This window comes from Mustela nivalis (assembly GCF_964662115.1).
Source record: "Mustela nivalis genome assembly, contig: HAP1_SCAFFOLD_2662, whole genome shotgun sequence".
Taxonomy (NCBI): Eukaryota; Metazoa; Chordata; class Mammalia; order Carnivora; family Mustelidae; genus Mustela; species Mustela nivalis.
Window position 1 is genome coordinate 1 of NW_028134003.1, and position 52632 is coordinate 52632.

Here is a 52632-nt window from a genome sequence, read left to right on the forward strand (position 1 = left end):
ACTCAAAGCTGTACTTGTCAGCCACCATGCTAGGCTGATTCTTTAAGTTTGTGTGGTCTGGAAGGCTGGCCACTAGCTAGCTACATGTGACAACTGTGACCTTGCAATACAATTAATCCAAATGGAGCTATGCTAGAAGTGTCAATTATATACCACATGTAGGAGGCTTTGTACCAAATAAGAAGTTAAATATCTCATTAATAATTTTTATATTGATTATATATTGATGTTTTAGAATTCTTGGGTTAAATGAAACACATGTGTTAAAATTAATTTCACCTGTTCCTTTTTATTTTATTAATGACTACTAATATTTTATTAATTTTAAAATTACACACATGGCTTGTGCTGTTTTCTGTAAGATAGCGCTGCTTTGCTTCTTTATTAATTCTTTTTGCCTTATAGTGATGAAGCCACCTAAAATCCCTGATAAATGATAATTTTTATGTTTTTATTTAAAAAAAATTTTTTTTAACTAGACTCCATGGGCCAGCCTGGAGCCTGACTCATGACCCTGAGATTAAGTCACAGATAGATGATAATTGTTAAGTTTCCTCTTGTGTTTTAGTGATCATTATAATTATATAACATCACTCTATTAATTTGCAGTGTAAACTGGATTTTTTTTTTTTCCTATTAGTTGCTCTTACCAGAAGATTTAGTGAATGCTTGCAAGATGCTGGAAGCGCTAAAATTACCTCTCAGGTAAAAGAACCTCTGCGGGAAGCTTGCCAACTAGAGCCACTGTTCCATACAGAGTAGACAGGAAGGGCCTGCCGGGCCTGCCGGGCCTGCCGTCTGTGTGGTGAGCCAACATATTGCCCCTCTTGGAATGAAATGAACAGAATTCACTTATCCTGGCTTGCCACCTTATCAGGGCTAGTGGTCCAAGTCTTGTTGACTTGGGGGCAGTGACAGAGGAATGTGGGCTCTTCCTAGGAGGTCAGAATTACCAGCCCCTCTGCTAGACATCTTGTGTTAGTTTCTGGAGATTTAAAAGTATAGATGTTCAGCTGTGCATTATATTTTCCTCTCCCCAGGTTCATTAAAGAGAGCCAGACATATTTTCTTCAGCATGTGGATTATAGTTCATACTTTCATTAAGTGCTTATTCGCGAGCTTTTTAGTTATGCTGTAGCTACACCTCCTTAGTGGGTGAAGATCCTAGATATTCACAGCTTTGTTCTCCCATCTGTGGTTTTTAGGCTCCGAGTTTTTGACAGTGGCGTCATGGTAATTGAGCTTCAGAGCCATAAGGAAGAGGAAATGGTGGCCTGAGCCTTGGAGACAGTATGTGAACCCCGTTTCCTCCTCATCAGTCAGCCCACCAAGACCTGAATGCCTAGCAACTTGAGAAACAGGATTTCCTTTTGAATTTAACTTTACTAAAAAGTAATGTTTGTAGACCCAATTAAAAACACCTACTTTTTTTTTTTTTTACTTTTTTTTACTAGTCAAGTACAGTAGTGAGAAGGGGGAAAGAGTAGAACAAGGAGTTCGATCTGTAACTGTAACTGTTCGATCTGTAACTGCTATCTCAACTGAATAATCAGTTGAGATAACTCACCACCTTCGGACTAGCCAAAAACACCTATTATTAACAGTGAATAAATATTAATCAAAATTACATTGTTCAAGTTTTTGAAACTTAACCAAGGAGAACTGGAATTCGTGAGGTGCTGTCTTTTTGTTTGAAGCTCAGTCTCACGGACAGGTTTTTAACTTTCTTGATCAGAATGTGACCCCTGACAGAATTTTTTCTTTGAGTAACACCTACGTAAGTGGTATTATAAAACATCACAGGTTGTTTTACAGAATAATTGCTTCAAAAAATATGAAAAGCAGGGGTGCCTGGGTGGCTCAGTAGGTTAAGCGATTGCCTTCGGCTCAGGTCATGATCCTGGAGTCCTGGGATCGAGTCCCGCATCGGGCTCCTAGCTCCACAGGGAGTCTGCTTCTCCCTCTGATCTCTCCTTGCTCATGCTCTCTCTCACTGTCTGTATCTTAAATAAATAAATAAAATATTAAGAAAATACATGAAAAGCAGCTGTAGTTTAGATGGATTTTACTGGCCAAACTACTCCTATTACTCATTAGGAGACTTGAAATATTACTGCCTTCATAGCCTCTGTGGTGAGCCTGTTTAATTTGAATAATTCGTATTTATTACACTTACTTTAAACTAGGTGAGGATGAGGAAGTTGAGGCTTAAGACTTGATATTTCTACCATATATTTTAAAGCTTAACCTATATATATGTTTCCTTTACTGGAGCATGAAATATGCACTCATTTAGAATTTGTTACATGTTCCTTTTTAGAATCTCAAAGAGTTCTTCTTCATTTCAGTATAGAGCCTTCATTACATTGTAGATGGCTTCACCATATTTTGGTATTTTCAGCTCTACTGTGTTTCTCTCCGTCCTTCGGCATTTGTAGAATTAAACACTAGTGAAGAGGATTTAGTTTATAGTGAATATTCTTTGGATTTGAGTAAGAAATTTGGTAAATTACTTCCCGAGTATCCTGGTAGACAGTCTCCCTAGGTGAGTACTTAGTTGGACTAAATTAACACATTTTTGTCTCTGCTGTGTTTCTGGTAGGTTTCAGAAAAGGGATCCCAGACATCAGAAGAGTTTGCTAAGCTGGTGGGAATGTCTGTCCTCCTGGCCAAGGAAAGGTAAGTGCAGTCCTAGCTCTTCCTTACCACTGTATTTGTGTTTCTGAATGGACAAATGATTGTGGTGTCCCCCCTTGATTCCTAGGTTGCTTCTTGCAGAGAAGATGGGCCATCTTTGCCGAGATGATTCAGTGGAAGGCTTGCGTTTTTACCCAAATTTATTTATGACACAGAGCTAAGGGTTTTTTGTATTTCAAATCCTTCTTGTTCACGTACTTGTATCGTGTAGACGTTGTAGGACATTGAGCTCAGAGTAAACCCTGATAAACTGAGAATTTCTGGAACTTAATACTATACTATACTATACTATAAAACCCTTTTAATTTCTCCCTAAATATTATGGTCCAGGAAGTTTACTTGGGATAAATATAGGAAAATACAGAAAACTGAAGGCTGCTATGAATTTGAAATCATGCTACCCTGAGAGTTTAACCTGAAATCTGGTGGATTTTAACTTGACCCTCCAATCTTTTTTTTTTTTTTTTTTTTTTAAAGAAGGGGGTTTAGTTAATGGGGGAAGAAAGAAGTTGCATGTTTGGACAGGTTAGATCATTTTTCTGGTGTGACTAAAATTCACTGAGTTATAAAGGAAGTTTGTCTCTGCATCTAATGTGCCCATTTGGGGAGGTGGCGTTCATGACGCAAGTCATAGCTAGAGTGTAGCTTAAGAACTGACAGCACAGGGACAGAGCATCAGACTGTGGGACACAGTATGGGGCTCCTTCCCTAAGGCCTTTTCTTTAGAAACACTCTTAAACATGTCTTCAACATACACCTTAAAAAAGGAGAAAATTTTATTCAATTTATGTATATATAATCTAACTTGTTCTTTTTTTCACGTGATGATTTCATGGCTGGCATTTAAAGAATGTAACTATCTCATTTTGTTTAAAAAAAAATGCTGTGGATTTTGAAACTGAATTAACAAGCTGTATAGACACACCCAGGGATATGATTACAAATTTGGAAAGTAGAGGGCCGAGGAATTCCCTAGGATTGTGTGGGTGGAGGGGCCAGGAGAACCTTTAAGTAACTTAACAGGAACCTTGGTGCTCTTTGACCAAGGACAGGAACCAAGAAGGCGAACAAGTAATCGGTTTCCTTTTACTTCCTTTAATGAGTTTCAACAAGACACTTTAAAAAATCTTTCATCTTCCAGCAATACTTTTTTTTTCTTTACCCCATACGTTAGAAGTTCTGTAGAGAAACTATCTCACTGAGAACTATTACTGCGATAACAAAAACTGGCTCATATTGAATGTCGATTGCTTGAGTTCTAAAGTGGACTGCCTGACTTCCTACGTCATTGCTCTCCAGCGTATGGGGTGTTGGCATTACATCAAACTCAGGGACCCCACAGGGACAGAAGGAGCCTCCCCTTCTCAAACTGTGTTGAAAATGGAAAGTAGGGATGGTTTTCGGCCAAGCCTCCAGAAGGGATAGTGTCTGTATTGAGCTAACAGTTGTGACCAGCAGGAGGGGATACCCCAGCTCACAAGCTGGGATCCCATAGAGGTCACTGGGTGAGGTGGAGGCCACTGCCAGAGGCCACGACAGATGCCCTTTGGGGAAGGAAGTTGCAGGGATCCTCGGCTGCAGATCCAGGGAATCCCTACCACTGCAGCCAGATCCGGTCCCCTGATCCCTGCCTGCAAAAGTGACTGTCGCTGCTTCTCATCCTCCAGTGTCACGGGAACGTCTTGGCCCAGGCCTCCTGCCTGTCTTCATTTTCCAGACCTGTTGTTAATTATGCAATATGATGACAGATCCCCTCATTTCCTCATTGCTTAGCCTCAGGTTTGTTTGGAGGGGTATTCAGTGTCTGGCTGCCCGTGTCGTGCAGGCCGTTGTGTAGACTCGTGTGTATATCACTGCTGTTTCTGGGTTGTACTCACAGTGCTCTGGCACATGCATACACGCACATTCATATATGCACACACACACACACACACACACTTACACGTACGATATCTCATCTGGCTAAGGCTTTTAAAAAATTACAAAGGTAAATAATAATCTATCTCAGTAGTTGGAGTGAGTTGCAACTAAGATTGTTTGAGCTATTGGATCTAGTTCTTAATGATTTGGATTCATTACAGCAGACTCCCATGGTTCAGTGTATTTATTTATATTAGTGTGACAACACATTAAAAAAATGGAGCAATCTAAATTGTATAAAGACGAAGAGAAGTGACATGAATATATTTTGTAAATGTCATATTAATTTAAAAAGTATGATTTTACTGTTTTATTTTTAAAGTGGGCATTCTTCACTATTTCCAGACCTCTGTATGTATACTTTTTATCCCCCCCCACCTTTTTTTTTTTTTTTTTTGCCAAATAAAGTGTTGCAGAGGTTATGTTTAAATACAACCAATCAGGCCCTAAATGAAAAAAAAAAATTCATCTTGGTGATTATCACTAGTATAATTATTATTTTTGCTTTATTATCTTTGCTCTTAGGAGCATATTTTTGTTTGTAGCTTTACAGTAATGGTTTTTTTCCTAGTCACTGTCAAAAATATTTTTACATTGTACAAGTAAAGATTGTTTTCAGGGTTAAATGATTAGAATTAATGTATATAGAGTAAAATTACTGGAAAACTTTTAAGTGATTTTTTTCTTAATGTGTTCTTTTTAAAATACTCTTTGAAAAATATATGAAAGTGACAAACCTTTAATGAGAATAAGCCAGTATGTTAAGATTTTTTTCTTTATTTATGACCTCAAGATCTTACTGTTTTAGATTTTTAAAAAGAAAACAATGGGAAATGGCTCATGAACTGTTTTGGGGTTTTTTGTTTTGTTTTGTTTTAATTCTTGATGTGATGTCCATTGTTGACTGACCTTGTGTATTCACATGAATGTACTGTCTCTTGTTCCCTTTAACTAGACTAGCCTGAGCAGACATGGATTTGTCATGTCTTTATTCTCATGCTCTGCCCAGTAATCTCAGTGTTTTCCTTTTGGTATGGTAGAGTCATGACTCACAAGCTGTTTAGATTTTTAGACTGTGTGTCAGAAGTAAATCAAGCATGCTGAAAATGATCCCTGAAAATTTCTTAAATTGCCAATGAAGTTCTCTGTATAGTCTTAAAATTAGAATCCCTGTGATACATAGATATGAATATATTATGAACATAGTAAATATATTATATGCAATATACAATAAAAACGACATAGCATCAGTATACTTTTATAACACCAGTAACTGAACTATTTAAATGTGTGCCCTTTTTTGTTTTTGTTTTTGTTTTTTGGCCACTAGGTATGCTTGAATTTATATAAATTTATGGTAACCCCACCCCTCATGATAGATCTCTTGTGAACTCCACAAGGGGAGAGAGTTTTATCTGGTTTGTTCATGGATATATTCTCAGAGCCCTAGAATAGGGCCTGGCACACAGTAAGCATTCAATAAATATTAACTGAATGAGTGAACTCTGATGTATATACCTCTTTATAACCTGGCTCCATTTATCCTACCTTACTTCCCATTCAATTAAATGAAAAGAAAAAAATTTTTAAAGTACATATTGGCTATGTGAGGAACTGTTTGGCCACTGGTGTGGGGGGTGGGGTTTAAATAGGATACAACCCTGCCTTTAGGAGGGTGGCCTAGTTGGGTACATAGACACGTGAGCAGTGTTCTCTGAAGATGGAAGGATGTGCTTGTCACAGAAGCAGCATGGGCACTGTGCTGGGGAAGGCAGGAGGAGGGTCCTGCAGTTCCGATGGAGAGATCTGGAAAGGCCATGTGGGAGAGGAAGGGCCTCATAAACTAGGCTCAGGAGGACCAACAGATTGTCAGTAGGTGGAAGGCGCTGGGTAGGGGAACAACATGAGGCGTGCCCCTTCCTATCCCTGGGGCCTATTTCCTTACACTGCGCAGACTTGGCCTTTCTTTACTTTTCCCCATTGACTTATCACCTTCAGCCCAATAACCAGAATCAGACTTTGCTCATTTCCACCTGCTTTAGAAAAATCTGTTTCCAGTATGTAACTCTACTATTTCTAAACTCTGTAATAGTTATGTTATCTGTCTCATTTATGGAACTATATTTTATCTTAATGCCATAAGAAAAGAGAGGAATTGGGCTTCTTTAAAGTACAAGGATTGTCACATAACTGAATCTTTTAAATTTCTTCTGGCCTAGGTCAGTGATTGTACATGGTAGATTCCTAGTTGACTATTAATACTTTAGTGATTTTTGGATTATAATGTGTCGTGAACTGACTCACAAACCTAAATCTGTCCTTTACCATCCACCCAAAGAGACTTTTCATCCAGACCTGTCAGGGCTCAGCCTGTCTGAGATACTCTGTCTTATTCAAATTCCATGACATGGGGCATATCCACGATGTGGGAAGCACTCCAGAAAAGTCAGGTTGAAACACATGTAAGATCTTGTTATTACAGCGTGAAAAGTGGGTCATCTGTGTTGTTCCTAGAGTCCCAATAATCATGAGTGAGTTGAAGCTTTTCTCTCAGAGCAATATCTAAGGAAGTAAAGGATCTCTCCATGGATATAAAGGATACCAGCAAGATAATAAATATGTTTACAGTTTGCGCAAGATTACTAGACCAGTCGCTGACCCAGAAAGAATTAAAGCTACCTTGACAGAAGCTTGTTTGGTTAATCCCAAGACCATGGAAGCTTTTCCCCCCTTCATGTCTACACCGCCTTCTTTTGGAAAAGATTATGCCTTAAGTGTGCAATAAAGACAGAAACACAGTTTGGCAAGAATTCTAATTAAGGGAAAAAATGACCAAGTATTGAAATTACAGCTGTTATTTAAAAAATGTCCCAGCACATTGATCCAACCCCTTCTACCTACCTAGGTCCTCCCAAGTCCCAAAGGTGGATTTCCAGGGAGAGCATGTCTGAAAGGTTAATGCAGAGCAAGTTGTTTTCTATGTTTCATTTAATCATCATAAAACTTCCATACGACTGTTCTATGCCTTTTATAGTGGAGGAAAGAAGCGATTGAGTATTTGCCAAGGTTACTGAAGTAGGGCAAGAATTAATCTTAGCTTCCTCTAACTCCAAAGCCCCATTCTTTTTTTTTTCTTCACTTTTTAATTAATATGTGATGTATTGTTTCAGGGGTACAGTCCTATGAATCATCAGTCTTAACACAATTCACAACACTCACCATGGCACATACCCTCCCTAATGTCCATCACCCAGCCACCCTATCCTTTCCCTCCACCGCCCAGCAACCCTGTTTGTTTCCTGAGATTAAGAGTTTCTTTTTTTTTTTAAGATTTTATTTATTATTTATTTGACAGAGAGAGATCACAAGTAGGCAGAGAGGCAGGCAGAGAGAGAGGAGGAAGCAGGCTCCCTGCTGAGCAGAGAGCCCAACGCAGGACTCCATCCCTGGACCCTGAGATCATGACCTGAGCTGAAGGCAGCAGCTTAACCCACTGAGCCACCCAGGCCCCCGAGATTAAGAGTTTCTTATGGTTTGTCTCCCTCCCTGGTGCCCTTTCCTCCCTACTCCCCCCCACTCACCCCCCACACTGCCTCTCAGATTCCTCATATCAGAGAGATCATATAATTGTCTTTCTCTGATTGACCTATTTCACCAAAGCCCCATTCTTTACATTGAGCTCTTGCTTTCAAAAATGCCAAGGACTGTAGCATATATTTGAAAAGATATCTCAACTTGGACTGATGAATGGACGTTGGAGTAGATACTTCCTGTCAGTAAAGCCTTGGATGGATTTAATTAGTACTGCTAGCATTAATTATTGGACAGAATAAGTGTTTAGCAAATTCATTATCTCAGCCAACCTCTGATAACTGATAGTTGTGTAATTGCATTACCTTTTAAAAGATTAAGTGATAGATTCAAAAACCTGCAAATGCTTTACTTTTAAGTTTTAAAAATGGAGGTAATATTTACAGTGAAGTGTACATATCTTAAGTTGGAGGCATTTTAACAAATGTATACTAAATCCATGTAACTCAACACCCCAGCCAATAGAACATATCTGCTGCCATCCCCCTGGGGCCTCTTTCCAGTCACCTGCTCCCTGGAGGCCACTCCTGCTCTGATTTCTGTTACTGCACACTAGTGGTGTCCGTTAAATGGGCTGTTTTGTATAGAAGAAAAGCAAATGGTAAACTGTATTCACGGGACAGTGGACCGAAAAGCACGGCTGTGAAGCTGGAACTCTTATCCTCCAGTATTCCTGTAAAAAGACAACTGCAATACTTGAGAATTAAGGTGTCATTTTTTAAATTTAGCCAGCTCTGGCTGCGGGGAAAGAAAAACCTAAACGAAGATGCGCTTTGCCTGAACTGTTCTCTTTTGAGACTCTTCAAGGCCATTTGGGCAACCCAGTTTACAGCCCACCAGCGAGGCCACTCGGATGGCTCACTTTTGTGGTTCCCCAGAAGAAAGGACCCCAGGGGGAGAAGTGATTGGATCAGAACGCGGGGAGACTGCGGCTCGCCCTGGGCCCAGGCCCGGGCCGTGGGTGCACGTCGGGGCTGTACCTGGCCCCCCGAGGGCCCCCTCTCCCCACCCCATCCCCCCAACCCGCAACTCCCCACTCCGCGGCCCCGGCCGCGCGCAGGAGGTAAGATGCACTGCCCAGGGCGGGCGGGGCTGATTTCGCCAGCCGGCCGGGCCCCCGCCCTCCGGGGCCGTCCTCCCCGCGCCGTCGGGGGCGGGCCCGGTTGGGGCCGCCGCCGAGCGGAGCGCCGCCGGCCTGGGCGAGTAGTCCCGGGACGCGGGATGCTCCGCACGCTACCTCCCGGCCCCTGAGGCCTCCCGCCTGCCCGCCTTGTCACCTCGCCGCCTCGCTCACCCCGGCTCAGGCCCCGGCGCCTGCCAGACCCGAGAGGTAGGAAAGAGCCTGCCGCCCCACCCCCGACCCCTAGGGCACTGCTGTGCGGCGCGGATCCCCCGCGGCTCCGCTGGGTCGGACCATGCCCCCCGGCCCCTGCCGGCCCCACTCTCCCGGCAGGCTGAGAGTGCAGGGTGGCGCTGCACCCTGTTCCTCGCCGTTGGGGGCTCAGCCTTCGCCCCAGGGAAGCGCTTTAGAAAGCGTCCGTCTGCGCGTCTCGGTGTCCCGGCTCCGCAGGTGTTGCCCAGAGACAAGCTGCCCGCAGACGGGCGGGGAGCCCGAACGGTGGGGATCCTTGAAGGACAGCGTCCTAGGGTACTCCGCGTGTCAGAACAAATTTGTCCCTTTCCAAAGAGAAATCCTTTCTGGGGTACAAACTATGAGGTTTAAGCAGTTCAAAACGGTCCTCATTTTATGAGAGCTTTGGGCTGAGGACTTGGGCAGGGCCAGATTTCCAGGCATGAACTTGACTCGTGGGCCTTTGGGAAGCTGTAGAAGCGGGCAGCCTACAGCCTCTCTAGGGAAGCTGCATCCAATCCCTGGGACCAGGGCAGAGTCCACTGTACTGAATATATAAATAAAGCCTGTTTACAGGAGCTGCTTTGGAACTAGGGGTTTCCTGCTAATAAATATTAGTAGTAGATAGATATGCACGAGCTTGTCTTTGTCAGAAGGGACAAAATCACTTTGCTTCCTTTTGTTTTCCCTTTTATTTGATAAATCAATTGTCCCAAGAGACTTTAGCTTAATTCCTTTTCTTATTCTGCAGCAATGAAGACACTGTAGGGATTTATCTTAGCCGGTTTCAGCAAAAACATAGGAACTGAGCCTGGCGTGATGCCATTAGCCACTGAGAATATTGACTGCCTCTTACCCTCTAGCTGATGATGCATTTGAAATCTTTCTGCAAATGTTTATGTGTGACTCCTATATAGGAGTATTTCTAAATGTGCATAAAAGAGACCTAAGTTTTTATCTTCTCAAAATGATTCTCAAGCCAAACATTGTAAGTAGCCAGTCCTGGTATTGGGAACAACGTGTTGGAAGAAATAAGCAAACAAGGCAAAAAGAAAGAGAGAGGGGAAGGGAGGAAGAAAATGAGATTTTTTTTTTTTTTTTTTTACTTTCCTCAAATATAGTGCTTTTTATCCAGCATTCCATTCCATTGTGGGTTACTCTGTTCAGGTCTTTAAATTAGTAATTGAGCTAGTAAAAATTAAGCATTTATTTTCAAAAGCTTAAGAATATTTTTAAAAAGCCATATTGTGGTTTTTAGGTAGTCTGGTTTATTTTATATTTCTACTTAGTTCTAAATACAGATTATCACACTATTCTGTGTTTTATTGGTAGAAGAAAAATGTGTTACCATCACAAAATCAGTAGTGATTTGGTCTTCTTTGAAAAATGATTGTCAGGGAGAAGCAAACAATCTGGGAGAAGCCAGTTCAACTTTTGGGAGCTGGCAAATGCTTACTTCTCCTTACTGTGATTACTGAGATCAGAAAATTCTGTATTTATTGATTAAAATTTCCCTTTAAATATATTTTAAGTCTTAAAAAGAATAAAAAACAAGTCGCTTTCATTTAAACAAACTGGAGACAACATGTTGTGTTCTCTTTGACTGATTTCCTAGTATTTCAGTATTATACATTTAAACTCCACTCACACACATGAAATTACGTTTTTTAAATTGGGATTCTCTGTAAGATTCCACGCTCCTGGAGAGTTTTGCTGTCAGAATATCTTTGGAGCCAGTCCAAATTTCAGTCCTTGCCAGTTGTATACCTTAGACGAGGTGCTTGTTGGCATCATGGGGTTGCTGTGAAGATAAAATAAGAAAGGTGAGACACCTTGAGTGCCTGAGCAAATAGCAGGTGCTCACCATTACTCTTCTTCATTCAGTTTGTTTCAACTAAAAATCCAGTTCATTATTCAGAGAGTTTTACACAACTGCTGAATGAGCAGATTTGATATTATAAAACTTGCTACTTTTCTTTTGATGATTGCCAAGTATTTCAAAGACTTCTAGGCAGTCCATTGTTTAAGAGTGGAAATTGTTTTCAAATTGATCAAGAAATGTGATCCAAGGGATAGAGAATCCTGGGTGCCTCAGCCAGTTAAGCGTCTGTCTTTGGCTCAGGTCATGATCTTGGGGTCCTGGAATCGAGCCCCACATCAGGTTCCCTGCTAATCAGGGAGCCTGCTTCTCCCCCTGCTTGTGTTCTCTCTCTGCCAAATAAATAAATAAAAACCATAATTTTTTTTTTAAAAAAGGACCAGAGTATACACTGTTTATTATGTCCAGTGAATCTTCTCCCTCAACCTTTTCTTTTTAAAAAGATTATTTAAGCAAGAAGATGCTTGATTTGCTGAAAATCAATCTGAGATTCAATGATCTTAATATCATTTATCCCTCCTTAAAAACAGATCACTCTGGGGCGCCTGGGTGGCTCAGTAGGTTAAAGCCTCTGCCTTCGGCTCAGGTCATGATCCCAGGGCTCTGGGATCGAGCCCCGCATCGGGCTCTCTGCTTGGCAGGGAGCCTGCTTCCTCCTCTCTCTCTGCCTGCTTCTCTGCCTACTTGTGATCTCTGTCTGCCAAATAAATAAATAAATAAAATCTTTAAAAAAAAATAGATCACTCTGCGTATAAGAGCCTCATACAAAAAATTATAAATAGGTCCTGGATTTCGTAATGATAAAGACTTCAGGATTTGCCATTTTCACAAAGTCCGCAAGGATGTTTGTCATTGTGGAAAGCAAGTATCTTACTGGAGTATAAGAATAAAAGTTCAACGAGCATAAAACAGAGCATAGAAGTTGAGTGTACATGCTATGCTGCTAATAGAAAAGGAAATATTTTCCTAGACCTGGGTTTTTCCCACTTCTCCATTTGATATTGATCAAAATATACCATTAGCAGTTGATTTTAAGCAACATGCTTATATCGAGATATCAGTTACTTAAATATAATAAAGGAAAGGGGAGAACGGGATTGAAAGAGTAGAGAAAACTATACTGTAGGAGCCAGAATGTGGTACACCCACATTGCTGTTTTCTAAATGAGGATGTATTCTCGTCTATAAAATCAGGAGTTCTGTAGTGAAGTAGCAAATTCTCTCTTCAGTACACACCTGCTCTCTGAGCTGCTGAAACCCATCAATTGTATCTTTTTTCTCCCCAGTATCTGACTGGGCATGTGTGTCTTTTTCATTGATCGGCTGCCCATCAAATCGGAGTCTGATCTGCCTCCCCCTCTACTATCCCTATCATCGACCATAGGCTTTGTCTGTTAACTAAGTGATGTGTGGTCTCCATCTTAAAGTACATCAAAAACCATCCTGCCCCATGAGATTCAAATTAACCTGACTTTGGTTCTCAGTCTTAACTCCTTCCTTGGGCTGCGGTGAGTGTTAGAGTCTCTTTGGTTGCTGTTTACAAACAGGTGCTGAGTGGGCTCTGAACCAGGCACAGGCTCCCCCAGAATCAGCTACCTTCCTCAACCTTAACTCGTCTCCTCCGAAACGGACTATCTTGCAGCTTCTGTTTTGACTAAAGGAAAAAAAAAAAGAAAAAGAAAAAGAACTTTATTCTATTATGGTTTTCAGGCAGATGATCAAACATTTCAGGTCCTTCCAAGTTTCATATATTTTATTTCATGTCTTCTTAAACAAGAAATGAGTGATGTGATGAACTATTTAAACACAAAACAATACCTCTATGTGCCAGTATATCCACATGCTGATTCTAATGATCATTAACTGAATACATGCAAGGGAATATTTAAAGATGACCAGCCCAAGTAATACCCTGAGGCTCTTTGGACATATATATGATATAGTATGATATGTGTATATTATGTAAGATAATAATAAATTAATACTTACACATGTTATTTTCCAAGCCAAAAGAGCCCTGCAGTGTCTTAAATCTAGAAATGTTTCTTACCCTAGCCATGGGCCAGCTGATTGTTGCACTGGCAAATTCTGTCTCCGTTGATATGTATTTGGATCAAGTTCAAAATAGAAACAAGGATTCCTGTGTGTCTGTGGTTTTTCCGCTCTTTACTTCAGCTGCTCTCATGGGTCTCTTTTTTAAAAAGATAGGATTGATGTTAACTGAGTGATGCTCGTGGGCTAGAAGTCATCTATCGCATCTAGGCTGGTCTGGGATTCAGTGTAATTAAAACTGGCAAGGACAAGCCTGGGTATGTCATAAACATTCACTCTGTCCCTTGGGCGACCTGTGCAGAATAAAGTGTCAGCATTTCTCACCCATCTACAAATTTCTGCTTTGTACAAACCAACGGCACTGGTTCCATTACTGGTAAAAATGCTTAAGTACTTGTCTTGAATATCAGAAAATGATAACTTTGAAGATACTTAGGGTCTTCCATTTTAAGGAATCAAGAGCAATTTGTACAGCATCATTTAAATCAAGTTTTCTCATGTTACTATGTATCCATTTCCTCCAAATTATCTAAACACCATAATGTGATTTTTTTAAAATTTGAGATAGAGAGTAAGAGAGAGAGCATAAACAGGGTGGGGGGTGGGCAGAGGGAGAGGGAGAACCAGGATCCCCCTGAGCAGGGAGCCTGATATAGGACTCTATCCCAGGACCTGACCCGAAGGCAGATGCTTAACCAACTGAGCCACACATGTCCCCAGGATATGATTTTTTTTTTAAAGATTTCATTCATTTATTTGATAGACAGAGATCACAAGTAGGAAGAAAGGCAGGTAGAGAGAGAGAAAGAGGGAGGCAGACTCCCTGCTGAGCAGAAAACCCCAATGCAGGGCTCGATCCCAGGACCCTGAGATCATGGCCTGAGCCGAAGGCAGAGGCTTTAACCCACTGAGCCACCCAAGCACTCCCAAAATATGATTTAAAAAAAAAGATTTTATTTATTTATTTGACACAGAGAGCACAAGCAGGGGGAGGGGGGCAGCAGGCAGAGGGAGAGGGAGAAACAGGCTCCCCACTGAGCAGAGAGCGCCACATGATGCAGGGCCCAGAGCCAAAGGCAGACTCAGCCACCCAGGGGCCCCTAGAATATGCTTTATTTAAAAAGGGGGAAAAAAAGCTCACTTGAGTGAATTTGAAGATCTAACTTAATTGGCTGAATTAAGCAATTCATGAATCGGGCAGCATCCCATCTAGCAAGCATAGATGGCCCGAGGAGCTGTACAAAATGGAAAGTTTTATAGGAAGGAGGGTGGGGCAAGAAGTTAGTAGCAAAAGAACAGAAAGGAATGCTTCATGCCAGGATGTCTTCTTTCTGTGTGTTGGGGTTGGGGGGGTGTTGGGAGGTGGCCCTCAGGTTTTTTTTTTTTATCAAGGAGGTAACCTCACCAGTGCAGATCAGGAAATTTGAGATGGACTGTGGCAAGGCCACAGTCTGGGGTTAGGTTGAAGCTGTAATTAAGTCCTGGTTCTCTGTCCTGGGGGGCTTGTTTTCTTTTTAACAGATTAAAATGAGAGAAGTGGGGTATGGATTTCCATCTTGAGACCCACGATAGCTGAAGACCAAGGCTCAGAGCCGCTTTAGAACGGGAACTGCGCGGGGCCCAGCTCCCGGGATTGGCTCACAGCATCATTGCACCTCCTCTCTGGCCGAGGTCAAACTCCTCCTCCTTCTGAGCAGAATGCTGTTTTCTTCAATGTCACCGGTGGTGCTGCTCAGAGATCTCTTTGTAAAATCGACTCTGACCATTTCGTTTCAGTTCTTGGAGAAGCCGAGCATCTCCTCTTGGAAAAGCCAGGCCATGTAGCGCTAAGCAACAACACGGCATTTCGGTGGTGCCAACGGGACACTGCGCAATGTGGTGCCAACGGGACACTGCGCAATGTGTCTGTCCTGTTGCTGGAGGCCAGCACCAATCAGACGGTGACCGCCAAATACCTCCTGACCAACCAGTCCCAGGGAACACTGGAGTTTGAATGCTTCTACTTCCAGGAGGCTGGAGACTCCTGGTTCATGATGGCTCTGGAGGTAGCCCACAATGGCACTCAAGTCAGCCACTGGGAGCAAAGAGCCTTTCTCAAGGTCGAATGGCCCGTCTTTCACATTGGCTTGAATAGGATGTCCAAGGCGGTGGAAGGCACCTTCCAGGTGGGTCTTTTCACCCATCAGCCACTGTGCTCCTTCCCTACGGACCAGCCTGACATCTTGGTGGACGTCATCTTTACCAACAGTCTGCCCGAGGCAAGAACAAGTCCAGGTCAGCCGCTGGAAATCAGAACCAGCAAGAGGACAGAACTCTCTCAAGGTCAGTGGCTTCAGGTTGGCTGTGTGCCCGTGGGGCCAAAAGCCTACGTCACGGTGGTGCTGAAGCTGTTTGGCTGAGACTCGGTCATTACCTCCACAGGGCCCATTGACCTGGCCCAGAAATTTGGATACAAACTGGTGATGGCACCAGAACTCACATGTGAGTCCGGGGTGGAGGTGACAGTCTTCCCCCCACTGTGCATCTTCATCCAAGGAGTGATCATGGTCTTCAAGGAGGCCCCCAGACGCCCTGGGGAAAGGACCATTCAGCTAGCTGAAAACAGCCTGACCTTGGGAGAGAGGAGAACCGTATTCAACTGCACTTTGTTTGACATGGGGAGGAAGAAATACTGCTTTGACTTTGGCATTCCAAGCAGAAGCCATTTTTCCACAAAGGAGAGGGAGTGCATGCTAATTCAGAGAAACATAGGTTGGTATTGAAATTTTGAAACTTTTTAAAGCAAACTGGTGCCTCCATGCAATCAAAATTATTCTTTTGAATTTCACTGGACTTAAGTTTCTGTGAACTGTACCATCATCTTTCTGGTTCACTCCTCATAATATCCTACATGGCCTTACTCTTACCTGAAAAATTAGGACTCATGGGAAGCTGACTCAGCTCACCGCTTACTTCCCTAGGTCTCAGTTTCCCTGCTAGTAAAACAGGGATCATAGGAGCATCTACCTCTGAGAGTTGTGAGAATTGAATGAAATATGTGCGCACAGTTCTCAGCATAACGCCTGGCATAGAGGAGGCACCAATAACTTTAGCCTCTATTGCATTTTATCTTAAAAAGTTATATTATTACATCATATGGCAAATCTATGGTAGGTATGAGCAGAATTCAAAGCTAAATCTCAAATTGTATTTGGTTGGCTTCTGGCTTCCTCTCGCTGAGCGTGTCTCTTTCCCGTTATATCCTTCTTTGCCGGAATGAGTCTCTGTAGAAGTGAGATTTCAAAGCAAGATTTCTACAAACTTTACACTCTACGTTCTTTGTGTAATGCCCTATCTAATCACAAAGAAGTGGGGTTATTACAATTCCATCCATGCCCTGGGCGCCTCGTTGCAGTTCTTTTCCTTTTCCTGCAAGCCTGGTCTTGGCAAGAGATTCATCGGGCAGAAATTGTCTGGTTTGCTTATAGCTTCATCCCCGCTAAGCTCCAGGCCCCCTGAGGGCCCAAGCCTCTGACTGTGTTTGGATCTCCAAGTTTTTCTTGCTTCAAATTCACCCATCTCCTCACCTTAGAAGTCCATTTTCTTTGACTTTCTCCACACCCCCTAGTCATCTCCTGGCTTGCATTTACCTCTCCATCCAGTCTATTTTTATTTATTTATTAATTTATTTTTTAAAGATTTTATTTACCTATTTGACACACACAGAGAGAGATCCCAAGTAGGCAGAGAGGCAGGCAGAGAGAGAGGGGGAAGCAGGCTCCCTGCTGAGCAGAGAGCCCGATGCGGGGCTCAATCCCAGGACCCTGGAATCATGACCCGAGCCGAAGGCAGAGGCTTTAACCCACTGAGCCACCCAGGTGCCCCTCCATCCAGTCCAAATTCCATGGCTCATCCCTACCTATCACATGTCTCCTATCAAGAGCCTAAACTCCTCTGCCCTCTTTTCCTTCTGATGCATGAATCCGGCCATCTCCTGGCCGCCTTTGGCACACAAGCTGCATGGACGGTCACATCCAGGTGGGTTATGCCTCCCCCCTCAGCTGGACCCTCCATGCTGCCCGACCAGCTCTGCCCCCGTTCTCTAGAGCAGCTCCCCTCAGACCTCAGCCCCTCCCCCATCTTGACTCTCAGAGCTGAATTTGTCTCCTGCCACCCAGGGCACCTGACCATCAAGAACGAGCTCCTGCAACCTCCCACCAAAATGTCTGTAAGCCTACATCCATTGGTCTCCTTTATTGTCACCATGGAAGGAGTGTCACCCCTCCAATGCAAGGTCAGCCTTCTCCTCCACTGTGGATCCCAGTCCCTCGGCTCCTATCCGGAATCCTCTGTTAATCATCATCCCCTCTCTCTCCTCCGTCTAACAGTCCTTTAACAGGCTCATGGCCAACAGCCTTGAAATACCTAAAAATATCTCAGTCCTGTGACATCACCCTGCTTCCCTCCTGGGATTGGCTTCCTCGCTTCCCTCCCACTTACTTGACTGTTCTTCATGGTCTCCCTTGCCGGCCAATTCCACCTCCTGGGCTCATCTGTTAACTGCTCACTTCTTATCTTAAACTAGATCCTGTTTTTTCACTTTTTTAAAAAGATTTTATTTATTTATTAGAGAGAGAGAGTGTGCATATGAGAGGGGGCAGGGTCAGAGGTGGAAGCAGGCTCCCACTGAGCAAGGAGCCTGATGCAGGACTTGGTCCGGGGACTCCAGGATCATGACCTGAGCTGAAGGCAGTCGCTTAACCAACTGAGCCACCCAGACGCCCCACTTTCTTCACTCTTCATGCACCTGTTAGGTGAGCACCATTCTGAGACTGACCACTCCACATGGGTATCTCTTCCCAGCATCTAAGTGCTACTGCATAGCTGCCCCCCTCACATGTCTCTTGGGCATCTCGGAGTAATTAGACTCATCATCTTACCCCCACAACCTGCCCCTCAGTACAGGCTTTAGCCACCATTTCATTTCAAAGCAGAAGCCCAGCGGTCTTCCTCTTCTTCCTTACCTCCTATAAATAATAAATCACCAAGTCCCATGGGTTTTGGCTCCTTGGTGTCTGAATCTTGGTTTCAACCTCTGTCATCCCTTAGCTAACCTACGGCAACAGATTCCTCATTGATTCCGATCCTGCCACTGTCCGCCTCACTGTGTCACTGCAGGCAGAGGGGTTATTTAAAATTCAGGTCAGCTGAGGCTGCACCCTGCTTAATACTTGTCAGTCACTGGGGCACCTGGGTGGCTTAATGGGTTAAGCCTCTGCCTTCAGCTCAGGTCGTGGTCTCAGGGTCCTGGGATCGAGCCTGATGTCGGGCTCTCTGCTCAGTGGGGAGCCTGCTTCACCCTCTCCTTCTGTCTACTTGTGTGTCTCTCTGTCAAATAAATACAATCTTTTTTTTTAAGATTTTTTTAATTTATTTGACAGACAGAGATTACAAGTAGGCAGAGAGGCAGGCAGAGAGAGGAGGAAACAGGCTCCATGCTGAGCAGAGAACCCGATGTGAGGCTCAATCCCAGGACCCTGGGATTATAACCTGAGCTGAAGGCAGAGGCTTTAACCCACTGAGCCACCCAGGCGCCCCTAAATAAATAAAATCTTAAAAAGAAAATACCTGCCAGTCAACTCACTTGACAGGAGGATGAGAATCCACAGGACCCCTATGGTCAGGCTACCCAACCAATAGTCGCCATTTCTGGGCTGTGGTCTCCACCCACCTTTGCCTGGTTGACATTAACCTGTCCCCCAAGTCTCAACTTGGGTTACTCTTCCTTGACCCCACACTAGTTAAATTCCCTTGCTGTAAAGCCAGCCCAGCATCCTTCATGCCTCTGCATGGCATCAGTTGTTTCTGTCATGGCTTGTTCCAGGTCTTTCTCCCCATGCCCCCCACCCTCAAGCCCACCATCCTCCTGACAGCGGGGGTTGGGGGACAGCTCTTTTGGTGTGAAAAGGCTGCTTGTGCTACCATGAAGCTATTTATGATATTTGACCCACTTAGCCTACCTGCACATGAATAGGTGCTCAATACAGGTTTTATTAAAGTGAAAATCGAATGCAAATTTGGCTGCTGCTGGTAGTATTAAGAGAACTTGTATTAAAGTAATGTAATCATTCAAGATAGATTTGCCTTTTCAAAAGACGTTACTTGTTAGGAGAAGAAAATCTAACTGAATTTAGTGGAAGCAAACCTAGGGAAATAAAGATATTGGGGTCATTGGTTTAAAGACATTGGGAGCAGGAGGTCTGCTTTGTGGTTCTCCCAGCTATTGGGGTTTCCACAGATTCTTCTACTTGTCTAAGGACTTGAGTTCCCCGCCCCGCCCCCCAGCAGCAGGGACAAGACATGAGAGAGAGGCAGAGCAGAGTGATTCTTTGTGTTTCCGGGCTGAGGGTGGTGAGGGGTTCCCTATGACCTGCAGCAACTCGACACAACTGAACATCAGGGCTGGAAGCAGTGCCTGGAGGGGCTAATGCTCTTGGAGACCCCAGGAGTGTGACCACCCACCCATGGCTCTGACTCCAGCTATCCAGCAACATTTATGCTAGCAACAGGGACCTCAAGGCCTTCTTGTGTTCTAGTCTAAGCATTTCTAACTAAATCTTGTTCTCTTCTTTTCATTTTCCACTTAAATTGACAGTTGACTTTTTTTGGCAGATGGTATCATTCAGGGACCCCAGTGAACCCACCATGACTTGTGTGAACCACTGCCCCACTGATATATTAGTTCCTTTCAAAAATGGAGTAAGTGTTTGATATGTGTGTCTCTTTTTCCAAATATGTCTTCAGGGCTTGAGAGAGTATGTAAATAACAACTTAATATATAAATATATAATAGGTTTTATAGAATATATATTATATAATATATATAAAATAGAAAAAATATATATTATATATAATAGATGATATATAATAGATGTTGCCACAAATGATTTTTTATGATCTTCATTTACCCTACTTAGTGTGAATGTTTCTACTTTTCTCTGCAGAAATATTAATGTGTTTGGTAATGGGATGCTGCCTGAGATCCTGCCAGGGAAGTGTTAGTAGTACAGAATGGTAATATAGGACACAGCATTTAGTATCTTATAAAAATAAATTCAGAAATCCTAAATTATGAACACATCTGCCCAAGGGTTTCAGATAGGAGAGTAATTAAATTTAGGATAAAACTTTTTTTTTATAAAGATTTTATTTATTTATTTGACAGTTGGAGATTATGAGTAGGCAGACAGGCAGGCAGAAAGGCAGGCAGAGAGAGAGGGGGGAAGCAGACTCCCTACTGAGCAGAGAGCCCGATGCGGGGCTCTATCCCAGGACCCTGAGATCATGACCTGAGCTGAAGGCAGAGGCTTTAGCCTACTGAGCCACCCAGGCGCCCTAAGATAAAACTTGATAATTAATGATAGAGGGTATAAAGTCATAGTCACATAGTTTTTTTATTTTTAGCTTAGTTTTTTTTTGATAAATGAAAAGTATATATATTTAATATATAGTTTCCTTGATAATTTAAATTTTTAGACTATCTTGTTTCTGTACTTAGATGGTCTTATTTTTCCTTCAAAATGACTGACAAGAGCTTTTTACTAAGAACAAGAGAACTATGAACCCTGTCGTTTCCTTTCTATTCACAGATTGTGTGTTATCTTTAATTGTCTGCCAGAATCCTTTTAAGCTACTCGTCCACTTTGTGAGTTACTTTACCTAAAACTGGAAAACTTAACGGTTTTCTGAAAGTGAAACAGTAAATCCTTCTGAAAGTTAACTTTTCTTTTGGCATTCCTTAGGAATGTCCTTTCAGGATATGTGACATAATGGGTGTGATCCTCTGACATAATAAAGCTAATGTTTATTTAGTGGATTACATTGCACCAGGTGCTGCTCTAAGTGATCTATAAATATTAATCTGTTTAATCTTCATAACAACCTTTTGGTTTAGATTTATTATTTTGTCACTTTCATGGGTGAAGAAATGGAGGCACAAAATTACGTAATTTGCCCAAAGTCGATGGTAGTTAAGTGGCTAAACCACTCCTGGTGCTTGATTGGCTTTTTCCATTATTCTGTACTGCCTCCCGTACAGTCAACCGTCAACTCATGAATTACACAATATAGAGCTTTTAGAGTGAAAGAAGTTATAGTATTTCCTCCTCATCTCACTGGTTTATCTCGTGCTGTCCACCCCTCTTGATAGACACATAACACACTTTGGAATACACTGGCTCAGGCATAAGCCTGATTCAGCCATTATAAGGGAGCCTTTTTTTGTGCACAGAAAATCCGAACTGCTTATCCAGGTGACTGCTCCTTTTGCTGCTTTTAGTTACTCACTATTACCTATAGAAACTTTCTTATAAGCATGTTTTGCTTAGTTGCTTTAGTTTTTGAGCAAAATGTCTTCCAGGTGTGAGTATTTCAGGGGCAGTATTCTTTCAGATAGTCTTTTTTTTTTTTTTAAGATTTTATTATTATTATTACTATTATTTTTAGCAGAAATAGAGAGATCACAAATAGGCGGAGAGGCAGGCAGGGAGGGGGAAGCAGGTTCCCCGCTGAGCAGAGAGCCCGATGTGGGGCTCAATCCCAAGACCCTGATATCACGACCAGAGCCAAAGGCAGAGACTTAACCCACTGAGCCACACAGGAGCCCCCCCCAACTTTTTTTTTTTTAAGATTTTATTTATGTATTTGATAGACAGAGATCACAAGTAGGCAGAGAGGTAGGCAGAGAGAGAGAGGAGGAATCAGGCTCCCTGTTGAGCAGAGAGCCTGATGTGGGACTTGATTCCAGGACCCTGAGACCATGACCTGAGCCGAAGGTAGAGGCTTAACCCACTGAGCCACCCAGGCGCCCCCTTTCAGATAGTCTTGAGGCATGTAAACAAATCTGCCTTTTCCTATTCCAGACAAATTTTGCTCATTCAGAATTATTATCCTCTATAGTAGCTGAAAGGTATTTATCCTGGCCAAACAGGTTTGTTATGCAGTGTGAGTGCTTGTATGGACATTTAACCAGGGCAAAACAAAACAGCTTTCATTCATGAAGTAAGAGTATTTGGAATATTGGTCATTTGCTCTTCATTTCTAAAAAAGGATGACTACCTACCATTAGCATCGACATGGTTGGAACTGGAGGAGATTATGCTAAATGATTATTTCAAGCAGAGAAAGAAAATTATCATACAGTTTCACTTATATGTGGAACCTAAGGAATAGCATGGAAGACATTAGGAGAAGGAAAGGAAAAAAGAAGGGGGTGGAATCAGAGAGGGACACGAGCTATGAGAGCCTATGGGCTCTGGGAAACAAATGGTTTGGGGGGTTTGGGGGATGGTTCAGCCTGATGATGGGTATTAAGGTGGGCTTGTATTTCAAGGAGCACTGGGTGTTATACTCAAACAATGAATTATGGAACACTACATTAAAAACTAATGAAATACTGTTTGGTAACTAATACAATTAAATAATTAAATAATAATAATAGTAAAATAAAAAATGAACTACAGTTATCTAAGGACCTTCCATTTGCTTAGTATTTACCTCAGAGTTATTGGTAGAAAGCTTCAGGGAACAGATAGAATTACTCAAGGTATTTTTAAAAAATTGCCTTATTAAATTAGTTAATTGCTTTGAGTGATTTCCTTTGTTTCCTGTTCAGTTAATTTCATTTAGAAATAAAAGGGCATAAGGTGTAGCTTAAATGTTTCTTTATTTTTTATTACTGATTTTCCTACAAGTCATGATTTTACTTCCAAGGGAAAAGGGCACAGCATTTCAAAATGTAAATTTTGACATTAAGATTCATGCTTTTACTAAAACTTGTTTTTTTTTCTGGCCACTAGTAATTGGAATTTTTGTTTTTTGGTTGACAACTAACTCTATATATTTATGTAGATTATATTTATGTGAAGTAAACAAGATTTAAGAAAGAATAACAAAAATTCTTAGTATTTACAGTTCTGCCTTTTGTGGTCTTAATATGAACATAAGGATAAACTATGCATTGGCTTAACTTTAAATTGAGATTTCTCAGTGGTAGAATTTCCAGTAGATTTTCCAAAAATCAATCACTAAACTTTAATTCTGAGAGGCTTTAATATGAGTGTCCCAGAGCTTTGCAAGCATGGGGGGCTTAGTGTCTGAATAGCTCTGAAGCGTAAGGACAAAGCGGGCCCATTGTTCTTCCATCTGAGGAGCTGTAGTGTGATCTGAAGACACAGAACCAATATTGTGTTCAGTTGGACCTCTGGATGGAACATAATTACCACACCTCAGTTGATGTTGGTCCAGCATGGTGGTTTGTAATGCTCACACTCCTGTGAAAATCCCAGAGACTTTTAATTGCTATGAAGAACTCATATTCCATGACTCACTCCAAAGATTGCACCACTTGGATTACCTGAGAATGTATTTGCCCTATGTGCTCTCCTTGTCTTTGTCGTGCTTTCTATACCTTTGAATGTATCGAGTTTTTGTCCATAAAGCATGAAGAAAGACTTTTATACAGAGGGTGTTTTTGTGCCTAGGAGTGCAATGACTTGAGTCTTGAGGTTGGATGGGTACTGATAGAGAAGGGTCTTAAGATGATTTTTTATAGGGAACTGTTTAATTATTCAATCTGGCAGTGATTCAGTATATTCTTGGAAGAGCTGTTTGCATGTGTCAGTCAGTAATAACTGTCCTGGGAGTATTTTGTATGTATTTTGAAGCTCTGATGTTAGGTGCATCCCCATTTAGCGTTGTCAAGCTCCTTGCTTAATTGATCCTTTTATTGTTATGTAATGTCTCTCTTTATCCCTGGTAGTATTTCTTCTTCTGCAGTTTACCCTGTCTGATATTAATATAGCTACTCCAGGTTTCTTTTAATTCATGTTCACAGGTATAACTTCTCTCATCGGCTTACTTTTAACTTATTTGTATATTATATTTAAAGTAAGTTTTTTTATTAAAAATTTTTTAAATTGGATATAGTCAACACACAATGTTACATTCGTTTCAGGTGTACAACATAGTGATTTAACTTCTCCATGTATTACGCTAGGCTCACCACAAGTGCACTTACCATCTGTCACCATACAATCCTATTACAATATATTATTGACTATCTGGGTAGTTTTATGTCTATTTCATCTGTTCTTTGTTTCTTTTTCCTCTTGTTTCTGCCTTCTTTAGTAATAATTGAATATTCAATTTTAAGGTTTATACCTTATATATTTTTTAGTGGCTTATACCTTAAAATATTTTTCGGTGGTTGTCCTAGAGTTTGCAGTATATATCTTTGACTTTTCTTGATCAGCCTTTGAATAATCTACCTTTTCTTGATCTATCTAAGCAATAATATTTTGCTTCACATGTCATATAAAGACCTTATTAACAGTATATTTCTAACTCATTAATCCCATTCTTTGTGTGATTGTTCTCATAAATTTTACTTTATATATGCTGTGAACACATAATACTAGTTTTCTTTAGCAATTCTATTTTAGAGCATTTAAAAATAAGAAAAAAATGAATTTTACCTTTACCTTCATAAATGCCATTTCCAGCACTTTTCAGTTCTTTGTACAGATGCAGGGTTTTTGTTCTGGTATCATCTTCCTTCTGCCTGAAGGATTTTCTTTTAACATTTCTTCTGGTGAACATCTCCAGTAATTAATTTTATTCATTTTTGTTTCTCTAAAAAGTCAATTTCTCCTTAATTTTTGGAAGATACTTTCACTAGATATAGAATTCTGGTTTGGTCATTATTTTCTTTCATTACTTTAGAGTTATTACTCCATCATCCTTGGCTTGCATGACAAGAAGCCTACTGTATTTCTAATCTTTATTCTTTTGCATGCAATGTATTTCCACCTTCCACCTTCCTTCCCTGCCACAGCCTTCAACGTTTTCTGGGTTTGGTTTTTAACTATTTAAATATAGTATGATTAATTTTTTGTTTATTTGTTTATTTTTTTTTATCCTACCCGATGTTTTCTGAGCATCTTGATTTAACTTACTATCTTTCATTAATTTAGGAGAATTCTTGGTCATTATTTGATTCTCTTTTTTTCTTCTGGGATTCTAATGACATGGATGATAGCCTCTTTGATATTGCCCCTCAGCTCTTGGGTAATCTTTTCTATTCACTCTTTCTTTTTGAGCTCTGTGTCTCTGTCTGAGTGATTTCTACGGATCTATATTCAAATTTACTCTTTATTTCCTCAGCTGCATTGAGTCTACTGATGAGCATTCTCTGAGAAAGCATTCTTCAGCCTTGTTACCATGTTTTTCACTTCTAGCATTCCATTTCCTCTTCTGAATTTACAAATCTCTAGTGAAATTTTTTTTAAAGATTTTATTTATTTATTTGACAGACAGAGATCACAAGTAGGTAGAGAAGCAGGCAGAGAGAGAGAGAGATAGGAGGAAGCAGGCTCTCTGCTGAGCAGAGAGCCCGATGTGGGGCTCGATCCCAGGACCCTGGGATCATGACCTGAGCCGAAGGCAGAGGCTTTAACCCACTGAGCCACCCAGGCGCCCCTCTAGTGAAATTTTTCATCTGTTCATCTTGCCAACCTTTTCCACTAAAGTCTTTAATATTAATCATAGCTATCAGAACTTCTCTCTCTGATAGTTCCAATGTCTGGGTCACATTAGAGCCAGGTTTCTTGATTACTTTATCTCTTGATAGCTTTTTTTTTCTTGCTTCTTTGTCTCATAATTTTTGGTTGAAATTGGACGTTTTAATTTAGAACTGTAGACACCAATAAATAGTATTTGTGTGAGGAAATGGGCATACACCTGTTTTTGCTAGGCATTTAGTGTGGGGATTGGGTCAATGTACTAAGGAATTAAGCTGTGTTGGGGTTTTGCTGTTGCTATGGCCATCCTTGGGGAATGACAGAGTTTAGAATTTTCTAATGTTGCTTTGCAGTCAGAGTAGGAGTTGGCTTACCAGAGAATTTTCCTCCATGCTTCTGTTGCACCCTCAGTTTAGGCTTGAGCCTGCACATAAGAGAGGTTTTCACCTGTCACTCTTGCCCTTGCCCTAGCAGTAGGTTGTTGTTATTGATACTTGGAAATTACTAGCATGCTGCAGGCTAGGGGTTGTGTGATGGGAGCTGGAGAGCTTTTTCTTGTTCCAGTTCATCCTTAGTTCATCTTAGACAAATGCTGTGCCCCTGAGTCTCAGAGATGGGGCCTTCTTGATGATCTTGCCCCTCTCCAGTGATAGAAGCTCTCTAAAAGTCTGGCCCCAGTATATTTTTTTGCTCCTTCCAGGGGTGAAGGATTTCCTTCTTTTTCCATTCCTTAGAAGTACTATATCTCAACTGGTGCTCTCAGAATGACGGGGCTTCTGCTTTGTTCCCAGTGGTTGAGGCTCTTGCTGGGAGAGCAGATGGGGAGAAGGATCCAGGTAAGGTTTGTGTGTTTTCCACACTGCCCCTCCTTCCAGCCTCAGACCTCCACCACAAGAGAGGCTTTCTCTGGTCTTGCACCTACCCTCAGTCCTTCTTGTGAGCATTTGGTGAGATCCATGAAGAAGAGCCTGCAAGTGGGTACAAATTCCCATTGGGTTTGTGGCTCCCAGGGCTTTTGTTTCTCATGCTAGCCCACACCAGGATTCTAGCAGTTCATTATATTTTTAGATGACTTCTCACCAGCTTGTATGAGGCCTGGTGTCCACCCAAAGAAGCTGGGTTTGCATCCTGTCTTTCCTTAGAGGAGCCTGACTTTCCTAACATTTCAGGCCATTTGGTTGCCCTGTGAGCTTTACTCTAGGATAGGTTCCAAAAAGGTTAACATTTTGTAAATTATATAGCTTTCTTTTGTTTTAAGGCTTATTAAACACTCTTTCCAGCTTTCCACATCTTTGGGCATGTTTTTATTTACTGACTTCAAGGCCTGAGATTTAAGTTTGCTGCTTCATTTGAGTGCAGTTAAATCCTGATTCTCAAATGAACTAGCATTAAAAGCATGGCTAATGTCCTTGCAGAAACTTGGGGACTGTGGCAGCCGTGGAGCCAATGTAGTACCACGTGTGGGGATGGTGTCAGAGAGTGACGCCGCGTGTGCCTGACTTCCTTCCCCTCCAGACCTGACTGCCCTGGAATGTCCTCGGAGACCTCCCTGTGTTCCCTGGAGGAGTGTGCTGGTAGGTACCTTCTTTCTTTGGGAATCTTTCCCCAGAGGGACTGTTGAATCTATGCCCGCCTGAAAATCAGCAACCTGAATTCACTGACACTCTCTTAGTACTGCTGGCTTTACTAAGACTGTGTTCATTAGTGTGTCTCTGACTGGGAGTATCTCGTCAGTGAGATGACAGAGGATTGACCAATGTGGAAGATAAGGCAATGAGAGGTAAATTCTCTAAATTAAAGATTCAGACATCTGAAAACATTTTTAAAAATACAAGCAGGGGGATGATCATTTCTTCCTAAGATATTTTGGTTTTCTTTTTGTTTTCTTATTTATCCTTCCTTTACTTCTCCCCACCAAAGTCGCAGAAGAACATATCATCTCAGAGAAGCCTGAGGGGACTACGTAGACCGTTATTTGTCAAAATGGGGCAAGTCACGCCATCTTATCTTCTGAAGGCCCTATGTTTACTACCCCTACCTAGGGAGGAGAAGGTGCGGAGATTTCTTCTTGTCATCACCTAGAAAGTGGCCTTTCCTTCATCCTTTCAACATCTTGAAGGCACTCAGTAGGTGCTCCATGAGTATTTGATGTAAATGGTTTATAGATGTGATGCTGACATGGCTTCGTTTGGTTTGCTTCAGCTTATGGAGTTGAATTCCATTCATCTGCTACAGGTCACAGTAATAATCCTTGCTCTTCCCACATACCATCTCACCAACTGATCTATAGCCAGTCCCCACAGTTAATTTGCTGGCCTTTGCTCTGTTCCTGACCCTTAGATAAAGTCCTCTGTCACTTCTTCTGCTCTCCAATTCGAGGTTAGAAAACTGTCCCTAGTTCCTTGTCCGTTGGGGTCTGGAGGAGTCAGATGTTTTTTTATGTTTGGATCTCAGAGCATCTTTTAGCCCAAACTACCTGGCAGCTACATCTTTGCCAGTGTCCATGCCTGTGGCCTAGGAAGTGCATTCTTTCTAGCTCATTTTTCCAGCCAGTGCTGTAGGCCTTGTTCCCTTCATTCCAGCATCCTGAGGGTGTTCCTTCTTCTGTGTTTCATCAGACTCGTGCTCTTCTGCTAGCCCTCAGTCTGTCCTGCTTCTTTCATAATCCCTTGACCACACCCTGAATCTCTTGTTCCTCTGGTTATATGTCATATTATTTTCTAAGGCTCTTTTCTCCATCTACTCTACATTCAGAAGTCTCTCTCACTTTCACAGCTCCTTTCTTGGGTATAGCTACCTTCAAATACACCCATTCCTCTCAATTCTGGGATGTCATGTTGTGTTAAGGTATTCCATCTAGGGCACCTGGGTGGCTCAGTTGGTTAACTGTCTGCCTTCAGCTCCAGTTCTGATCTCAGGGTCCTGGGATCGAGTCCCACATTGGGCTCCCTGGTCAGCAGGGAGTTTGCTTCTCCCTCTGTATCCCCTGACCCAATTTGAGCTCTCTCTCTCTCAAAAATGAATAAAATATTTTTAAAAAGGTATTCCATCTAGAGTTCCATAATGAATGAATGAACGAATGCAATTGAATTTGGTCAATCGTCACTGACTTCTACTGTATCTTTAGAAATGACAACGATATCAACCTTTTATTGACCATCTGCTATGTGCTAACACTTTAAATACATTATCTCACTTATTTGGGACACTTTAGCATAGAGAGGGTAACTGACCTGCCCAATATCAACAAGCTAGAAAGCAGAGGACTAGATCTGACCCATACTAAGCTACCTATCTTAAATATCTTGCCTTTCTACACAGGCCAGTTTAATTTTCTGGAAGCATCCACACCCTAGAATTAATAATAATTTTTGAGGATATGTGAAATTATTTCATGTTCTGATGTCCTAATTCTTTAATACTCAATGGGAACTAGAAAGTTATATATTATAAATTAGCAAAAGGTTAAGTGCTATAGGCATGCCTACTTCTAATGTAAGTGGTCCTTAGAGTTATGTTTACGTGGATAAAAATGATAATTTCTTCCAAGTGTTCTTCTCCCTATTTAATATATTTCACACTCTTTGGAAATGTTAAAATCTGTTCTCAGGCTGCTTAGCATCAAGAAATCTCCTTTACTTCAGGTGAAGGAGGGAGTCGATGAAGCAGAGAGGGCTAAGGTCAGCAGCTCTCAGTCTTTTCTCCAGCCATGTTTTTGAGGAGCCAGCCACAGTGAAGGCTAACAGCTGAGTAAAGAGGTCCACCATGCACAGGTACATTGCTGCTTCCCATGGACATAAGACACCACTGCACATGGAAGAAGTGACAAGTCAGGAAACAAATCTTTCACCATCCAATGGTGTTCACTTAGTTGCAAGTTGGGAGTTTTGTTTGTCTTTGAAAGAATGTCTGCATCGAGTTTTATGTTAGTTTGACCACCTTATTCAAACAGGAGTGGGAGAATCCATCGCCATTACACCCACATTCCATCCGGTGGGATATTGACCATTTTGCCATTCCCTTTTTCATACATTTTTTTAATTTAATTTTTTATTTTTTATAAACATATATTTTTATCCCCAGTGCGGCCATTCCCTTTTTCAATGAGTTAACCTAACATTTATCGGATACCAACTGTGTATAAGTTATTGCGACTGGGGCTAGGAATATCTAGATAAGACATGTTCCTGTCTGGAAGGTGCTTATGACATAGTTGCTCAGCAGGCATGTAAAAAGGCATAATATACAGCACAATGTAGAGGCTGCAGTGAGAAAGGTATCCGCAGCTTGCTCGGGAAACTTGCAGGGGTGAAAATTCATGCTGGGAACACCTCCTTTCTTGGAGGTGGTGATATTTGAGCTTAAGTGTGAAAGCAGAATAGGTGCCACCTAGGTGAGCTAAGTGAGAAAGGGAACTTCAGCAAAGGGAACCATGGATAAAAGCACAGAAGAAGATGGCACATTAAGAGACCCAGAGAACTGAAATTAATGTGTCTAGAGCATAGTGTGCCAGGAGGTGGTGGTAATAAATGAACTCCTGCAGGTGGCAGGAGTCAGATCCTGAGGGGCCTTGAAGGTTTGGCCTGTATTTAAGAGGGATGTCTCTCATGGGTAGTGTGGAGAATACATCGGAAGGGCTAGGAGGGGCAGCAGCAAGGCCATTAAGTTTTTCAGCAACCCAGGTGAAAAATGAATGGCCGTAGGGATGCAGAGGAGACAAGGACTCAAAGACTCTGGATATGTTGAGTGATGAAGAGGGAAGAATTAAAGGTGAAAACCAGGATTCTAGTACTGGCAACTGCATGGACACTTGTGCCATTTCCTTGAGATTGGATATATTGGATGAGGCACAGATTCTGGGGGGAAAATTGATGAGTCTTGGGCATGTGGAGGTGAAGGTGTTGGTAGGACATCAGTGGAGAGAGCAGAGCTAATTGACCCAGGTTGAGATCTAGATCTCCTTCCTCCAAAATTCCTGTTCTTCTCTCTGAAGGAGCAGTATAATTGAAACCAAGAAGAGAAAAGGTCAGAGAAAGTGTTGGGCAGTAGCCTATACTGCAGAGGTCAAGGAATGTCCAGACAAAACTTCTTTGAATTTAGCTATTAGGTGATTACTGACATCGGCAGAAGCCATTTCACTGGAATCCTGGAGGCAGGTTGCAGGAATCAGAGGTGACGTGGAAGCAGTAAGTCAGCAAATCCAGACTCCTTTTTTTGTAAGCTTGGCTAGGAAGACCAGGAACAAGATATGAGAGTTCTAGAAAGTTCTTTTTAAAGTAAGAAGAGCTTGAACATGTTTCTCTGGAGCTGCATAGAGGAGAAGCTGGAGATCATTGGTACAGAGTATTGATCCCCCGGAGAAGGGTGACCTAGAGAGCACTTGGTAGACTTGCCTTTGTAGGAAGATACTTCTCCCACTAATTCCATAGGGAAAGAAGTGAATAGAAGTGTGGCTGATCCTAAGTTTATTGGGGAGAAGACAGCAGGAGGAGCTGGGAGAGGGGTACACTTGCCTGATAGCTTCTGGGTTTTTTTTTGTTTTTTTTTGTTTTTTTTTTTTTTTGTGATCCAGTGGAATTCTGAGGAAGAGGGTAGGTAGAGTGCTTGGGGAAGTGGTGAAACATGTAGGGGATGGAAGCGAGTTGCTTAGGAACCCATTTAAAGATTTGCAGGTGGTCAGGTTTGGGGGCTGTCAGTATATAGAGGTCCTGGCCTGCATGGGTGTATTATTTTCTGCACCAGGTCTCAGGGCCTGGGTGCAGCAGCTAATAATTCACATGTCCTGTTAATCTAGGGATGGACTTTTGGTGTAGAGCAGGGAAAGGGGTATGTCTCAGTACTAGAGGTCAGACGGTTGAGCTTATTGGCAGGAGAATGGTTTGCGTGATGGATCATGAGTGTGGGGTGAGTGTAAGAAGGATGAGTAAGTGAGAGAGGAGGATACTGCTCAAAAGTGAGCTATGAAGTTTAAGATTTTGGAAGAGGAGCAGTTGCAAACAATGGGAAGGTATGATATGTTGGATGGACAGGTAGGCCCGTCTAGGGGATGATGAGGAAGACTGAGACCCGGGTGCTAGAGACTGATGGCTGCCATGAGGTTGGGAGATGACAGTATTGAGAGGGGAGTAGGTGGCTGGTTTGAGTAGATGGCACGGGTATCAAAAGAGTAGAAGACACCTTGGATATTACCCTTAGTGACATATTTATGGATATATTTTTCCTCAGGCAAGGGAAACGAATGTAAAAATAAACAATTGGGACTGCACCCAAATAAAAAGTTTTTGCATAGCAGAGGAAACCGCCAACAACACAAAAGGGCAACCTACTGATTGGAAGAAGATACTTGCAAATGATATGTCCAGTAAGGGGTTAATATCCAAAAAATATAAAGAGCTTTTCCAACTCAACACCACACAAGCAATCCAATTAAAAATGGGTGGAGGATATGAATAGATGGTTTTCCAGAGAAGACATAGAGATGGCCAACAGGCCGATGCAAAGGTGTTCAGCATCACTAACCATCAGGGAAGTGCAAATAAAAATGGCGATGAGATATCAACCTCACAGTAGTCAGAATGGCTAGTATGAAAAAGGCAGGAAATTATAAGTGTTGGTGAGGATGTAGAGAAAGGAGAACCCTTGTGCACTGTTGGTGGGAATGTAAATTGGTGCAAACGCTGCAGAAAATAGTATGGAAGCTCTTCAGAAAGTTAAAAATGGAAATACCATATGATCTAGTAATCTGCAACTGGGTGTTTACCTCCAAAATGAAAACACTAATCCTAAAAGATATATGCACCCCTATGCTTATTGCAGAATCATTTACAATAGCCAAGATATGGAAGCAACCCAAGTGCCCATCAATAGCTGAATGGATAAAGAAGAGATGGTGTAAATAGACAATGGAATATTGCCCAGCCATAGAAAGGATGAGACCTTGTCATATGCAACAACATAGATGGACCTAGAGGGTATTATGTGAAGTGAAGTAAGTCAGAAAGAGAAAGACAAATACCATATAATTTCATTTATTTGTGAAATCTAAAAACAGAGCAAAACAAATAAGAAACAGACTCTTAAACACAGAGAATAAACTGGTGGTTGCCTGAACGAAGTAGGTGGGTTGGATGGGCAAAATAAAGGAGATTAGGAAGGACAAACTTATAGTTACAAAATAAGTAAGTCATGGAGATGCAGTCAGTATATATAGACAGGTAGATAGATTTTTAAAGAATTAATTAAAATTAAGAGTGATTAATTAAAAGAGTTTTTATATGGAGGTGAAAGAGTTAGTTGAAAATGGCAATCAGGACTGGGGAGAGTGAGGAACTGTCCCAGCTGCTGGTCCTGTTTGCTTAGAAACAAAGTATGTGTCACAGCTTCCACCCAAGAGGGTAGGCAATGGGAGGTCATGGTCATGGACATGACACAGGGAACTGGTGCTGGTAAAACTGTGCAGGCAGGTGACTGGAAGGGCTTGCAAGGTGGACAGTGACAAGGAGGAAAGAGGAGAGGGTGGTAGCATCAGCTGGTCTCAGGTTCCCAGGTGTTTCAGTGGCAGGACAGGCTGGATCCCGGGTGGCATCTTGAGGCTTAATGAGACATTTTGATGACCCTGGACAAGCCAGTTGGAGAAAGCAGGGAAGAAAAAAAACAAATCAACGGTCCCATAGAAGGAAGCAAGGGGACTGGACAGCTGGAAACAGACTGGGAAACAGACGCTTCAACCCTCAGGAAATACAGTTCCTGGTTATTAAATGTGAGTTGCATTACATTACCTAAAGACTGATTTTCACCTATTAATTTCCCAAGATATAAAATTTAGGTACAACCTATCTGAATTACTTTGCATGTCAAGTTTTATACTTGGTAGAATTTCCCGCTGTGCATCTCAAAGTACATTGAACTAAAGCTATCCAGGTTTACCTTATCTTAGGCAAAAACCTTGATTTTACCAGGAAACTTTCCTTATGCTGCTGCTTGGTGGAACATTTGGGACACGTTGTCAGCAGGAGCTGGCGAGCCCAGCCCCCCCCCCCACCCCGCCCCGATCGTGGTTTACCTGCTCACCTCCTCTCTGTGGGTCCTGTGTTCTGGTCTGCTTTAAGCTGCCAGCAGGGACGCCTGCATAAGGCCAGAAATCCCAGTCCCTGTTTATTCTTTCTAGAACTGCCAGAGCATCAGAGCCAGCCTCTCCCAGCCATAAAACCACGCAGGGGAGCCCTACTAGAGAATACCCATCTGTTCTTTCTTTCCTCGTAGCTCCCCAGCCATCCAGCGCGTCTCCTCTTCAGCCCCAGGGCCCCGGGAAGTCCAACAACGTCGTGACGGTCACGGGCATTTCCCTGTGCTTGTTCATCATCGTCGCCACGGTGCTCATCACGCTGTGGCGGAAGTTCGGCCGCGCCCCCAAATGCAGCACCCCGGCTCGCCACAGCTCCATCCACTCCCCCAGCTTCCGGAAGAACTCGGACGAGGAGAACATCTGCGAGCTGAGCGAGCAGCGCGGGAGCTTCTCGGACGCGGGCGACGGGCCGGCGGGGGGCCCCGGGGACGCGGGCATCCCCCTGACCTACAGGCGCGGCGGGCCGCTGTCCGCGGAGGACGACGCCTCGGGCAGTGAGAGCGTGCAGTCCAGCGCGCAGAAGATCATCCCGCCGCTGTTCAGCTACCGCCTCGCCCAGCAGCAGCTCAAGGAGATGAAGAAGAAGGGCCTGACGGAAACCACCAAGGTGTACCACGTGTCTCAGAGTCCCCTGACCGACACGGCCATCGACGCGGCCACCGGCCCCGCTTTGGACCTGGAGGGCCCCGAGGAGGCCGCGGCCAACAAGTTCCGGCTCAAATCCCCGTTTGTGGAGCAGCAGGCGGCGGCCAGGCCCCCCTCCAGGCTGGACCTCCGGGTCTGTGCCGCCAGCTGCACGGTCAGCCCCAGCCAGACCGTGATCCGCAAGTCGGCCCTGAGGCACGCGGGCGGCAGAGGGGCGCTGCCCGAGAGGAGCCACCCCAGGGGCTCCCACTTCAGGAGGACCGCGAGCTTCCACGAAGCCAGGCAGGCCCGGCCGTTCCGGGAGCGGAGCATGTCCACCCTGACCCCCCGGCAGGCCCCGGCCTACGGTTCCAGGACGCGGACCTGGGACCAGGCGGAGGAGCGATCTCGGCCTCAGAGTCGAGGAGCCGCCCCGTCCCCTGAGAAACCGGACCATTTCCACGGGGCAGGTGCAACCAGAAGTCCATTAAGTCCTCCCCCTAAATCCTACAGCCTGGGGCAGCCCGCGAGGAAACCAGACCTGGGGGATTGCCAGGCAGGATTGACGGCCAGCGGTGAGAGAACGGAGCCGCACAGAGCCCGGAGGGGCCCGTCCCCCAGTCACAGGAGTGTCTCGAGGAAGCAGCCTTCTCCCACGGCCCCCAAAGAGAGCTACCAGAGGGTGAGCCCTCTGAGCCCTTCTCAGTGTAGGAAAGACAAGTGTCACAGCTTCCCAGCCCAGCCTGAGTTCGCCTTCTATGACAATACGTCATTCGGCCTTACCGAGGCAGAGCAGAGGATGCTGGACCTCCCGGGCTATTTTGGGTCGAATGAAGAGGATGAAACCACAAGTACACTCAGCGTGGAGAAGCTGGTCATCTAGACCCAGATCAGCCTGAGACTTCACACAACTGGGGGCCTTTGCCTGGCTCCTGGTATCAGTGGCTCACAGTGTTCTATGGACTATATTATGTAGCTATTTGTACATTGGGGGGGGGGGGTAACTCAAGTGTGCATATGTGTTTTAATTCATAAAGAAGAAGTTACTTAGCCTGAACTTTTCCCTTTGTTATCCCAGTTCCCTTGGTTTATTACTAATAAGTACAATAATAAAATTTAAAGAAGAGTGAAATAGGGCTCGGTCTCTCATGTGGATATGAAAGAGGGCAAATGTGACTTTAAGCATGAAGTGCTTTGAACACTTTCTTGGCAGTGTCCAACATGAAGTAAATTTGGGAGTCTCCACAACAGTAAGGGCTGGAACAAAGTTAACTTGCCAACAGAGCTCTGGATTATAATTTACTAAGTTATAAATACTTAAGAATTTAACTCCTACATGGGCAGTACTGAATGGCTTTCATGTTTAGCTGAAAGGCTGATTATATTCCAGGAGAACTTTTATGCCAGAGTTGGGTGATATCTTCTAATTTTTTTATGCAACAAAGAGTTCTGATGCCTTGACACAAAATTATGTGAGTTAATTCAGTTTTGGAGAAATAATAAGAAGCTGATTGTTCAGGTAGTGAGTCATCTGAAGACCTAGCCCTATACTCATAATTGTTTGGTGCAAAAAGTGTACATTTTAGAAAGGAAAGTATTATCTCCTGAGAGAATCAAATAGAACACGGACAGTGGATGCTGGCAAAGACACTGCCTGGTATTAGGATGCTGACTATGCATTCCTGGATCAGACTGGCAGCCAAGACCCTAGAGGGTGTCATATTGAAACCAGTGTGTTTATGTTTCTAAAGATGACTTTATCTTGTTACTCAGACAGTATGGAAAGCAGGTAGACCAGATTGTGATTTTAGAGCTAAGTTTTTAAATTGGAAGAATGAAGTAAAGAAGGAACAGAGAAAATAATTCCTTTAGAAACAAATCTTTTGCTTTCCTTTGTGCCTACCACATTTTCCAGGTGAAGAATTTAACACTCAGGGAGGGGAATTAACTCCTGCAGGGATATCTGGATGAACATGGACTCACATTTTTATTCTAATAACCTCTTCCTCTGTACAATGCCATCGCAGCCTTTACAAGTCTTCTCTAACAGCAGGGACTTCAGGAGAAAGCTGGCCCTTTTAGCAAGAAGTCACAGAAAGATGCCTTTACTGGATTTTCCTGAAGGAAGGAAGCTTTCTGCTGCTGGATGTTAGGACTGGTCTTGCAACTTGCTTTATTTGGAAGTGAGGGCTAAACAAGGACCTAAAGCCTGGGCTCTTTCCTTGCAGTCTGGTGTCAGGTACCCTGTGAGCACTCTTCAATCTGGTATACTTCCTTTCAGCTCTTGAACCTAATGCCTTATCTGCCTGTGCTTGGGTAGCTGCCCTTTCCTTCTTTGTTCACCGTGACCTCTCTAGCTGCCACACCCACCTTGCCTTTTACATTGTTTTTCTTCTTCCTTTTAGAGTTTATCAGGATGTGAGCCTGCTAGTGAGGTTTCAGAGACCACTGGAGAGAGTGGAATTAAGCGGGACAAAAAAGAATCATAAATGCAAATACTATACCTATTAAAGTTTCTCTTATATTGTTGTATTACCACTTCATTTGTGCCATTGTTCAAAATTAAAACATACTTCCTTTGGGAAATGCCTTAATTATAACTATCTACCTTTCAGGAACAGGAGGAGTAGATTATTCAGTGGTATCTGACAGCTGTTATGTGCTGATGTGAAGAAGAGGAAACCAGACTTCTTAATCTACACTTTCTTGGTTTACCATATTAGAAAGCTTTGTTCTCTTTCCAAGTTCACAAGCTTGCATGCGAACTTTTGAGGACAGAGGATACATGCTCACTTGTTCCACACTTCACAGTGAATTTCCCTACAGTGTCAGACTAAGACCAAAACAGCTGCAAGGAAGGTGAAAATTAGAGAAAAATGCTACAAATGGAAAGATTTTCTATTAAATCATGTTCTTCCCCAGTATATCATGCATCTAAATTAGTATAACAGTGAATTAATATCAGTGTACAACCTGTTCACCATCTACCTAGCAGTTTTCTGTGGCTCTCATCAACAGGCAATCACTACAATTCAGTTATTCTAATTTGTCTCTGAGAACAAGAAAGGTAGTTGCTCCAGCCTTCTCCTTGGTGGATAAGTGATAAGCTTCATTAGAAATAATATCCTACAGAGTAAAGTGTTCCAAATGAAAGAACAAGAAAAAACCTCAGGAAAGACATTAATGAAATGGATATAAGTAATCACCTGATAAATATTTCAAAGTAAGAGTCATAAAGATACTATCTGAAAATGGGATAAACATGGATGAACACGGTGTTCATGAAAATACCAAACAGACTTCAGGGAAGGTGGTAGAGTAGAAGGGTCCTGAGTTCACCTCATCCCACAGAAACACCTAGATAACTGTTATATCAGTGCAATTAACCTAGAAAATAACCCCAAAGACTGGTAGAATAGACTTTCCATGGTTAATGGTAGGGGGGAGACCTCACTGAAAAGAGTGGGAGAGGCAGAGATGTGGTTGGGAACAAAACTCCCGGCAAGACCACAAATGGGAGGGACACAACAAGCAGCAAGAAGGGAGAGGAGCAGATCCCACAACAGGCAACCTAGACAAGGTGGACCTGCACTGGGAAGATGAAGCCCCATAATATTTGGCTTTGAAAACCAGTGGGGCTTAATTACATGACCTTTTATATCAGCAGGGTTTAACGCCCGGTTCTTTAAAAATTAGGAGGCAAAAAAAAAAAAGTTTAAAAATCAGTAGGCTTAGCTCTTTGAGAGCGAGAGGGCCACAAGAAACCGAGTCCCTGTCCTTTAAGCGCCAGAATAACAATCTCACTGACAAAGCATAGAAGCAGGAGTTTGAAAGTATCTAGGGTATATCTGAGGATTTTTTTTTTTTTACTCATCTCAGAATGTGTGCTGGGAAGCAGGGATCTTTAAGCAACTTCTCCCAGAACAAATGTCTAGTAGACAAACGTTTCTTTCCCCTGCACCCCAGCATAGATACCTGGATACCTGCAGACACCAGTATGAGCATTCAGCCTACTCTGCGAACACCACATTTCCCACGCCCACATTCTCCTGAAGATCTCCTGAAGCCAACCTGCTGCACTCAGCAAAAGTCCCACCAAAGTCCCTCTGCCTCATCTTATCCTGCAAACAGCTATGGGAGGAATTGGTGGCACTCCAAAGTGCCACTTCTGCCCTGGGGAGTGCACTCACAGTCCCAGCAGTCAGACCTTATACCTGGCAGTGCAGAGTGTCCTGCTGATCTGCGCATCTGCAGCCCCAGCAGTACACAGAAGAAGTCCTGCAGTTTGGGCCTCTGCAGCCCTGGAAGAGTGGGGACAGGCATCTGGTCTGTCTATCAGCTCCATCCACCAATAAAATCCTCTCAGAGGATTAGGCAGGGAGAACATCCTACAGGTTGGTGCTACTGCAGCCCCAACAGACAGACGGGGGGGCAGGCATCTGGCTTGAGAGCAGGCCCTATCCAACAAGGAAAGCCATTCAACGATGAGGAGGGGAGAGTGTTCTGTGGCTTGGTGTGACAGCAGTGACAGCAAATGTGCTGGGGGCAGTCATCCTGTCTGACTACTGACACTGCCCAACTACAAACCCACGGCAACCCCAAGCTGGTTCCCTAACAGTATAGGGTCCAAACCAACAGGCAAAATGGGTCACTGTAGATGACTAGACTGAAGGCAAACTAGATTCAGCCACAATTAGGTGCACACAACCCATACAGGAAACACCAGGATTCCCTGGCTCTGGTGAGCAGGGGGCATTGCACTACAGGGCACCACAGGACCTCTTTTTCATAAGGGTACTACTTTCCAAATAAGGAGACATAACTGGCTTTTCTAATACATAGACAAACACAGAAAGTTAGAAAAATGAGACAGAAGAAAATGTCCCAAGTGAAAGAATAGGACAAAACCACAACAAAAGAGCTAAATGAAAGATAAGTGATATGCCTGATACAGAATATAAAGTAATGGTCATAAATATACTTACTGGATTTGGAAAAAGAGAGTGGAGGACCTCAGGGAGATGTTAAAAAATGATAGAAAATATTAAAAAGAATCAAATAGAGATGAAGAACTGAATAACTGAAATTGAAAAAATACACTAGAGGGACTCATTAGCAGGTTAGAGTAGGCAGAAGAATGGAGCAGTGAGCTGGAACAGAGTAATGGAAAACAATCAAACTGAATAGCAAGAGGTAAAAAGAATAAAAAAAGAGAATAGGTTAAGGGAATTCAGTGACATCATCAAGCATAATATTTGTATATAGTGCTATCAGAAGGACAAGCGAGAGAAAAGGGGGCAAAAAATTTACTTGAAAAAATAATAGCTGAAAACTCCCCAAATCTGGGGAAGGAAACAGACATCTAAATCCTGGAGAAAAAAAGATTCCCCCAAAAAATCAACCCAAGGAGGTTCATACCAAGACACAATAATTAAAATTACAAAAAGTAGTCTTAAAGACAAAATTTTAAAAGCAGCAAGAGAAAAGAAAATAGTTACATATAAGGGAAACCCCACAAGCCTATTAGCTGATTTTTCCTCAGAAACTCTTTAGGCCAGAAGAGAGTAGCATGATATATTCAAAGCACTGAAATGCTAAACCTGCAATCAGAATATTATATCCACAAAGGCTATCATTCAGAATAGAAGGAGACATCTTGAGTTTCCCAGACAAACAAAAGTAAGACGTGTTCATCACCAATGAGCCAGACTCACAAGCAACATTAAAGGGAATTCTTTGAGGAAAAGAGAAGGCAATTATTAAGAGTAAGAAAATTATGAAAGGAAAAAATTTCACAGGCAAACATAAACATAATAAAGTAAATAAAAAGTAGATTAACACTTACAAGTCAGTACAAAGGTTAAAGTACAAAAGCAGTAAAATCAATTATAGCTATAAAAATCAGTCAAGGAACTCACAAAATAAAAGGATATAGAGTATGACATCATGTACATAAAATGTTGGTGAGGATTGAGAAAATGATTAGTTTTTCTAGAAAGAGATCAAACTTCAGTGACCATCAACTTAATATAGATTGCTATATGTATAAAATATTACAAGTGAACCTAATGGTAACCACAAATCAAAAACCTAAATAAGGGCACCTGGGTGGCTCAGTCGTTTAAGCATCTAACTCTTGATTTCAGCTTAGATCAGATTCTTGGGGTTGTGAAATTGAGCCCCACATCAGGCTTAAGCTGATATGGAGCCTGCTTAAGATTCTCTCTCTTTCTCCCTCTGCCCTTTCACCCCCTCATCCCTTTATAAAATAAAAATAAACCTATAATATATATGCAGAAAATAAAAAGAATCCAAGAATATCACTAAATAAGGGAAGGGAATATCACCACAAGGGAAGAGAGAAAGAGAAGAAAGGAACAGAAAAGAACTATAAAAAAACCCATGAAACAAATAAAATGTCAGTAATTACCTACCTGTCAATAATTACTTTGGATATAAATGGACTAAATGCTCAATTCAAAAGATATAAAATGATTGAATGGATAAGAAAGCAAGACCCATCCATATGCTGTCTGCAGGAGACTCACTGCAGACCTAAATACACATTGCAAGTGAGGGGATAGAAAAACATTTACCATGCAAATGAAAGTGAAAAGAAAGCAGAGGTAACAATACTTATATTGGAGGAAATAGACTTGCAAAAAAAGACTGTAACAAAAGACAATGGTCAAACCAACAAGAAGATGAAACAATGGTAAATATTTATGAACCTAACCTGGGAACACCTAAATACATAAAGCAACTATTAGACCTGTACCTCTGGGGCTAATAATACATTATATGTTAATAAAAAAATGAAAAAAATATAAAAGTTTTTAGAAAAGCAACCATTAACAGACATAAGGGAAAAAATGGATAGTAATGCAATAATAGTAGGAAACTTTTTAGCACGCCACTTACATCAATAAATAGGTCATCTGGACAGGATCAGCAACAAAAGAGTAGCTTTGAATAACACATTGGACCAGATGGGCCTAACAGATATATTCAGAACATTCCATTGAAAAACAGCAGAATACACATTATTCTCAAGTGCACATGGAATATTCTCCAAATAGTTCATGTTTTAGGCCACAAAACAAGACCCAATAGAATTTAAAAAGATTATCATATCATCTATCTTTTTTGACCACAATAGTATGAAACTAGTTACCAGTCACAAGACAGGATCTGGAAAGAACACAAATACATGGAAGCTAAATAACATGCTACTAGAAAATGAATGAGTCATCCAAGAAATAAGAGAGGTAATCTCAAAAATGGAGACAAGAGAAAATTTAAACACAGTGGTCTAAAATTTTGGGGATGCAACAAAAACTGTTCTAAGAGGAAAGTTCTTAGCAATATAGGTCTACCTCAAGATGCAAGAAAACTTGCAAATAAACAACTTAACCTTATACCTAAAGGAGCTAGAAAAGAAAAACAAAGGCCAAAGCCAGCAGAATGAAGGAAATAATAAAGATGAGAACAGAAATAAATGAAATTGAGACCCCCCCCCCAAAAAACCAAAACAACCAAATAGAACAGATCAATGAAACCAGCAGCTGGTTCTCTGAAAAGATCAACAAAATTGATAAACCTTTAGCCAGACACATGAAAAAAGAAGAACAAGAAATCAAATAAATAAAATCAGAAATGAACAGGAGAAATAATAGACCCCACAGAAATACAAAAGATTGTAGAAGAATATTATTAAAAACTATGTATCAACACATTAGACAACCTAGAGGAAAAGATATATTCCTAGGAACATATAACCTTCCAAAACCAAATAAGGGAAAACTAGGAAATTTGAACAGATTGATTACTAGCAAAAAAGTTCAATCAGTTATCAAAAAACTCCCAGTATACAGAAGGCTAGGAGCAGATGGATGAACAGGTGAATACTACCAAACATTTAAAGAAAAGTTAATTTCTGTTCTTCTCAATCTATTCCAAAAAATAGAGAAAGGAAGCTCCAAATTCATTCCCTAAGTCCACTATTACCCTGATACCAAAATTAGATAAAGACATTACGAAAAAAAAAAAAAAAAGAAGAGAGAGAGAACTATAGGCCAAGAGCTCTGATAAACTCAGATGCAAAAATCCTCAGCAAAATATTAGTAAATCAAACCCAATAATACATTAAAAAATCACTCCTAATAATCAAGTAGGATTTATTGCAAGGAAGCAAGGATACTTAACTATTCACAAATCCATCAGTGTGATGCATCACCTTAATAAAAGAAAGGACATTCTCATGATCATCTCAATAGATGCAAAAAAAAAAGGCATTAGACAAAGTACAACATCCATTCATAATAAAAACTCTCAAAAACGGTTTAGAAGGAACATACCTCAACATAATAAAGGCTATATATAAAAAATTATATAAAAAATTCACAACTAACATCATACCCAATAGTGAAAAACTAAGAGTTTTTACTCTAAGATCAGGAAAAAAATAAGGTTGTCCACTCTGACCACATTTCTTCATAATAGTATTGGAAGTCCTAGTCGCAGTGATCAGACAAGAAAAAGAAATACAAAACAACCAAATTGTCAAGGCTGAAGTAAAATTTCACTATTGGCATGTGCCACAATACTATATATACAAAACACTTATGACCTCACCAAATAATTACTAGAACTGATAAATGAATTCAGTAACATTGCAGGATACACAATTAATATACAGAAATCTATTTCACTTCTATGCACTAATAATGAGGTAGCAGAAAGAGAAATTAAGAAAACACTCCTGTTTACAATTCCACCAAAAATGAAAAATACACATAGGCCTAAACATATCCAAAGAGGTGAAATACCTGTTCTTTGAAAACTTTAAGAGAAATTAAAGACACAAATGGAAAGATAAAACAATGTTATATTCATGAATTGAAAGAATTAATCTTGTAAAAATACCCACACTACCCAAAGCCATCAACAGATTCAATGCAATTTCTATCAAAATACCAACAGTGTTTTTCACTAAACTGGAGCAAATAATCCTAAAATTTGCATGGAACCATAAAAGACTCCGAATAGCCAAAGCAATCTTGAGAAAGAAGAATTAAGCTGGAGTTATCACAATCCCAGATTTCAAGATATACTACAAAGCTGTAGTAATGAAAGAAGTATGGTACAGGCACGAAAATGGATATATAGATCAATGGAAAAAAGTAAAGATTTAAAAAATAAACTTACACTTGTATGGTCACTTAATCTATAATAAAGGAGGCATGAATATCCAATGGGAAAAAGAGTCTTTTCAACAAATGCTGATGGAAAAACTGGACAGCTACATATAAAAGAATAGAAGTGGGCCACTTTCTTACACCTTATTCACAAATAAAATCACAATGGACTAAAGACCTAATGTGAGACATAAAACCATAAAATTCCTAGAAGACAACATCGGAGGTAATTTCTTTGACATTGGCTGGAGAAACATTTTACTAGATACATCTCTTCTGGCAAGGGAAACAAAAACAACATTAAATCATTAGGAGTATACAAAAATAAAGATTTTTCCCAGTTAAGGAAACCATCAACAGAACAAAAAGGCAACCTACTGAATAGGAAAAGATATTTGCAAATGATATCTGATAAAGGTTTAATATCCAAAATGTATAAAGAACTTATACAAATAAACACTACTTCCACAATAACCCAATTAAAAATGGGCAAAGGACTTGAGTAGACATTTTTCCAAAGAGACATATAGATTGTCAACAGATGCTCTTCATCACTAATCATGAGGGAAATGCAAATGGAAACCACCATGGGATATCACTTTACATCTATCAGAATGTCTAAAGTCAAGTAGACAAGAAATAAGTGTTAGTGGATGTGGAGAAAAAGAAACCCTCAGGCTCTGCTGGTCATAATGCAAATTAGTGAAGCCATTGTGGGAAACAGTCTGATCCTTCAAAAAATTAAAAGAAGAATTAACATATGATCAGGTTATTCCATTTTGGGGTGTTTACCCAAAGAAAACACAAACACTAATTTGAAAAGATATACACATCCAACGTTTATTGTAGCATTATTTATAATATCCAAGATATTAAAGCAATCCAATTATCCATCAGTAGATGAATGGATAAAGAATAAATGACACACACACACACACTCACACGGGAATATTATTCAGCCATTAAAAATGAAATCTTGCCATTTGCAACAATATGGATGAATTGAGAATATAATGCTAAGTGAAATGGGTTAGTCAGAGAAAGACAAATACCATATAATTTCATTCACATGTGGAATTTAAGAAAAAAAACAAATGAATAAATAAAGAGAAAGAGATAAATAAACAACAACAAAAAAATCAGACTCTTAAACAGAGAGAACAAACTGGTGGTTGCCAAAGACGTGGGTGAGGAAATTGGTGAAATAATAAAGGAGATTAAGAGTACACTTATCCTGAAGAGCATTGAGCAAATGTACAGAGCTGTTGAATCATCACATTGTACACCTGAAAGTAATATAACACTGTAAGTTAATTATATTTGTTTTTTTAAAGGAAGACACCAGACAATTCATAGAGCCAAAGAGTACAATAACTGATCTGAAAAATGCCCTAGAGGGGTGCAACAGCAGACTAATGAAGTAGAACATTTCGGTGACTAGAAGACATGACAATAGAACTCACCCAAACAGAACAACAACAACAACAACAAAGAATTTAAAAGGAGAATATCACTTAAAGGAACTGTGGGACAACATTAAGCAGAATAACCTATACAATATGGATCTCAGAGAGGGAAGAATGGGACAAAGGAGCAGAAACTTACTTGAAGAAATAATGGCTGAAACATTTCCCAACTTGTGGAAGGAAACAGACCCTCCATGACCCTCCAGACCCTGGACAAGGACGTACAAATTTCCAAGCAAGGTGAACCCAAAGAGATCCACACCAAGGCAGCATATTATAATTAAAATGTCAGAAGTTAAGTAATTTTTTAAATATTAAGAGAATGACAACTTATTGTGTATAAGAGAACCCCTTTAAGATAACCAGGTGATGTTTCATCAGAAGCTTTTCGGGCCAGAATGGAGTGGCACAAAACAGTCAATGTGCTTAAAGGAAGAAAAAAAATTACAACCGAGAATACTTTACCAGGCAAGGTTATTGTTCAGAATTGAATATTAAATAAAGAGTTTTCTAGACAAGTAAAAGCAAAAATTTCTCACCACTAGACTAGTCTTACAAAAAATGTTAAAGGGTCTTCTTTAGCAGAAAAGAAACTGTATTATCTAGTAACAAGAAAATATATGCAAGTAAAAATCTCACTAGTAAAGGCAAAACTATAGTGAGTTTAGTGGATTAACTACTTTTAAAGCTAATATAAAAATTAAAAGACAAAAGCAGTAAAATTAACTATAACTACAATAATTAGTTAAGGGATACGCAAAATAAAAAGATGTAAAATATGACATCAAAAACATAAAATGGGGGAGTGAAAATATAGAGTTTTCAGAATGTGTTCAAATTTAAGTTACTACCAGCTTGAAACAGACGGATATATACAGAGACTGTTATATGTGATCCTAATGGTAACCATAAAACAAAAACCTACTGCATACACTGAGAAGGTAATGAGAAATGAATCAAAACATAACACTAGAGAAATTCACCATCTCACAAAGGAAGAGAGTAAAAGAAAGGAACAGAGAGGAATGACAAAACAGCTAGAAAACAATTAGCAATGGCAACAAGTACACACCTATTAATAATCGCTTTAAATACATGGACTAAATTCTCCAATCAAAAGACTGGAATGGCTAAATGGGTAAACAAAAGAAGACTCAACTACATGTTTCCTGGAAGAGACCCATTTCAGATCTCAGAAAAGAGGCAAAAAAATTTTTCATGCAAATGGAAATTAAAAGAAAGCTGGAATAGCTATACTAATATCAGACAAAATAAAATTTAAAATGAAGACTGTGATAAAAGACAAAGAAGGACATTACATAGCTAGAGGTTTCAATCCAATAAGAGGATATAATATTTATAAATATTTACTCACCCAACACAGGAACACCTGAATAAACAAGTATCAACAAGTATCAACAGACCTAAAAAGAGAAATTGACAGTAATACAATAATTGTAAGGGACTCTAAAATCCCACTTACAACAATACACACATCATTCAGACAGGAAATCAATAAGGAAACCTCAACCTTAAATGACTCATTAGACCATATTGACTTAATAGAAATAGATAGAATATTTCATCAAAAAGCATCAGAATACACATTCATCTCAAGAGTACCATCACATGGCATATTCTCCAGGATATCTTAGATAAGACTTGCCTACAACAAATCTCAATAAACATATGAAGACTGAAATTATATCAGACATGTTTTCTGACCACAATGATATGAAATGATATTAATTACAAGAAGAAAACCGGAAAAATTACAGAGATGTGAAGATTAAACACCACACTAATGAACAACCAATGTATCAATAAAGTAATCAAAGGAGGGATCAAAAAGTACAAAAGGCAAGAGAAAATGGAAACAAAGCCCCCCAAAATCTTTGCAGAAAAAGCAGTTCTTTTGGGGAAGGGAGGGAAGTTCATAGTGATGCAGGCCTAACTCAAGACACAAGAAAAAAAATGTCAAATAAATAATTTATCTTCACACCTAAAGGAACTAGAGAAAAAAAAAGAGAACAAACCCCAAAGTTACCAGAAGGAAATAATAAAGATCAGAGCAAAAAATAAATGAAATAGAGACTAAAAAATAATAGAAAAGATTAATAAAACTAAGACCTCGTTCTTTAAAAAGGAGAAACAAAATTGACAAACTTTCAGCTAGATTCAACAAGAAACAAAGATAGAAGGCTCAAATAAATCAGAAATGAAAGAGGAGTTACAATTGATACCAGATATACAAAAGGTAATGAGAGACTACAATTATATGCCAACAAACTGGACAACTTAGAAGAAATGAATAAATTCCTAGAAACAAAGAGTCTTTCAAGATCTAATTGTAAAGAAATAGAAAATCTGAATAGACTAATTACTAGTAAGAAGAGTGAATCAGTAATCAGAAACCTCCCAACACACAAAAGCTCAGGACTGGATAGCTTCACTGATGAATACTACCAAATATTCAAAAAAGACTTAATAGCTATCCTCAAAATTTTCCAAAATATTGAAGAGGAGAGAATGTTTCTATACTCATTTTATGAGACCAGCATTACCTTGAAACCAAATCAAGCCTCTTACTAGTCACCCCAGATTGAAGCCTGCCACTCAGCAGGTTCCACACATGGGCTTAGATCCCCTGGTCAGCCTTGCTCCTGTCTCATCCCTAAGAACAACCTGACAACTAAGAATCACCAACAGTTGAGAAAAGTCTATGGTATGTTGAAAAAAAGATAAAGAGACAAGAACCAATCCCAAAGGAAACATACAATTCAGGGAAGATAAGAAGAGTCAAATAACACCCCTCCCCCGCAATTAATTATTTGTCACTAAAGAGATGGGAAATGACATTCTCTCTATGAAGCAAAAACGTGATGCCATAAAAAGGAAGAATCAGAAAATGGGACAGATGGAGTGCCTGGCTGGCTCAGTCATTAGAGCATGTGACTCTTGATCTCGGGGTTGTGAGTTCAAGCCCCAGACGGGGTGTAGAGATAACTTAAAAAAGAGAAAATCTTAAAAAAAAAATGGGACAGAACCCTTGGAAATTAAATATTTAAGGAAGATGGTAAGATAAATTAGAGGAAATCTTCCAAAATCTGGAGCAAGAAAATATAAAATATGAGAGTATAAACACACAGAAGATTGATCCAAAAGGGGATCCAATAAAAGAGTAGTAGTAATTACAGGAAGAACAGAGAAACTAAGGGAGAAATATACCAAACAATGAGGGGCACCTAGGTGGCTCCAGTGGTTAAGCATCCACCTTTGGCTCGAGTCATGATCCCAGAGTTCTGGGATTGAGTCCCTCATCAGGTTCCCTGCTCAGTGGGGAGTCTGCTTCTCCCTCGGGCAGGTGCTACCCCTACTTGTGCGCGCGCTCTCTCTCTCTTTCTCTCTGGCAAATAAATTAACAAACTCTTTTAAAAAAAGAAATAATACAATGAAAATTTCTACAACTAAAGATACGAGCTTTTAATTAAAAAGGGCCTCCTGGGTTTTGATCAGGAGGAGTGGAAAAGACCACACATTGTTTGGAAGTTTTAGAACAAGTTATACAGAGAGGATCCTAAGAGTTCTCCCTGGGTGGAGGAAGAGCACGGAAACAGGAACCCTACTGGCATGACATTTTCCAGTAGCTCCACTGGAAACAGTTGTGTAACAGCATCAACATCCAGGAGAAAAATTATATTCGACTTGAGAAACCTATACCCAGTCAGATTCGTTGTGAGGACAAAATAACGAAGACTTTGTTAGACATGAAAAGACTTGGAAAGCTTCCTGACCATCTACCTTTCTTGAGAAGTTATTTGAACCCGTAGTCCAATGAAAGAGCCAAGTAACAGGAGGAAGACACGGAACCCGGAAATCGCAGATGTAAACAAGGGTATCAGCTGTGTGATGTTTTGTATTTGAACAAGAGTAGGACTGTAGGAAAGGAAGGAATTTCATAGAACATAGATTGGAGGATTCCAAGGAATAGAATGGGCAAGATGGCAAAGATTTTCCTTGAAAAGAAAACACTAGGGAAAGAAAAAGAAGAAAACTAACCATGGTTTTGAGCAATTGAACAGTACAGGGCTGTGACACTGAGTACAGACAAGGAATCACACACGTCTCTGTGGTGAAGAGAAGTGTTAATGCCACTTATTGCTTACCGTCTAAGTGACTCTGAATTTACCCTAAGGACAAACTATAGAAGACAATATGGTTACAGAATGGAATGTAAATACTCCGTCATGGAAATCTAAGTCAGAGCCCACCTTAATATAAGGGTTCGAGGGAGAAGTGGAGGGAGTGTGTACCTGGCTGACTCAATTGGAAGAACATGTGACTTTTGTTGTTCTCGGAGTTGTGAGTTCAAGCTCCATGTTGGCTGGAGAGATTACTTCAATAAATAAGTTAAAAAGAAAGAAAGAAAGAAAGAAAGAAAGAAAGAAAGAAAGAAAGAAAGAAAGAAAGAAAGAAAGAGTAGGAGGCCCTACAAATACTATCCTCTCACAAAAACCCTCCTCTATAGCACAAGAGAGGCTGTCTCAATTTAAAAGAAGAGAAAGCAAAATTTAAGGAAATTAAAGTCGCAAATGTAAACAATAGAACTAAAAATAGTGGTGTGTGTGTGTGTGTGTGTGTGTGTGTGTGTGTGTGTGCTGGGGAGGTGGGTGGGGATGTTCAGTGCTCTGTGTTTATCTGTCATGGCAGGAGTCAGTAAATGGTGTCAGTGGCTCAGTCCTATCTGCGTGGTTGGGAGCATCAGCACGGGAATGAAAAGCCAGGAATGTAAAAGTGGTTGTACTTACGACATAGGACTGAGGCTGGAAGTGAAATCAAGGAACTTCTTGCTGTAATTACTCCTGTACCATTGTCCCCTCCCCACTTTAACTCTAACAAAAAAACAACGCAGTATAACAACCTACCTTACAGGGTTGTGTGAGAGTCAGGGGTAACCTATGGCTGATGGCCGGAAATTTAATTCAGCAGCCACCTTGTGGCTGTGATTAGCAGAAGTAGCTCCTGGTGTTGGTGCTGGACCTCTGCCCTCCCCACCCTGGGTTGTGGGTGTGTTTGTTTTTTTTCTCCCTTCCTGGGAGAACCTGGATGGTTTCTACCTCCAGCTGTCCTGTCCTTGTCTACTGTGTCTGCTGGCCCCAGCTGTGGGACTTGTCTCTCACAGCCCGCCCCGGCTCCGGATGCCACCCCCTGCCTGCACTGCCGGTGACCCAGATGGTGGAATTACTGCTGTTGTCAGTTGCTCCTCGATGGCTGCCAAAACCCATCAAGCAGCATCATTCCTAATTTTTCTTAATTGATTAACATAAGTGTATTTTATATGTTAAAATGCATGCACTTAAAATTTGATACTTAGTTAATAATCCTATAATTACTCAATTAAAAATATAGTTCAAAATATACAAAACCTTGTATCAGTGTTTGGTGTTTCTGAGCTTTACAGTGCAGAAATGCTCATCATATAAGCTCAACATAGAAGCCTTGAAAAGTAGAATTGTCCCATTCCTCTTCATCAGCTCAGGGTCAAAACAAATCCCATTTTGTTAAAATGAGGTTACTCTGAGTCTTCATAGCACTTCTGAAGAGAAGAGTCCCTTTTGCCTCTAGGAGTCCCTTGGTCTGCAATTCTTCCCCAACCCCAGGGATGCCTACACCTCTTCTTCCTGTGGTGTCACTCTGGCCAGAAATCTGGAAGTCATCCTAAACTTTTCCTTCCTCTTCATTCTTCAGATCTACTCAGTTTTAAGTCCTTGGGGAAGTGAAGTACGCTGCCCAGGTCACTGATCTTCTCGCTGGTGGGCTTTAAGAGTCAAAATCTACTGTTTAGGAGGCTTATGGGAAAGCAGGCTGCTCTAAGGACTGTGCTTACTGGCGTGGTGTGGGTGCGGGCTCCATGGAGCATATGGATGGACTAGAGCCTCTCCCCATGCCCCTTCCCTTCCCTTCCCAAGAACCTTCTCAGCATCATTGCTGGCATATGGCTCCTAAGTGGCAAAGGCAGAATTCACTTCCTCCATGACTTTTCATTCAAACGGTGATCTTTTTTCTTATTTGGTTGGTTCCCCCCCCCCCCAAGATTTTATAAATGAAGTGTTCAAATGGGAAGAATGGAAAGAGTGTACAGTAGAGGTCGTCTATCCACCACTGGACTTCAAAACTGTTAACATTTGCCACATGCATGTTTTATTTATCTGTTAGGTTGAACCATATGAAACTGTAATACAAAATGGTTGAATAGAAACAATTTCCTATAGTTCAATCTTGTGTGTGTGTGTATGTGTGTGTGTGTGTGTGTGTGTGTGTATGTGTTGCCGATTTGAAACTATGTTGCACGCCCCTTCAAAGTGTATCTTCCAAAAATGACTTTCTTTTAAAAAGCCCATATTATTCCCTAAAATTATCTAGTATCCAGTCCATATTCAGATTTCTCCACTTGTTCCTAAAATGTCTATTTCTGATTCAGAATCCAGTCAAAATTCATATGTCTCATTTGATTATGTCTTCTTTTATACTAGATTATCCCTCCACATAATCTTTTTAATTTTTTAAAAAAATTATTTAAAAGATTTATTTATTTATTTGACAGACCGTGATCACAAGTAGGCCGAGAGACAGGCAGAAAGAGGGGGAAGCAGGCTCCCCCCTGAGCAGGGAGCCCCATGAGGGACTCGATTCCAGGACCCCGAGATCATGACCTGAGCCGAAGACAGAGGCTTAACCACTGAGACACCGGGCGCCCCGCACATACTCTTTTTTAAAAAATGACATTGCCTTGGGGCGCCTGGGTGGCTCAGTCAATTAAGATTCTGACTCTTGATTTCCGCTCAGGTCATGATCTCAGAGTCTTGATCCCTCAGTGTGGAGCCTACTTAAGATTCTCTCCCTCTCCATTTGCCTCTTTCCACCACTTGCATACATTCTTTCTCTCTCTCTCTCTCTCAAAAAAAAAATATATATATATACATATATATGTATATTTATATATATAATCCTAATTTGTTTGTAAGTAGGGTTTTCTCAGAAACTTCACAGTTCTTGATGTTTCCCTTTGCAATTAGTAAGTAATGTGTGGTTGATGCCCTGACACTGTGTCGACATCTTGTTCCCCCAAATCATTTTACCTAGTGGTTTTAGATTCCTTTCATAATCTGTCCA

The 52632-nt window shown here is 41.2% G+C and overlaps 1 protein-coding gene and 1 long non-coding RNA gene across 2 annotated transcripts; both read left to right on the forward strand.

The window, feature by feature from the left end:
* The first annotated feature begins 622 nt into the window (after positions 1 to 622).
* LOC309858500 lies at positions 623 to 3070 on the forward strand. The gene is made up of 4 exons (XR_014308220.1): positions 623 to 705; positions 1206 to 1290; positions 2603 to 2679; positions 2765 to 3070. It is a non-coding gene; the product is annotated as an uncharacterized lncRNA (long non-coding RNA).
* A 6553-nt stretch (positions 3071 to 9623) lies between these two features.
* On the forward strand, positions 9624 to 37331 carry LOC309858501 (thrombospondin type-1 domain-containing protein 1-like; the record flags this gene model as incomplete). Its single annotated transcript, XM_082751179.1, is given in 6 exon segments — positions 9624 to 9826; positions 15115 to 15886; positions 15890 to 16241; positions 27463 to 27527; positions 27531 to 27621; positions 34310 to 37331. Coding segments are annotated over 6 exon segments (2853 nt in total). The 3' UTR covers positions 35680 to 37331.
* Positions 37332 to 52632: the final 15301 nt, after the last annotated feature.